This window comes from Adiantum capillus-veneris, chromosome 22, assembly GCF_014529385.1.
Source record: "Adiantum capillus-veneris isolate H3 chromosome 22, ASM1452938v2, whole genome shotgun sequence".
NCBI classification, from domain to species: domain Eukaryota; kingdom Viridiplantae; phylum Streptophyta; class Polypodiopsida; order Polypodiales; family Pteridaceae; genus Adiantum; species Adiantum capillus-veneris.
In genome coordinates, this window is record NC_140952.1 from 64,322,206 (window position 1) to 64,394,294 (window position 72,089).

A 72,089-nucleotide genomic window follows, 5' to 3' on the forward strand; every position below is an offset into this window, starting at 1 on the left:
TTGGGACAGCCTTGTGATGGCTGTAAGTAATTCTATCTCTGGCACAAATACTCTTAAGTTTGATGATGTTGTGGGTGTTCTCCTAAGGGAGGAAATGCGAAGGAGAAGCACAGGAGAATCATCAAGTGCTGCACTATCAGTGGAAACAAGAGGAAGGCTTAAGGAGAGGTTCAAAAACCAAAAGGGTCGTGATCGCTCAAGGCGGAGCAAGTCATGCACAAAGTCAGTTCTTGAATGTTGGAACTGCGGCAAGAAGGGCCACGTCAAGAAGGATTGCTGGTCCAAGAAAAAGAAGGATACAGAGTCTCAAGACAACAAGCCAACATCGGAGGCCAATGTGGCAGGTAAAGTAGAGCAAGATGCTCTAATTCTCTCATTAGACAATGTGTCTAATTCCTGGATAGTAGATTCCGGGGCTTCATTCCATGAGACACCACACAAGCAACATTTCCAAGACTACACCAAAGGTAATTTTGGATATGTATACTTGGGAGATGATGAAGCTTGTGAGATTGTCGGCAAAGGTACAGTTTCTGTCAAAACTGCTAACGGAAATGAATGGAAGCTTAAAGATGTTAGGCATGTTCCTTCTCTTCGCAAAAATTTGATCTCTACAGGACAATTGGACGATGAATGTCACAACATTGCATTCGGAAACAAACGGTGGAAGATCTCAAAGGGATCTTTGGTGGTTGCCAAGGGTGAAAAAGTCGGTACACTTTACTTGTGTACTGTTAGCACGCAACCTTCACCTTGTGCAGCAACTACAGAAGTTGACAGTGCGGTGTGGCACTACCAACTTGGGCATATGAGTGCCAAAGGAATGCAAATACTTCAAACAAAGAAGCTTCTACCAGGTTTGAAAGAAGTGGACTTAGAGTTCTGTGAAGATTGTGTTTATGGTAAACAAAAGAGGGTAAAATTTCAAAAATCAGGAAATGAAAAAAAATTTAACAAACTTGAGTTGGTTCATTCTGATGTTTGGGGTCCTGCAAGTACACCATCACTTGGTGGCTCATTGTACTATGTAACATTCATAGACGATGCGACTAGAAAAACATGGGTTTATGTCATGAAGAATAAATCCGATGTATTTTCCATATTTCAAAGGTGGAAAGCCTTTGTGGAGAATGAAACAGGTACCAAGGTTAAATGCCTCAGATCCGACAATGGAGGCGAATATTGCATCCAAGCTTTTGAAAGCTTTTGTGCTAGCAATGGCATTCGGAGGCAAAGGACAACCCCAAGGACACCTCAAAAAAATGGGATTTCGAAAAGGATGAACAGGACAATCATGGAACGAGCACGAAGCATGCGGCTACATGCAGGCCTACCGCTTGAGCTTTGGGCGGAAGCTGTAAGTACGTCTGTGTACTTAATCAATCGGTCACCCTCAACGGCATTGGATGGGGGAGTTCCAGAAGAGGCATGGACAGGTAAACCGGTGAATTATGCATTTCTCAAAGTGTTTGGGTGTGAGGCTTTCATGCACATAGATAGAAGCCTAAGATCAAAGTTAGATGCAAAGTCCAAAAAGTGTTTCTTCATTGGCTATGGAGAAGGAGACTTTGGGTATCGCCTATGGAATCTTGAAGATGGTAAAATCTTAAGGAGTAGGGATGTAATTTTTAACGAACAAAATATGTACAAAGATTACTTGGAAAGAAAACAAACAAAAGAAACAGGTGATGAGTACATGGAGCTTGAGGACGGTGAAGACTCAAGGACTGCAAACGGTGACAATGTGCAACAACGTCAACCAAATGAGGAGCCTCAACCTATTCCCCGAAGATCCACAAGAGCAAGTAGACCTCTAGAAAGGTTTGTTCCTTCCTTCAACCATCTCTTGATCTCAGATTCTGGAGAGCCGGAATCATATGAAGAAGCTATGCAACATGAATCCAAAGAAGAATGGATGAAGAGCATGCAAGTGGAGATGGACTCACTACATCGCAACCAAACATGGGAGTTGGTTGAGTTGCCTAAAGGTAAGCGGGCACTTCAAAACAAATGGGTGTACAAGCTAAAGGAAGAAGAAGGTGGGAAGAAAAGGTACAAGTCTAGGCTTGTGGTAAAAGGTTTTTCTCAAAAGAAAGGTATTGACTTCAATGAAATATTTTCTCCTGTTGTAAAAATGAACTCAATTAGGCTTGTCTTAAGCCTTGTGGTTGCTCATGATCTAAATCTCGAGCAAATGGATGTAAATACGGCATTCCCTCACGGTGACTTAGAGGAGGAAATCTACATGCTTCAACCAAAGGGGTATGAAGTAAAAGGTAAGGAGAAAATGGTTTGCAGATTAAAGAAGAGCTTGTATGGTTTAAAGAAAGCATCAAGACAATGGTACTTGAAGTTTGATCGATGGATGTTGGATCATGGATTCACAAGATGCAACTCGGATCACTGCGTCTACACAGAGAATTTGGGAGATGGGAAATTCATCATCCTAATGTTGTATGTTGATGACATGTTGATTGCAAGTGCTAACATGCAGGACATCAAAGACCTAAAAGAGGAGCTATCCAAATCTTTTTCAATGAAAGATTTAGGTGCTGCAAAGAGGATACTTGGTATGAAAATATCAAGGGACAGGACAAAGAAGACAATAAAGCTATCTCAAGAAGATTACATCAAGAAGGTACTAGAAAGGTTTGCAATGCAAAATGAAAAACCAGTTTCTACACCTTTGGCTGGTCATTTTAAACTAACGAAGGATATGTGTCCAAAGACACAAGAGGAGATAGCCTATATGTCTAAAGTTCCATATGCTGCAGCGGTAGGTTCTCTAATGTATGCTATGGTCTGGACAAGGCCAGATGTTGCATATGAAGTGGGAGTTGTGAGTAGGTTCATGGACAACCCAGGTAAAGAGCATTGGCAAGCTGTGAAGTGGATACTTAGGTATCTAAAAGGGACAACAACAAATGCTTTGTATTTTGGAGGAACTGATATTTTTCTAGAAGGGTATGCTGATGCAGATATGGGCGCAGGTGACAAAGATACTCGAAGGAGCACTACTGGCTATGTGTTCACGGTTGGAGGCACAGCAGTAAGCTGGGCTTCAAAGCTGCAGAAAGTGGTTTCACTTTCTACCACGGAAGCAGAGTATGTAGCAATGACAGAGGCAAGCAAAGAAATTCTGTGGCTCCAAAGATTCTTAGAAGAGCTTGGATTCAAACAAGACAATTGTGTGTTGTACAGTGATAGCCAAAGCGCTATCTATCTTGCGAAGAACTCAGCCTTTAATTCAAGGACAAAGCACATTGAGGTGAGATATCACTTCATACGCACTCTTTTGGAAGAGGGACAGCTAAAGCTAGGAAAGGTGCATACAAGTGAAAATCCTGCAGACATGTTTACAAAGGTGGTCAACAAGGAGAAGTTGAGCTTTTGCTCATCTTCAATCGGCATTCAAGGATAAGAAGCCAAAATGGAAAGCAGTCACAGGTTTGGTTTGGAGATCAGTCTCCAAGTGGGAGATTGTTAAGTATGGAGCCTGATTTACCCTTGTAATTTTCTATGGTAAAAGCGCACATTTGTAAGGCCCCCATTATGAGGAGAAGCCATCGTGCATGAAGGAAAATCACTCACCGGAAACCAAAATTTTCACGGACAAGAATCAGGGGCAACTTTAGAGGTCTCGGGGGCGGAGGCCCCCGAGACTTTTTTTTTCGTTGGAATATTCCTTTTCGCTGGAATATTATGGCCGGACGGCGGCCGGAAAGTGGTCGGAAAACAACTGGTTTGTTGGCCGGTGGCCGGTAGTCAATGGCCGATGGCCGGTGGTCGGAAGTCAATGGCGGGTGGCCAGTGGTCGGAAGTCAATGGCTGGTGGCCGGTGGCCGAATTCAATGGCCGGTGGCCGAATTCAAAAGCGGACTTGTCTTCTCAAGGGCGGCCACACATGGGCGGATTGGAGGGTCCGATTTGGATTTATTCGCACAAGGGCGGCTACACATGGCTGTCTCTCATAAGAGAGGGCAGCCCTTTTGGCCTATAAAAGGAGGCCATTTCTACACACATTTCATAGTGTGAAGTTGATGCAACAAGGTGAGTGTGAGGTGGTGAGAGTGAAGCAAGGCGGGAGCTCTATCAAGGGTTTAATCCCTTTGTAAACTACTTCTTCTTTTGAAGTGCTAAAGCCATTGAGTGGCTGCTTTCCCGTGTACGTAGCCCACATTGGGTGAACCACGTATATCGTGTGTACTCTCTCTCTCTCTCTCTCTACTCTATAATCTCTTGTGTGTGAAATCTATCTCTCTCCATTAAGTAATCTACTCAAAAATCTATATAGCTACGTCTTATTTCCTAACAATTTTTGAGTCTAACATAGATTTCATGGCCTAGTAGGACTAACGGGGGGATCTGGGGAAAATTGGTTCGGGAAGTCCGGGTATAGATATCCAAAGTAGGTTAAAACCACCTCATTTCCACTTGCAGCCTTTGTAGAGAGATCTCTTTGACCTCTTTCGTGCGTCTTTTTCAGAGTCCACACTTGCCCGTTTTGAGCGTTCTCTCACACAAGACATGAGGAGTAACTTCTTTACTCGTCAATGATCCATTTTGTATGGCCTTTCTATATCATCAGTTGACCATTTGGCAGGGGTTGAGGGGGTCCCCACTAGAAAAAGCTAGGTTTTTGGCAAATGCCACAATTCCGATCTGACTCCACAGATAGCTTGCCGAGGTCCATATACAATGTATATGATTGGTTTAGTGAAATCAATCAAGCAAAGCCCTCGAAAAGCAGAAAACGACTCGAAGGCTACAAAGCGTCAAAATCGACATACGGGGTCAAAGTGACTCCAAATGGGCCAGAATTGGACAGGTTGCTTCACGACTATGTTGCGAACAAGTCCAAAGCCTCAAAGTTGACTGACTAACTCAACAGACAGTGTAGTCACAGAAAACTGTGATTTCAGAGTCAAGAAAGCACAAAGTGGTGCCAGCATGACCAAACTTGACCAAATTCAATTTAGGACTCGTTTTAGGTGTATAGAATGTGTCTAGGTCAAAATTTGTAAGCTTTGCAAAAAATTTATCACTGTTGTAAATAATCGTGATTATTTACTTTTGCATCATTTTTGCTGGGAAATGGTCACAACACCTCACCTATCATGTGTACACACCTCTTACATTCCAAAAATCAAGTATGAGCCAAAATGAGCACCTATAACTTGGAAAATTGCCAGAAAACGCAAAGAAGTCTTTGCAAGCCAATTTTTGGGTTATGAACAACTTTTCTTGATCCAAATCACGTCATATCTCATACAGAGGGTCTATACAATGCGTAGAACCAAATTGTACCAAAAAATGCTAATTTTGGTAGAAAAGTTAATAATCGCGATTATTTACTTTCTAGCCAAACTGGGGGAGTTTTAATATTTTGCCATCATACATCCAAAGCACATGATGTGTTAATCCCACTAGCCAAGTTTGAACCAATCTGGAGCTCAAAATCTCAAATTTCCTTTATATCTACTGTTTCAGAGACCTAAAGCCGAAATCTGGTACCATTTTCATCCTATGTATCCAAATGAACCCATATTTCACTCAGAGTATGTATTTGGTATATACTTCAAGCCTATGAAGCCAAAATTGCAGTAAGTTGAAAAAAATACTCAGTCGTAAATAATCGCGATTATTTACTTTCGTTGCAAATAATTGCGATTATTTACTTTGGTTGCAAATATTTGTTTTGACTTTAAAGTTTTGTTCCTTGCATGTTTTTATGCATCTTTGCTTATACAAAAATTGATTTGAAGTAAATTGAACCAAAATTGTCAGCATTTTAGACTAAAGGACATTTCAGAGAAAATTTCGACAAATCTGCTAACTTTGCACTCTATTCACTGAAAAGGAGCCATGCAAGCAGCAGAGAAAGTCAAGAAAACGCTCAACCAGAAGGAGAAGTCACATGAACTACCCGCATATCAATTGGATCCAAAATCAGTCAAAGCCGCCAAAGCAGCTTATATCTCCAAAGAACACTTAGAAGAGCATCATACCATAGTCTTCACTGAAAGATTCAAGAGTGAAGAGGGATATCAGGTGGAGTTGCAGCTCTTACTAAAGAAAGTATATGATGTAGCCGCAAAGCTAGAGACCAAAGAAGCTAACCGCAGGCTGAGACTCGGAGACTTTTATGAACAGGAGCCTTGCAGAGTGGGTTTTCAGAAAGCTTACGAGCTATTATCCACAATTAAAGAAGATGGAACTGCACATATCATTGACCCCCAAGAAAACAAGGTCGAAGTAGTGATAACTAAAGAAATCATGGCAGAGGCACTCAGACTGCCCACAGAAAGAATTATCATGAGAGCAAGGGACAAGAAAACAGCAGGAACTTTTACCAAAGAGACCGCCGCAGTCACCTTTGTAGATTTGATTCACAAACAAGTGGAAGAGCTAGCCCGGTTATACCATCAGCACTTCCACTTCTTGGCAAAAGGCCACCAAGGTACACTATGCCAAATCACGCGGTTGCCACCACTTTTACTCAAGTTCTCAAGTCGACAACCAGGCAACCGGTGGACCACGCCCAGTAGATCCTGAACACTCTGAAGGCCACCAAGAAAGAAGGTAAAATCACTTATTTGGGTGCACCAGAAGTCTTGACAAGAATGGCGTATCATGCCATCGGCATGGCTGACAACCTACCACCTTTGGATATTGGCAGCACAACCATCTTTGAGAGCTACAAGATCAGCAAAAAGAGTCTACAGATCTGATGAAGAGTCGACCGAAAGCTCGCCAGAAAGACACAGCAGTGAGAGCTCAAACAACGAAGAAAGGAGACAACGAATTGAAGAGATGAAAAGAAAAGCCGTGCCGACCATCAAGAAGAGCCAGTGCAAAAGCAAGCTTGCTTCGAAAGAGAAAAACACGGCTATCAGCACAGCCGACAAGCACAAGGAAAGGAGCCAGAGAAACTTAGAGGCCCAAGGACAAAGCATCACCACAAGAAAAGAGGCTGAAGACCCCACAAAAGCTTAAGAAAAAATGTACCAAGAAACAGAAGCCCTCAAGCTGAAAGAAGCCCAAGAAGAGGCAAGGAAGGCAAAAGAGGTAGAGGAACAGAGACAAGCCGAGGAAGCGGCCAGGGAAGAGGCACACCAAGAACAAGGCAATGAGTCTCCCCCACCCACTTCAAACAGCAAGACCATCCTATGCCAAGCCCACCACCATCACTTGCAGGAAAAGAAGCCGAGCCTGAGAAAGAGAAAGCTGCCGAAGCTACGTAAGAGCCTGAACATCAAAAGGCAGATGAATCTACACAAAAGGCTACAACTACACAAGAGCAGCAACAACATAAAGAATTAGAGCCCGAAAAGGAAGTGAGTCCTGCACCAAGAGAGACCACAAATGTGCAAACACCCTCTACTTCCACGCAACAAGAAACAGCCGAGGCATCCACAAGGCCTTAGGATGACAAGGACAAAGAAGATCAACCCTCTACCTCCACGCAAGAAGAACCAAGAGCCACGACACAGCCAAAAGACACACATGAGGCTGCAGGCACATCATCCCAAATAGCAAGACAAGAGGATTGGCAGTCCAATGGTGAGGTAATACTGTAAGTTAACAAATATGCAAGGCAGATGCAAGAAATGACAGAGAGACTTTGCTCAGCAGCACAAAGGCCAAAGAACTCGAGATGGTGATTGACGCTCTCCAAGGAGAGTTAGAAGATAGAATGAATGTCATCACCGATCTTCAGAGGCAAGTGCAGGAACTGAAGGCCGAAGCTGAACAACACCAGCTAGCCAGAGATAGGCATCAGAAAGAGATGGAAGAGCTAGGTGATTTGCTCACAAAGTTATCAGATGCTTGCAAAGTGAAAGACAAACAACTGACAGAAGTTACAAACGAGCTTCTGACAACAACACTGTCACCTCAAAAATTCAAGTGCAATTGGATGTTGCAAATGCTTCTTTGGAACACTCCGAACTAAGAATCAATGATCATGCAATCTTCTTACGGCAAATAAGAGAAAATACAGCCGTAGCCTTGATCAAAGGAACAATTGAAGTGTACAAGGCCTTATAGAAGAAAAAAAAGGACCTAGAGCTGGAGTTAAAGCTGTAACAATCTCAGCGCAGAGACCTGGCTTTGATGCGGGTTTAGAGAGAAGAAGAGCTCCTAAAGGAAATAGCCGAGCTCAAAAGAGTTAATCAGCTCCTGAGAGAAGGAAAGCCGGAGACGCAGGAAGAGGTAGGCCCTTTAGAGCAGCCACAATTAGATATACCCTCGGTCTCATTTGCTGAATTGGAGACACAGTCCACAGCCGAGCCGAGTGGTGAAGATGATTTTTAGATTAACATTACAGATGCAGATACGGTGCCCATGGTCCAGCTATCAAAAGCTGAAGAAGATGCACTGAAGGAAAAGATCACGCAAGAAGTGGATGAGCAATGGAAAGACGTGATGGATTGGGAGTTGAGAGTTCTGCACTCTGTCAACATCACTCAACTCACTCCCAATTAGATCAATGCGCAATGGCATTAGCAATCCTGCCATACCCCTTGATAAAGGTGGAGTTACTCCAAGTAAAAGAAAGGTTGTACACAGATATGCAAGTAGATGTCGCAGATTAAGACCACCCAAAGTGGAGGTTGAGCTGTTGAACAAGAATCCGAGGTATTTGATTTTGTTCACAAGAGCACGTGCAGCCTTGCAAAGAGATCCCACTTTTTGTCCTATACCCAGAGTAAGGACTTGGTAAGATCATGAGGCATTGACAAAGAAAAGGCCAACCTGGCTAAACTACCCAAGACTGCCAGCCCTAGAGCAAGCACAAGGCACAAAAGAATACATGGTGAAAACCCTAACGGGCGCCATGTCTTTCTTCAAGAGTCTACCGGATCTTTCCTTTGCAATGCTGTATAAGATATGCCGAATGCTGCTCACTTGTATTGAAGGTTTTCATGAGCCAGAGCAAGCAGGCACCTCGTGGATGTCATTCCTCAAGGGAAATAAAGGGTTATGCTACGATCTCAGTGGTCAGCCCTCCGAAGAAGTCCTCTATGGCTTCTACACCTGGTGTATGTTCTTACCATCACATAATATGTTGGCGTTTGAGGAAGCTTTCTACACTGGATTCTTCACTTGGTGAACAAAAATATTTGCACTAGTGATCAGCAACCTCACATCCCGGTTCATAGGCTACTCAGCGGTGGAGCTGAAGAACAGAGTGACCATGAAATTTCTACAACTGCCAGATAAAGAAAGGAAAATCAAATACCAAAAGGCATTGAATGCACTTAAAGATCGACTCGCCAGCCGGCCGCCGCCAGCCCAAAGACTATTTTAGCCCATAAAGCTGTGTCAAGGGATGACACAAGCAAGGAGGGGGGGAATGTTAGCAACAAGCTAACACGGATACCATTTTTCGGAGTTCTCTTTGTAAAACACTTATTATTTTGATAAATCGAGAATATTGTAACTCCTATTTTCTCAGATAACCTCTGTAATTAATGAGCCGGGGCTACAAGCTTCCAGATTGTATCAACCTGTCATTACCCAGCTTTGATAGAACTCCAGATTATTAGTTTTGACCACCCAAAAACTTTGGCTAAGGTATAAAAGCCAATTTTTGCAAGTTTTTTATAAGTTTTTGGATAATGAAATACACAGCGTGAGCTAATGGCGCTCACTCCTCTCCTTCTCACGCTTTCTACTCCCTCCCCGATTGTCACATTGCAGTCGTGTTTGTTGCATTGCAACCGCAGGTAAGAGCTCTACGCATTGACGCAAGCAGTTCATAGTAATTTGTAGCTTTTGGCATCGCCTTTCATCATAACTAGGAATTTACAAGTTCAAATAAAAAACTAAGCATAGGCGGGGTATTGGGGCATCATTGCTAAGCATTAGATGCATTCTGGGTTGAAAATGACTAGGTCAAAAATCCACTGCTGTTAATAATTGTGATTTTGGAACTTGACCTAAAGTGGGTTTGAAACCATAGGCATGTGTGCTTAGGTCTTATAGACTTGTCCTAGAAGTTTCGTTACATTTGGATGTCATTTGATGCTGTAACGGATGTGATTTGCTTGCCGATGAGCGATTCGCTTTTGGTGATTTCAGTCACTTGAGTGTAGCTTGAGTTAGATGCGAGTTGTTAGTTGTTTTTCGAGAGCTTGACACCCTCTTGTAGCATCTATGCACTAGTCAAATCAGCTTCGTCCCATGGTTTGACAAATTAATTGTGATTCTCGCTAATACTGAAATAAGATAGGATGGTGAGGTTAGACATGCGCCCCACATTTGACCTAGGTGTAAACTAAGTGTGAACTTGGGAGGTATGTGCACCACACCGAATTTGGTGTGAACTCGGTGTGAACTAAGTGTGAGCTTGGTGTGAACTTGGGAGAGTATGCACACCACACCAAATTTAGTGCGAACTCAATGTGAACTCAATGTGAACTAGATGTGAGCTTGGCCGTGATGCGGTGATCTAAAAACGTACTATACACATACCTTTCAATGGATGCATGATAGCTTAGCAGTTTGAGTCAATTCCAAGGAGGAGAGGGTAGCGGGTACAAGCCCCATAACCAGAAAAGTGGGAATCTTTTGCATTCCCTAGGCAAATCCAACGGTCACAATCAATCGATGATCGTGAGCCATTGATCCCACCTCCCAAAAGGAGGTGTCAATTAGTGACAAGGATGGCAGCCTACACTTTAATCGATAGTAATGGAAGATGGGCTAATATCTAAGCATCGTATGCCTCTCTTAAGAAATTTGATGACATATCTCTATCTAAGAGCTCTCTAGCATAGAAGAACTACTGAGAAGTGTCCACCCAACGATAGTGTTGGAATTAGGGTTGCAGGAAAACACATACAGCTTGGAGAAGACGAAGGAAGCTCAAGGCACACAATCCAGAGAGTATTACTTAGTGTGCAATGGAAAGATAGATAGCCCTAGAGTGAATGGGCATATATATAATGCATGGGGGAAAAAATCTCCTAAAGAGAGAAAAAATTTCCAGGCGGTCCTAGTGTGTTGACACACATCACTACCACATGTATATGGTAGCAAATTCCCCTTGGAGTGATGCAGTGAGCGAGAGCTGGCACATGAGTAAAGGGAAGTGCCATGCCCTGAGGACATGGTCAGTCCACAAAGGGGAGTAAGCCCAAAGCTTTGCGAAAAGCTTCAAACTTCTCACAAGACAATGCCTTTGTGAAAGATTTGCAAGGTAGTCCTGTGTTGGCACATAAGCCAAGTTGATCTCTCCTGCTGCGAGCCTCTCCCTGACATAGTGGTAATGCACCTCAATGTGCTTTGTGCGAGCATGAAAAATTGGGTTCCTCGCAACTGCCAATGCGTTCTGACTGTCAGTGTATATAGTGTTGGCAGTGTCCTGTCCAACACCTAAATCAGTCATAAGCCATCTGAGCCATACACACTCAACCATAGCTATGAAGATTTCTCTGTACTTAGCCTCACAATCTAAAGTGGCCACAATAGATTGCTTATTGCTCAACCATGATATACATGAACTGCCAAGCATGAAACAAAAACCACTTGTGGACACTGGCGTGTCAAAACAACCAACCCAATTTGAGTCTGAAAAAGCATGTAAGTCTTGCAACAATGCTCCCCGCTTGGGATAAAACAAGCCAAGATGTAAAGTGCCACTCAAGTAGCAGAAAATACTCTTGACAGCTTGCCAATGCTTAGACCCTGGGCTATGCATTAATCTTTTGACCTGTGAGATTGCAAACTAAATATACAGCCTCTTGTTGCATACATAAATGAGGCAGCCAACAACACTTTGGTAAAGAGTGACATCAGCAAGATTGCCAACATCAAGTAGACTCAACTTCAAACTTGTTTCTATGGGAGTGGCAATAGGTTTGCAATCCTCAAGTCCAAACTTACATAGCAATGTCTCTATTTAACTTTTCTGACACAAGGCAATACCACCATCACATTGCTTAAACTATATGCCCAAGTAATGATGCAACAACCCCAAATCTTTCATCTTGAAAGTAGCATTCAGATCAGCCTTAAATTCAGCAATATGTGTCTCATTGGGACCAGTGATCAGTAAATCATCCACATAAAGAACAACAATGAGAAGTACATCGCCCTCACGCTTGACATACAATGTGCTTTTTGTTGGATTGTTACAAAAGCCTCGTTTGACCAAATGAGTGTCAGCTTTCTCATACCAAACACGAGGAGATTGCTTCAACCCATACAAAGCCTTCTTACATTTGCACACTTTGTCCTCTTGTCCTTTCTCGACAAAACCACGAGGCTGTGTTACATAAACTTCCTCAAATATGTCACCATTCAAGAAATTAGAAATGACTGGCTGATGTACATCCCAACCAAAATGAGCTGCCAATGCACATAGAAAACGAATAGTAGTCACACGAAAAGCGGGAGCAAAACTTTCTTCATAATCTATGCCTTTTTTTTGCACATAGCCTTTTGCAACAAGTTGAGCTTTATGGCGATCAACCTCACCGTCCGGATTGCATTTCAATTTGTAAACCCACTTTGTACCAATGGCCTTTTTTCCAGGAGGAAAATCACATAAAGTCCATGTGTCATTTTCTATAAGTGTATCATATTCTGATTGCAGCTAGACACAGCGAAAGCATAACAGTCTGATGCATAAGATGCATGGCGAGATACTGAACGGGTACGACTAGACAAAGGTACTGCATCCAATTTACTGTCATGCAATGTATGCACAAGCCATTTTGGCATACCTCTAGCCTGCTCATTTTCAGGCCTTTCCTTGTTAAGTACATCATTTACATTTGCATCAGTAATAGGCTAATCCGTAACATTTCCAAAACCCCCATAGGCTGTACATTTGCCTCATTGGAATTTACATTCGTACTTCCACCACTGAAAGAGGAAACAAAGTGTCATAAATGTCATGTGAGCTTAACATTACTGTCTCTAGTACATGACATCAAGGGCTGAACATAATCTTCCATAAACACAACATCCCATGAAACCAGAATACGCTTTGTTTGTGGATGATACAACCTGTAACCTTTGATTTCAGCACTATAACTAACAAAAATACATTTGACAGCCTTATCGTCCAATTTTTTGCGCTGTGTTTGTGGCACCAAAGTATATGCCAAACAACCAAAAACATGCATGCGCTCAATAGAAGGCTTTCTATTATGCCATGCTTCATATGGAGTAATAGATTGCAAAGCTTTTGTAGGACACCTATTTAGCACATAAGTGGCACACATGATGGCCTCAAGCCAAAAAAAATGCGGTAAAGCTTGACTTTTGACCATACATCGAGCCATTTTTGTAAGTGACTTGTTTTTTCTCTCAGCAACACCATTTTGCTGAGGCATATAAGGCACTATACATTGGTGTTTTATCCCATGACTAGCCAAAAATGCATTAAATTTATGAGACATATACCCCCCCCTCGATCGAATGAAGGATGCCCATAGTACATTTTGAGAAATTTTCAGCCATAGCCAAAAATTTTTGAAGCACATAAAAACTTCGGACTTCGCTTTAAGTGGAAATACCCATGCATGCTTGGAGTAATTATCAATGAATGTCACAAAGTAAAGGTAATTTCCCAAGGACGGAGTTTGCATGGGCCCACAAACATCACTATGTACAAGTTGTACCATGCATGTGGCCCTAACTGAACCATCCTTTGAAAACTTAGAATGCTGCATCTTACCCAAAATACAACCTTCACAAACGTGTTTGACAGGTGCTTCAAGAGGCGGCAAAGAAGCAACCATATCAGATTTTTGCACATGCAGCAAACTAGTAAAATTTAGATGCCCAAAACGTGCATGCCACAATTTTGCATCTGAAATAGCCCTTGAATTTGCAACTGCATTTGCAAAATTTTGTCCACACTTGTCAATATACAAATTTGACTACAAGTCCAAGTCTAGCAAGTGAAAATACAGACAAAAGATTCTTCTTGATCCCAGGTACATAAAGTGCATCAACAAGTGTGAAGGAACTGCCATTTGCAACGGTAAGCACAATATTTCCAACTCCCTGAACCGGATAGGAAGCATTGTTGGCACAAGTAATTGAATTCCCATGAGGGACATACTCAAGAGAGGTGAACAATTCATGATGTGAGGTAATGTGCTTTATAGCACCACAATTGAAATACCATACATGTGAATCTATAGCAACTGACATGCATGCATCATGAACAACAAGATTGTAAGTGCACTCTGCAGTAAAAGCCCATTCTGCATCAACATCAGCATCACAGTCTCTTTTCATAGAAGAATCAACAATGGTTGCACTTGTAGTGGGACCATCATTTGCAGTGGAACCACCCTCTTTCTTCTAAGCCTCCCTGACCTTCAACTTAGGACACTGCTCGATCAAGTGATCATTAGTTTTACAATAATGGCAACACATCTTCTTTGTGCCCTTATCACCAAAATTTCTAGACGAATTGCTACTAGTAGAAGCATTAGGAACATGTGATTTTCCACTCGTAGAAGAACCATAAGAAGTGGCTGCATTGCTATTACCACCCTTGCTTTGAGAAGCAATAAAAGCTTGTTCAGACGCTGTCTAGTCCTGATTTTTTTGGAAAGTGACTCTTGCAACAACAATGTGCACCAATGCATCAAACTTGACAACTTCAGGATTTCCTTGGGTCATAAGTCTCCAAATACTAGCAAAAGTCTGGCAAGGCATGAAGAATAGTCTGCACAAGAAAACTGTCTGAAATGACTTCACCTATAGAAATAAGTTGCTCATTGATATCCTTGACACCATCAAGGAAAATTTCCATATCATCTTCCTCATGCATAATATTTGATTCTAGCTCTTTACACAACATTGCAATTTTAGCCTCATCGCGGCTTGCATAAAGACCAGCCAGAATATCCCAAGCATGTTTTGTAGATTTTGATGAGCAAAATGTGAGGAGTAATGGTGCGCTTCACGGACAGCCAATCAACACATGAGCCTACACATCCTTTACATCCCACAATGAGCTTGTTCTGCCATAGGCAAAACAACTCTAACAGCAGCAATCCTTGCAGCAAGATGTGCAATATCCTCAACATCGCCTACCGCCTACATCCTCAGAATCAGTACGCATATCAATGCCGTGCACAATATTTGTGACACCCTTTCACACAAGAACATGTTGCATCATGTAAGCCCACATAGGGTAATGGTCCCCATCCAATTTGTCCTCAGCAGCAAACATCTTGAACACATCATTTTGTTGTCAGCCATGGTAAATGTTGCACCTGTTGTGAAAATTGCCCGAAAAGAGGATAAACAAAGCGGGACCAACATGTGCTATATAGCGCAAACCATAGAAGACTATTAGGGACCTATTATGCAGAAAACAACACTGACTGAGATTTTGCACAAAATGACAAAATAACATGTGTAGTACTCCCTATAGTGGAAACGTAGGCCAAAATGAGCCAAAATCAAAAATCTGAGAAGACTAAGCTCTTTGACCTTTCTCAAAATTTTTGTCGACTTGCGAACGCTCGCCAAAGCTCACAAAAATCAAAGAAAGTGAGCAAGTGTGTGCTGGAACTACCTGCGACTAAGCCCGGGAGGACGTAACTTGCTCTCATACCAATTGTTGGAATTAGAAAACAGACACAGCTTGGAGAAGACAAAGGAAGCTCAAGGTACACAATCAAGAGATATTACTTAGTGTGCAATGGAAAGATAGATAGCCCTATAGTGAATGAGAGTATATACAATGCAAAAGGGAAAAAACCTCCTAAAGAGGGAAAAATGCCCCGACGGTCCTAGTGTGTTCACACACATCACTACCATATGTAATATGGTAACTGATAGGCATCCCATGCTTATATACTCTTGGTCTATCCATTCAGACTTGAACGAACATGACCCAAGTATATGGTGTGGCAAGATACACACCTCTATGGCCGTTTAGGCCTCAAATCTGATGTGGACTCCACCCCCAAGCTCGGCATACACGGTGTAGTCCAGATCCTACAAATTGCCTCCCTGTAACGTAAAGTTTCATCTTTGTAAACATCTTAGGATCCATAAGGTAGAAAAATCTCTCACCACGTGTTCTACTTAGAATTGTTTTATCCTCTTCAAGTGAGTTTTCTCATTGAAAACTCCTTTTTACCTTTAGAGTTTACTACTGTGAAATCTATATTTCTTTATTGAGTACACTATTGTGAACTCTAGTCATATCTCGAATGGAAAACTTTAACCTCTTGGGTTCTTAATGACACACAATTACCTTTGGAGCTATCATGCCTTCAATACATATACCCAGCATCCCATACTACTTTGTTGGACAATATGATGTCCCCTCTTAAGTAATTGTTGTCTACCTATCTCTAAATATCTTTAAATCACTATCCACATGGGAGCTCCAAAGGTCAAGAATGTTTTCTTAGGAAATTCACTGTTATTGACTTGGTATTTTTGGCCTTCTACCCACTAAACTTACTTCTTAATAATCTTCTTTTTCCCAATTGTGTATAGGCTAGCGCTTGTTGGGGAGACCAATCGATGGATAATTTTTATAAGTCTCTCAACTCATAGTCTATCATTGGGTAGAGTGACGTCTTTGATTTAAGACATATACTGAGCTCTTAAGTGGTTGTAATCCTTTAACCTTGGGTTTTTGCACTCAAGCGACTGTCAAGATAACTTAGTGTCGCTCTTTTACTTATTTCCTTCCTTAAGACTTTATCTATCCTCACCAAATAAAACTTCTGTGTTGGGTATAACAACTTTTTAGAATTCACTTTCTGCTTATATGATGGAAGCTAAGCAAAAAAATGTATACAAAGACTACCTTTAATTGTCTCGACATGCATCCCATCTTTATTGCCTTAATCAATGGTCTAGTTTATAAACCTTGCCTTGCTTCTGTAGCCCAAGCAAGCCAAATACAACTGACTTTCCTTCTTTGTAAGCTAGCATCTATTTATTTCTAACATGCTATTTTGTAGGAATTCCAAATTCCTACTCATCTTTAGTGGAGGATTTGTGATGGAGGTGACTGTCTCTGCTCTCATACCAATGTAATGTAGGCATTTATTCTCCCTTTCTTAAAGATACAGAGATGTCCTCATCATGGGATTTATATTGAATAATCATTGTACAATTATTGTTCATACTTGCAAGTGGCATCTTCAATAGGGAAGTTATGCCACTAGATAAGATGCTTTTGTATTATCCTATTCCTGAGGGCCTTTCCTTCGGTATCTAGAATCTTCCCTAGACTTAGTTCCATTATTCCTTAGGAAGGTAGGCCCACAACAAATTTATTTAGTGGCACTTGGTACTAGGCTTTTAATAATCTTACATGAAATACATTGTGTGTTTTAAGATGAAGGGGAAGTTCAAGCTTGTAGGCTTGATCATTGATGGTTTTAATGATAGGGTATGGGCCACAATAACTTGGACTGTCTTTTTGTATTTTCCTAGATATAGAGAACTTAGAACTTGAAGAAAAGTGAGGCCTCTTTTCTTGAATCTCTACTCTGAATGTTGGATATCCGCTTAGAGTTTCTATCGATTTTTTGCATCCTTGATCTCCTTTTGAGTTGCCTTCATCTGCTATTCCATTTCCTCCAGCAAGCTCAATCAAGGGTAAGTAATTTATCCATTGCTTTGGCTCTCTACTACAATAGGTTAGAATGAATTATACGACCTGATTTACTCTTTTGGTTTGGCTATCAATTTGGGATAGTAAGCAATACTAAAGTTCAACTAAATCCCAATACCTTCAAAGGGACTTGTCCAAAAATTTGGGATAGTAAGCAATACTAAAGTTCAACTAAATCCCAATACCTTCAAAGGGACTTGTCCAAAAATTTGAAACAAATTTGGTGTTTGTATTGCTATTATCCTATTAAAAAGCCCCTAAAGGTGAAAATTTTCTTTGATGAAGAATATTGGCTACTAAAAAGATCTTCTTGACAAGGATCAAATGCACCACGTTGGTTAATAAGTCTACCACTACCACGATGGAATCATAACCACCTCGATTAGTAGGTAGACTCGTTACAAAGTCCATGCTAATGCATTCCCATTTCATTTGTGGAATGCCTAGTGGTTGTAATTTACGGGGTAGCTTAACCCTTTCAGCTTTAGCTATTTGACAAACTTGGATTAGGTGTCATATTTGATTACATTATTTTATAATCCTTGCCAAAAGAAATTCTTTTGGATAGAATTTAACATCTTAGCATAGCCTGGGTGTCATGTTGATGGAGCATTGTGGGCCTCAAAGAGCATTTTTTGCTTTATCTCTCTAAATTGGGAATACACATCCAAAGTTGGAAAAGTAGGCATTTGTTTGAGAGTGAGGATCTATGTATGATCCTCTTCTCCTTTTTTTGAATGGTTTGGTTGAGACATGATTTGGATTCTAGATCCATTCAAAGAGTTTATCCCTTTTGTTTAAGGCACATACATTCAAAATAGACAAACACAGAAATCAGAATGGAACTGGATCTGGAACAGAACACAGAAACTGACAACAGACTAAATCCGCCATAACTTTCGCTTTCACATTCCCAAGAAGACACTGATCGACAGTTACATACTTCGAGAAGACTAATGGGCAACGCCCTTTCCCAAGAACACCCCTTGGAATCCCAAAAGTACAAAAGTTAACATTCCAACTTCCACTAAGGTAAAACATCCAAAAACTCCTAGGCTTAACACCTGGCACAGCCCGATGGCTAGAGCCATAGGCTGACCTGGACCCACAATCCCTTGATCAAAAAACCTGCTCCCCAGCATCCCCTTCTGCATTTGCCTTTTCTGATGCAACATCCGAACCCGCCTGCTTTTCCACTTCTGCTTCCACCCGCTTTTCCACTTCCGATTCCACTCCTCCTGCTACAATCCGATCTGGTTCCAATATCATTGCTTAGCTCCGCCGTCCACTTACTTAGACCCCCTGCATTCACTTCAATCTCCTTACTTTTTTCCTTCAACTCCTGCATCTCTGCCACTAATTTCTCATTCTCCACCTTTAATGCCTCATTCTCCCTCCTAATGATCTCCTTTCCAGCTAGCTGAAACCAATTTTTGAATCGATACGTCGACACCTCCATGTGCTCCCTCCAAAGCCTAGTTGCCTTATTCCACATCTCTTGTGTATACTCCATCACTTCCTGATTCAAAATATCCGCATCCGAATCTGCAGCCAAGATACCTGTCATTCCCTGGTTCTGCAATGCGGCCTTCTCCATATCCAACAATGGAGTTAATCTATTAATCAAGAAAATATTCTCAGTGGTCAACTCAGCCACTACCTTGTCCCCAAGTTCTTTGAATTGTTCATCCACTGTAGTCTTCAGTCCGTCTGTCCACCTAGTAAAATCCTCAGCTACACTCAGAACTTCAGCATTTCTCGCCATAGCCTCAACTTTAATTCTTTTAACTCCTCCTGCAATCTTTCTTTATCTGACCTCTCCTGAAACAACTGCATCCTAACTTTCTGCATTTCCCATTCCAGAATAGCGCTACATTTATGTTCCATTTTCTCAGCTTCCATCACCCTAAGTGCTGTATCTTGATTATGCAGGAACTCATTCAGTTGAGTCAAACTGTTAGCTGCCTCTTCCACAGAAAAAATCCCCCTATTCTCATAATTGTCACTGCTCCCTACTTTAACTTTCAAACTTTCCAAAGCAGTCTTCTCCAGAGCTCCACCCATTCCTTTGATAAACAACATTACCTTCTTGCCTTTGGACTCCGACTTCTTTGATTCTTATTCCATTGTGAAACTGTTTGGCTTTCATTCCGACTCTTCCAAAACCCTTCCAAGAGACTTTGAAAGGTGATTTGCCTTTTTCAAATATTGGAGAGCCCAACAACAACTTCCTTCTCTTACTTCCACTTAATATTCCCTCTTCTTTTGCCACATCTGCCAAATGGTGTCTTCAAACCTGTTGTTGCTACTGTCGGAACCTTTAGAACATACTCAAAAAATACAGCCAAATAAGGTGCTACTCTGCCCACTGCTGGTGTCCGACGCCGATCTCTCTTTCTAGTAAGCTATATCCGATCATACAAAACTGATGCCCAATAAAATTTAATGCCTCTCTTAGCCTAAAACAACGGTGCAAAAGCCTCCTTGGACATGTAGGCAGTCTTCTGCAGGATGCACACCTTTTCCAAATACCAAAATAAATTTGAGGCTCTGTTTCCACCTGCATTCTTCACCATGTAGTATGCCTTTGTCCCTACCGGATTTCCAAATTCCCCTTTTATCTGGGAATCAGTCAGCTTCCTCGTCTTAGCCGGAATAGTTAGACAGGGAACTTTGAAGACTTTGGACACCAACTTTGGTGTCAAGTGAACATCCGCTGTAATCATTCCATCACTTTCCTTAATCATATTCCACTGCTGCTCAGCGAACTCATTCTCTGCCCATGTATCCCAAGGTAGACATGCAAATTAATAAAGACCTATACTCTTGAGCCATACCTGGGTTTTCGCCTTCCAATCCTACACACAAAAGAGGTGTGTTCTCGGGTTCCTTCTGGTAAATCAGTCCCGTCTACGACGTTTATGGACTGAAAACAACGAAAAACAGTAATTTGTCGCTATGGAAATAGGCTCCGTAGGCACTTCTTTGCTAGGGAACTCGCGCACTGGGTCTTGGCGACATCTAGTACACTTGGGACAGCCATGGGCAAGGCATCACCGAGAATGTCTTCTTTACGGATGAAATCTGCAGGCAGCATCTTCTTCTTGCAAGAACTGATCTCCTCCTTTGAGTGAGGGCATGTGATGCTTTTATAGCTCCTGGCCACGGCACGAATAGCTGCTTACGTAGAGATCGCTGCCACCGCCATCTCTACGCTACCTTGATCACTCAGAGACTCAACCTCATCACTCTCCACTTCGATGTGCTCTTCTTGTTTCCGCGCTTTGAACAGCTCCTCCATCGCCATCTTTATCGACCTGGTGTTTGGCATCGCTTCTAATGCATCATCTTGCATACCCGCCATCAGCTTTCCCTTAATATTCTCAGAAAACATTTTGCCCTTCTTCCCCGACTTAACAGTCACTGAACTGCGACGTTCACACACTTGGATGTGATCCCCATCTCCTCTCACCACCTTCCTCTTATGATGATGAATTTTCTCCTCGATTCGGGCACGCCATGCAGGATTTGCCCAAAAAATATTTGTCCTTAAGTAAGTCACATCAGCACTAAGCGAATTTTTGCCTTAAAATGAGTACCCCCACTTATGAGTACCTCTGTACCCTTTTGCCCAATTCCATTCCTCCGACTTTCTTCTTTCGGGACTTCAAATCCAACAGCCCGAATTCCGACTTCTTGTCCGCAATCCGCATTTCGAATTCTAGATCCCTTTACAAGTTTTGAATTGCTAGAACAAATTGCCAATTCTGCCTCTGAACATTCCACTGCAACTCCCAGAACACCAACTGTTAACAATTTACTGCCAATATCCTCAGCCTTATTGACCATCCACTTGGGAACCTCAGGCACCTTTCCATAAAATTTCTTCAATCTGAATCCATTCACAGGTTTCAAAATCTTTGTTCCGAAGACATCTTACAACAAAAATGTTCCTTGGCCCTGTTTTGATTCTATCTAATAAGGTCCCAAATATCTCAGCTTCAACTTACCTGGATGTGGTCCCAATTTAGAATTATATAACATCACCCAATCCCCTTTCTGAAAAATTTTGAATTTCACTTGCCTAGAGTCTCCTCTTCTGCCCAACTTCCACCAAATAGGCACTCTGAATTCTATCCTCTTCCAATTTAAGCAGCTCCTTTTGTCTATGAGAAATTGATTCCTCTGGACTTAAATTATGCTGAACTATTGAAAGGACGCCCTTTAAACAACGTTTCCATAAAGATTCCATTAAGATTCCTCAAAGATTCTGTAAAGATTCCACATGAAGATGGTGGTGATGAAGTAATGAAGATGAAGATGGATGCTGCAACATGAAGATACGAGTTCATGGACGTCATCGAATATCCCGTTAATATTATTTTGAGCCATTACGACCACTTTTGTAATGTTTACGGGAACCTCATATTTTAAATCGGCACTTGTATTTTGGCCGCAGATGCTTGTATAATGAGTAAAGCCAACTCAGTTTCTTGTAATTAAGCTCTGTAGAAGCCTAGGGAAAATTCAGGTCATTTGGCCGGACATTAGGTTTGAAGGCTTTATATATAAGCTGAAACCTAAGGCTTTGTAGGAGACACATTACGTTATCTCAATTAATATACAATCGTGGGTTCTGTAGCACAGGGTAGTGAGCTTCACGCACACACACCGTCGCGCACACTAATCACATTGCAGATATGAGAGTAGGAGCGTGTTAGCATCGAGGAACTCTCCGCGTCGACGCAAGCAATGCAAGCGGAGGACCACATCGCGAGCCTGCCTGCTACGAGCTATATTTGGCCAATTACCTCAAACGACATCCGTTCTGAATGATCAAGTAGTCGTTAGAGTCAGGGTGAGAATCTCTTCGTGTTGATGTCTTTGTAGATCAGTTTCGGACACTTTGGAAATTACTGTTTTGAGTCTATCGCGATAGCGGTAGACTCAAAACTCTAATCGCGATAGCGATTAGAGGTCTTACGGTTATGGTTTTCAGGGTTTAGGTGTTTGGCCATATAGGATATGTCCTTGTGAGTATTGCCCTCTGATTTCGAGTCATTCCGATATGATTTGAGACTGTTTCGAGCTTGTAGTGTTTCGTAGGATGCGTTGTCTGTTTCTTTGCTTTATGGTAGTGTTGTGGTAGGGTTAGTGACTGTAGAGTGTTGTTAGTGTCTAGCTCAGGGTTGACAACCCAGAGATTGCCTCCATGCCCTACTTGGGTCAGCTACGTCCTCGGATTGATAGCTTGTTGGTCTGTGTTCTCGCTGTGCTCCATCGTTCGTCGTGGGCGATGGAGCACAGCGAGAACACAGACCAACAAACTGTCAATCCGAGGACGTAGCTGACCCGACTAGGGCATGGAGGCAATCTCTGGGTTGTCAACCCTGAGTTAGACACTAACAACACTCTACAATCACTAATCCTACCACAACACTACCATAAAGCAAAGAAACAGACAACGCATCCTACGAAACACTATAAGCTCGAAACAGTCTCAAATCATATTGGAATGACTCGAAATCGCAGGGCAAGACTCACAAGGACATATCCTATATGGCCAAACACCTAAACCCTGAAAACCATAACTGTAAGACCTCTAATCACTGTCGCGATAGGCTCAAAACAATAATTTCCAAAGTGTCCGGAACTGATCTACAAAGACAACAACACAAAGAGCTTCTCGCATTGATTCTAACGACTACTTGATCATTCAGAACGAATGTCGTTTGAGGTACTTACGATCAAATATAGCTCGTAGCAAGCGGGCTTGCGATGTGGTCCTCGGCTTGCATTGCTTGCGTCGATGCGGAGAGCTCCTCAATGCTAACACGCTCCTATTCTCATGTCTGCAATGTGATTAGTGTGCGCAACGATATGTGTGCGTGAAGCTCACTACCCTATGCTACAGAACCCATGACTGTATATTAATTGAGATAACGTAATGTGTCTCCTACAAAGCCTTAGGTTTCAGCTTATATATAAAGCCTTCAAACCTAATGTCCGGCCAATGACGTGAATTTTCCCTAGGCTTCTACAGAGCTTAATTACAAGAAACTGAGTTGGCTTTACTCATTATACAAGCATCTGTGACCAAAATACAAGTGCCGATTTAAAATATGAGGTTCCCGTAAACATTACAAAAGTGGCCGTAATGGCTCAAAATAATATTAACGGGATATTCAATGACGCCCATGAACTCATGTCTTCATGTTGCAGCATCCATCTTCATCTTCATTACTTCATCACCATCTTCATGTGGAATCTTTACAGAATCTTTGAGGAATCTTAATGGAATCTTTATGGAAACGTTGTTTAAAGGGCGTCCTTTCAACATGAACTGACAACCTCAAGCTTGGAATTACATATTCCATTGGCACCACAGCTTCAATCCCAAATACCAATTTGAAAGGTGTCATTCCAGTCGCCACCTTAAAAGTCGTCCGAAAAGCCCATAGTACTAAATCCAACTTGTCATCCCAATCCGATTTGTTTTCCAACGCAATCTTCTTCAAAATTCTCACCAGCACTTTATTAGAGATTTCTGCCTGCCCATTTGCTTACGGATGATATGGAGTAGATTTCTTATGCAAAATCATATGTCTGGATGTCAACTCCTGAACACAGAATTCAAAAAGTGTGTTCCTTGATCCGACACCAACTCAATAGGACATCCAAATCTTGTCATAATGTTTTTATATAGAAACCGTGCCACACTTGCTGCTTTATTATCTCTCAAAGCCATCGCTTCCACCCATTTGGTAGCATAATGTGTTGCAACAAGAATATATCTGGAACTTGTCCTCTTTGCCCGTGGTTTTATTGGGCCTACAAAATCCATTCCCCACTTCTGAAATGGTTCTAATGGCAAGACTGGATGATCCTGCATCCTATCCTCTTGTGTAGGCTGCCCCATCTTTTGACATTGAACACATTCCTTGGCAAAACTATGTGCATCCTTCAATAACAAATGCCACCAAAGTCCAACTTGTAAAATTTTCCGACCTGTTATTTCCCCTGAGAAATGTCCTCCAGCTGATCCCCAATGTGCCTCCTACAACGCTGCTTTCTGCTCTTCATCCGAAACACATCGCCGTATAATCTGATCTGCTCCTCTTCTATATAATGCTCCAGCTATAATAAGAAATGGTTTGCTCCTCAATGCAAACTTCTTCCCGGTGATCCAGAGACATTGTCGAAGGTAAAACTCCATCTGTCAAAAACTGAACCATCTGATCATACCAATTATAAAAAAACTGTCCTTCCACACGGAACAAATCCGCATCAGGAAATTTATCCGATACTCCTAGTAATTCTTCCTTATGTTCCAATCTGCTGAGGTAATCCGCCACTGCATGCTGAGTTCCTGGAGTATGAACAACTATGTAATCAAATTCTTGCAACATGAGCATCCACCTTGCTAATCTGCCTTTCAGTTTTGGCTTCTTTACCAGAAACAATAAAGCCTGATGATCCACATGAAAAACCACTTTACTCCCTAACAGATAATGCCAGAATTTTTCCAAAGCAAAAATCATTCCCAAAGCTTCCCTTTTCGTAACTGTGTAATTCTTCTCCGGTGCTCTCAACATTCTACTAACATAATAAACCGGTTTAAACCATCCCTTAATCTTCTCCTTCATTAAAACAGCTCCTACTGCCATGTCGGAAGCATCAACATACACATGAAACGGCAATTCCCAATTTGGTGGTTGAAGTATAGGTGAAACTACCAATATCTTTTTGATAATCTGAAAAGCCTTTTCTTGAGCTTCTCCCCAAACAAATTCCACTTCCTTCTTAGTCAAATGACTAAGTGGTGCGCTCACATCCGCCAAATATCGTAAATACCTACCATGCCATTTGATATGTCCAACAAACCGCATCACTGCCTTCAAATTTTTTGGAGCTATAGCTTTCTAAATTGCACTAATCTTGTCCCCATCAATCGACATTCCTTCTTGAGAGATGATATGTCCCAACAATTTTTCCTTCTGTATCGCTATTGCGCACTTCTGGGGATTAAGTGACATCCGAAACATCCTACATCTTTCAAAACACTTCCTCAAATATTCCAGATGCCTGACTTTTTCCCCAAAAACTGAAAAATCATCCATAAAAATCCTCATAAAATATATCAAATGTGGCTCAAAAGTTTTAATAGCTGCCTTCGAAAATGATGGTGGTCCATTCTTCAATCCAAAGCTCATCACTGTATATGCAAAAGCTCCCCATTCTGTGATAAAAGTAGTTTTTTCAATATCCTCCTCAGCCATTGGTATTTGATTGTACCCTGAAAACCCATCAAGAAAAGTGTACATCTCATGTCCCGCTACATCATCCAGAACTAAATCAATAAAAGGCAATGGAAATGGATCTACAACTGTTGCTGCATTTAATTTTATGTAATCCACACAAATCCTTAACTTCCCCAACTTCTTGGGTACCACTACAATTGGTGATAGCCATTCCGCCTGATCCACTGGCACTATAAATCCTGCATTCAGCAATTTATCCAATTCCTCTTTCACCAGCTTGGCATAATTTGGATTCATCCTATATCTTTGCTGAATCACTGGAACAACATCCATTTTCAAATTTATATGATACTTGTACACTTGAGGATCCATGCCTTTCAAATTAGAATAATCCCATGCAAAGACATCAATATACTCCAACAGTAATGCCTTCAGGTCCTTCTTGAAGCCTTCTTCCAAATGAACACTAACTCTTACCATCTTTGGATGATCCTCCATCCCCAAATTCAGATCCTGTAAATCATCCTCCTTAACTCGAGAAACTTTCTTTATTATCTTATCATACAGAGCCTCTGCTCTCTGAATGGCCTCCTTTGGCTCCAATTCTGAATCCTCCACCACAGTTTCCTCTTGGATTCTCTTCTCTTCTAAATTTTCCTGCTCCACACCATCTGTTTTCCTCTGCAACTGATCAATTCCTAAACTGTTCTCTTTTTTTGCATATTTGTGAATGATCCGCTCCACATCTACCTCAAATACCGGAACAATTGTTGGATTTGCTGCTAGGAAATATGCTTCTTCATCATCCTCCAATCCTTCATACATGTTAATTGGTTGTGCCAACATTGGCTTCGTCTCTTCTGACAATTCCTTCTTCGGCCCCATTGGTAATGTAACTTCTCTCCTTCCTTTCTTAACCGTCACTTCATTTTTCTCCCAATCCTGTTTAAGCTTAGCCATGCAAAACCATGGCCTCCCAACAACATAGAATATGTATTTTTTGAATCCTTCATCTTGATGACTACAAAGTTTACCATAAACTACAATCCATGAATGATAATTCCTTGCCTCCTTAACATCCCCACTGGTTGAACTCTACTCTGATCAACCATACGCACTTGAAATGGAGCTGGTTCCAACCTGACATCTTGCATCTTTAGAAATTCCAATTCTGAAAGTATGTTGACCCCTGATCCACCATCCAATAAAACATTGAAAAATTTGCGGTTATTAAATTCTAACGACAATGTTGGTACTGATGAATCCACATCCTCCAGGCTAATCTGGCAACTCTGAACTGTCTGCTGCACCTCCTTCATACTCGGAACAGTCTTTGTCCTTCGCATCACTGTATATAATTTATCTCTGAAAATTGGAACTAATGACATTAACTGATCTAAAGTAAAATGTATAGAGGAATTAGTTAACTCTTCAAACAAGGAATCCATCCTTTCTCTTTCCTTCTCCTCCTTTTTTACTCATTTCTCCTTCGATTTAAGCTTGCTCTGCTGTTGATCCTTTTCCATCAAAGCTTCAGCTACCTCATCCCGAATCTCCTTCTGCTCCTCCCAGTCCAGTGGAGGTTTCAACCTTGCTTTTGACCTTGTTGTCACTAATACATCTACTTCCTCTTGCAAACATTTAGAACAATCACATTCCGACTGACAATCCATAGCGACTTCATTCACCCTTGATCCTGAACCGATTCTACTACTATCAAACTACTTCTCGGCTCTTTGTTTGCTTCAGCGAATTGTGCTGGTGGTGCTGGCAACTGTGGCACTTGCCCTCTTGGCTGTTGCTGATTCCCCTTTATAATTCCAAACCGGCTGATTCCATCCTTGTGGTTGTGGCTGCCAATTCTGCCACCGCTGCCTGCTGATCCCAATTTCCCCCCCACGGGGGTCTTGAATTCTGCCATCCTCCAAATGTCGGTCCTCCTCCCGAATTGAAATTTCCTCTAAATGATGGTCCCCCTTGATTAAACTGTGGTCCCCACCTAGAATGCGGTTGTTGCCTTTGCCAACCTTGATTATTGAACATCCTGTGCCTTCCTACTGTCTTTGGAAACACCCCATGAGTTTGAGGTCCTTGTTGCTATATCTTCTGCTGAATCCTTTCTGGTACAACACCCCTGAAATTCGGATTAAACCAACATTCCTTTTTCTAATGCCCATCCTTAACACAAATTTCACAATGAGGGGTTTTTGATTCCACAACTTTTTGCACCCCCCAACTTCTTCAATTTCTTTGCCACCAATTTTTCCACTCTATCCTCTTTCTCTTTAGACTTTTTCTTCTACTTCTTCTTGTTTTTCTTCTTCTTATCCTCATCTACTTCTAAATCCGAATCATCATTGGAATCCTCTTCACTATCAGAATCTGTTTCCGTATCTGAATCAGTATCAGTTTTCGAATCCGAATCGCTATCCGAATCCGAATTATCTGACCTCTTCTTTTTCTTCGACTTACTTTTCTTCTTTTCTTTAGATGACCTCTTGGCTGCTTTCCCATGAGAGACCCCAAACCTTTTCTCTGCTCTTTGAGCTGTTTCCACTAATGCTTGTAATCCACCTACAACATCAACTCCAGCAACAACATTCTTCAATTCCTTCCTTAATCCATTCAAAAAATATCCAGCAAGCATTTCATCAGTTGGCCTTTCTTGAGCAGTCAACCTTCTCACATATTGGTTAAAATTTTGTGCATAATCCTCAACAAACATTTTCCTTTGTTTCACTTTCCTAAGCTTGGTCAACACATAATGTGGAGCCTTTTCCCTTCTGAACCTGTTCAAAAATGCTGCTTTCAAACCATCATAATCAGCAAAATGACCTGCTGGAAAATTACTGAACCATTGCATAGCCTTCCCATCCAATGTAGCCTCAAACTGGCGCATCTTAGCCTGGGCATTGTACACTCTGGAAAATCCTCTAGCCTGCCATCTTGTCTCGTATTGAGATATGTGGCAATCGGGGTCTTCTTTCGACTTTCTCGAAAAGGTCCAAAATTTGACGCGCATATCCTGTCTAGCTGCCGCCATATTTGTAGGTCCACCTGGGTGTACAAGATTTCCTACACTGGTACTTTCCAACGGATCAAAAATCAATCTCCTTCTCGCCACTAATGCATGCTGGACAACTGCAACCGCCAACAACCGTGAAACTATATCCTGTTCTTCATTCCCTACTTCTTCTTCCCATCTATCACTTAGATAATCCTCTGCGCCATCCAAATCCTCCACAGTATCATCTGAATCTTCCCCTATAGAAACTCGGTGCATCCCACTATAATCCAAAATTTCCTGTAGTTCCGAACACTGACCATCTCGCCCATGAAACTGCCAAAACCGCCTAGCAACTGACCTTGTCCAATACGGGAATGTATCCTCTTTCGCTTCCTCCAGAGTGCAGCCAACTACCCATGCCAACTCACACGATTCTGAACATCCTCCCTCCATTCAACTAAACCTTACACAGCACTCGCTCCTACGAGAGAAACTTGAATCCGTCCATGCTACATCACACTTACACCATGATTGCCAAGTGTTTAAGGCACAGCCATTCAGAATAGGCAAACACAAAAATCAGAATGGAACTAGAACTGGAACAGAACACAGAAACTAACAACAGACTAAATCCACCATAACTTCTGCTTTCACATTCCCAAGAAGACACTGATCGACAGTTACATACTTCGAGAAGACTAATTTGCAACTCTCTTTCCCAAGAACACCCCTTGGAATCCCAAAAGTACAAAAGTTAACATTCCAACTTCCACTAAGGTAAAACATCCAAAAATTCCTAAGCTTAACACCTTTGGAGATGGTTTAACGTCTTCCAGTAGAGGCTCGTTTGGCAAGGAGATGGCCCTAAGAAAGGGCTTCCTACTTAGGGATTCTACTTCTACATTATCCTTTACTTTTGTGTATCTAATCACAAATTCCTATCTTCCATGGTGCCCCATCCATCTCTTTTGCGTCGTGTTGATGTCAGGTTGGGTTACAATCCATTTTAAGCTTTAATGGTTGGTCCTCAACACAAATTTTCACCCAAGAATTATCTCAAACTCTTTATGGCATGGGTGACTAATAGCAATTCAAGATCATGTGTGGAATATTTCTTTTCATATTCCTTCAACATCCTATAAGTATAGGTTATATGTCTCCCCTCTTGTTGTAACGCTCCCCAAATGGCTAACCCAATTACGTATGTGAATAGCTCAAATTTTTACTCAAAGTCAGATAATTTGAAAATTGGTATAGTTGTTAGATCTACCTTGAGCTTCTCACTTTGTTATTTTTGAGGAGCTTTATTAGGGGTGTAGCAAGCTTTACGTAATCATTGATAAATATCCTATACCACTTGGTGATTCCAAAGAATCCACGAATCTCCCTAACATTCATTGGTTGAGGCCATTCCACTATGTCCTAGACCTTTGTTGGGTCAATAGACATTCCCTCAAAGGTAGTCAATTGAAGATGGTTCAGGATTGGGGTTACGACCACATATACCTCAGACATGGCAAGACAACAACCAAAATACACCTAAAAGACTATAGTTACAAGGATGTGAACCAGACACTAGTGGAAGAGTTTGATTCAGCTACAGTCGCAGGATCCGAACTCCCAGCATGGTTAGGGCAACAAAAAGAGCTATTGATGTGCGGAGCTTCACATTGTGGGAGCTTAAAAAGAGAGGAATGCATCTTAGAAAGAGCGATTGAGGACAAGGATTATATTCCGGAACCTTTTCTTGAAGATGCCTTGGAACCTCTAGAATGGGAACATGTACTAGCAACATTGGATGTCTGTACCATTACAGATAGTCCAACAACAAAATTTTGCAATAAGGATGGCTATGATATGCTACCCTATTACATGGTAAGCATTATACCAGGAGGAGATGAGATGGTAGAACCACCAGAACATGAAGAGTTTTATAACTCCTCTGAGCATCTGGAACTAAATAATGATGCAGATAATGAGTGTTCAGACAACTCAAGTGAGCGTGGGGAAAAAACAGAGAATATCAAGTTTTATGATTTTGCTAATCAACACCCTAGACGCCAGGAACGCTATAGGAGAAAAAGAGCAGGAAACAAAGCAAGAGAAAACCTGATGCCCATGATAAAAGATAAAACTCACTATCTAATGCTTGTCAAAGCAGAGGATTGTGTAAAAGATCAAATATCAAGAAGATTCTCAAAATTTCGAGGGGAAGGAACTCGAGAGGAAATAAGACAAGTACGGAAAGCTAAAACAAAAACAAAATCACAAAAATCTCAAAAACAAAAAAAAGAAACAACGAAAGACCAAGAGTGGACCAAACTGGAGCATAAACAGAAATACCAAGAACTCCAACAGTCTTTACGAGAGGAATGGACTACTGAGGGAGATAGTGATGGTAAAGGGGAGTCAGAAAAAGGAAACATGAATGTACCATCACACTATCGAAAATTCACCATCCAGGATAGAAAAATCATAATGACACCACTAGTAAAGGAAAGAACAAACTAGGAATCTTACGATGGGACGGAAAATGCAAAATGGATAGACCTCGCGGGACCAGGTGAGAAGCCTCAGCCGGTCTATATAGCAACCGATTTAGAGACTGAAGAAGAAGAACGGTTAACACAACTTCTCAAGAAGTATAAAGATGTGTTTGTATGGTCCTACAAAGACCTCAAAGGAGTTGATCCATCGATATGTCAACATACAATTCCTTTGAAATCAAATGCAAAACCTAGTAAATAGCGTCCTTATACATATAATGACACATTTGCTAAATGAATAATTTAGAAGAAAATGACAAGCTGATGGATGCTGAATTCATCTATGAAATCGAACATACAGATTGGGTGTCACCCATTGTGGTAGTCCCCAAAAAGAACGGAAAAATGCAAGTGTGTGTAAACCTCAAAAAGGTAAATGCAGCCACCATAAGGGATAATTATCCCTTGCCAATCACAGAACATGTACTTGAGAGGGTGGCCGGGAAACGGTCTTATTCCTTTCTAGATGGGTTTTCAAGATACAACCAATTGGCAATTGCAATAGAGGATCAACACAAAATAGTGTTTTCCACAGAATGGGAAATTTATGTGTATCGTGTTATGCCTTTTGGCTTAACTAATGCCCCAGCTACCTTCAAAGGTTAATGACGCACGCGTTCAAAGAATACCTGAGAATATTCTTAGAAATATACATGGATGATCTTTGTGTACACTCTCTTCTACGAGAGGAACATATTGACCATTTGCAAAAGGTATTTGAAAAATTCAGAACATATCGAATCTATCTTAACCCGGAAATGTGTATTTTCATGGTTAGGCAAGGCCGCATCTTAGGGCACATTGTCTCAAGAAATGGCATAACCACAGACCTAGACAAAATCAAGGTCATAGTAGACCTGCCCACGCCTACCAAGTATAAATCAGGAGGAATTCGAGTGTTATCTTCAAGAAGCACATGTATAGGATTGTGCATTTCATTGTTCAACAGTGAAAACACACCAGAGACTGAAACAGTTAGGGGTTTATTGGCCAACTATGTACGTGAACACACATGCTTATGTTACCAATTGTACTATATGTAGTGCCAAACGACCAGTGGATCACGCGACATTGTTTCAGGTAAACATTGGACCTGCATGGAGTCAATATATCATTGATTTCTTAACCACAAGGATGTTTCCTGAAAACATAACAAGAGCACGTAAAAGGGCTATAGAGCTGGAGGATCGTGACTTTCAGTTAATTGGGAACCAACTCTATAAGCGAGGAAAGGACAATCAACTTAGAATCTATGCAAGTGAAAATGAATACCTGCTGATTCTAGAACATGCACATAGCGGAATAAGTGGAGGCCATTTTTCAGACGATAAGACCGTAAAAATTGTCTTAACCGCAGGAATATGGTAGCCTACATTACATATGGATGCTGAAAAGTTTGTAAAGCGTTGTGACGCTTGTCAGTGCACCAAGGTGCCGATAAAGAGAGATGAGATGCCACTACGGCCAATGATGGGAGCAAGGGCATTTGCAAAATGGGGAATTGATTTTGTGGGACCTATTTCACCCCCTGCATATCGCACCCATACCCAATATATCATTGTGGCGACGGACTATCTCACAAAATGGGCGGAAGCCAAGGCAACACAAAAAGCAGATGCACGAACAATTGCACAATTTTTGTATGAGAATGTTTTTGTACGATACGTTTACCAATAGAAATGGTTAGTGATCGTGGAACACATTTTCTTAATGAAGTCATTGAATATCTGCTAGAGGAATTCATGGTCATACATAGGAAATATGCTCCATACCATCCACACAGGCAAATGGACAAGCTGAGGCCACAAATAAAACACTATGCACGGTTCTCACTAGAATTGTATAAAAAACAAGAATAGATTGGGACCAGCAACTACACTCAACACTATGGGCATACAGGGTAGCTTACAAAACATCGATAGGAACGACACTGTACAACATGGTGTTTGGCCTAAATGCTATATTACCCATAGAGTTTTTAATTCCAACTCTACGAGTAGCGAAATGCTTAGAATGGATAGGGCATGAGCTCTCTTCAAGAATAGATGACCTTGAAAAGCTAGATGGACTTCGCTTGAGAGCTGTAGCTTCGATCTATGCTAAAAAGTGAAGGCAAAAGAAGTTTTTTGACAAGCATGTGTGCACAAAAGAGTTCAAAATAGGTGATTATGTACTTGTTTATACCTTGAAGCAACATGCCAAGAAACTTAAAAAGCGAGGGATGGGACCCTTTGTGATTAGTGATCTATCACAAAGCGGAGCTGTCAAGCTTGCTACATTAGTAGGAGAAGATATGCCAAATTGGATTAGTGGGTGTCGGTTGAAGAAATATCATTTACCACTAACACAAGATATGTTTCAACAACTCCATCAAGGAAAACAACGAATGAAGGAGAAATAGAGGGTACGAGAAGAAGCTCAAGCAGAAGCAAAAGAACGCATTGCAAAAAGAAGGCTTCTACGACAACAACAACAATGTGGATCACCATTGCAAATCAATGCCATTCGACTAATGAATTTTGATGAAGACACAGTGGAGCTAATAATTGCAATCAAAGTGGGTAGCAATCAAGTGGAATCGATGGCATTGCTTGATTCTAGAGCTCAAGAAAATTTGATCTCTTACGGATTATACAAACAGCTCAAGCCCACAGGTGTTAACCACACGGCTCACAGACACCCTATCACCTACGATGGATGTTCTAACCTACGATGGACATTGTATTATTTATTTGGTAGAGTCAGGTACCGGGCTTGTCGGTCCAATAGGAAAAGGGTAAGAGTGATCGCCGATGAGAGACGCACTCTAACTGGAACATTCAAGGGATTAGTTGGCTAAGCATGGGCGCCCAAGTGTGAATGGGGCGAGCTCATATAAAAGTCAACTAAGCCTAAAATTCACTCCTTCTCTCATTTGTGCAATAGAAGAGTGCTCTTGCTCCATCTCCATCTCCATCTTCTTCTTCTTCACCTCCTTGTGTGTGTGTGTATGAGAGAGAGAGAGAGAGAGAGAGAGAGAGAGAGAGAGAGAGAGAGAGAGAGAGAGAGTGGGCGATCGAGCTTTACGAAGGCACAACGGCGCCGGTGAAGCGGCGGCTCCTTCTTCTTTGCGGCGAGGAATCCTCCACGAAGCAAGCGTAGAGCGGTGTGACACACCATCGCCGTCTTTGAGCTTACTAGTTTAGGCTTGTTGTGTGCTTGGAGCCATTTGTGGCTCGCACACGGTGTATCGGCAAGTTCCTTGCATTGACACGTGCGACATACGCGCACATTTTTGGCGCCGTTGCCGGGAAATGCCATACATCAAGCTCGAGTAGCACTCTGTGCTTCTCCGTGGTGCAATTTCTATTGTAGGAAAGGCAAGGAAGGAGGGTGTGTGTGTTGAGAAGAGGGATTTGTTGTTATACTGTGTTTTTTTTTTGTTAATGGAGTTTTCAAAGGTTTTGTGTTTATTCTCTGTGTATTAAGGTAGTTAGTTTTCTTTGTTAATGGAGATTTCAAAGGTTCTGTGTTTATTCTTTGTGTATTAAGGTAGTTAGTTTTCTGTGTACAGTAAGTAGGAAGTAGATTAGGGAGAGTTAATAGAGTGTGTTAGTGTGTAAGAGTAGGTATATTAGTCAGAAGTAGGTAGATAGAGTGTGTGTGTGCTCTCGTGTAGGCCGCGGTGACCTTATCCTTAAAAAAAAAAATTTTTTTTTTTAAAAATTTTAAAAAATAAAAAATTTTAAAGGTAGGACCTACCTCATTTAATGAGGGCCCTACCGAGATACCACCATCCAAAGTCGCCTCTAAGGTAGCGGTGACTAAAAGTCAAAACACGGGAAGCAACATTGCATCCACCTCACACCAACCCTCTAGTACACAAAGTTTGGATGGGGTATTTCTCAATGAAAATTGGGAATATGACCTACACACGGAGACTTTGACCGACCTATACATGGGATACACATACCATGTGAGTTGGTTAGAAGTTGTACAATCTACATCTAGTGCCACTAGTCTAGAGGAACAACAACACATGATCTGTAATGTCATCCATAGGATTATCCAGTCCGAGAGGCAAAATCGAGGAATAAACATACCTTTGACGGGTCCTATGCGATTTTTAGACACGGGCAATGGGAAACAACCCACTCTATCACAAATGGAGACTCCCCCAGTGAGTCCCATCGATCCCCCATATGTTGTTTCGCTAGGGGTTTCAATGCAATCTGAGCCCACAAGTGATAGCTTTACTTTTCCAAGTCTAGCTCATCTTTCCCTTGATGACACCACGGCTACCATGCATACCCCAATGATGGGCATGCCAAGAAACATGCCATGGACCTCGTTTGTTAGTAAAGCACCGCTACATGGTAGCTCAATGCCTGCAATAGTACCTACAAGTGCGAACCAATCGTATGCACCTATGGGTCCATGTACTCATGTAGTCTCTACCCCTCCCATTGTTCTTATTTCCATGGGACTATACCGGCTAGCATTAGCATGTCACATCTGGCGTCTACTATGCCTAGGGCCACTCATATGAACTATGGACCACCACATGGCACAACATCGTACCCAACGTGGAACCCAAGGGCTTCCTATGCGCCAAGCCCAATGCCAATACCTACTCCACATGTAGTCTCTGGAGAACCTTCACCCACGGTGCGTGCTCACTTAGGTGACTTGGTACCATTTTCTCAAGCTATTGGTCGATCTATTGCTGAGAATATGCGTAACACGCCTAATAGAGAGCCTAGAAGTAAGGCAGTACAAATAGCCAAGCTCACACAAAAAATTAGTGGAGACGGGGATGTGAGAAAGCATATCGAAGTGTTTGAACAAATATGCGATTCTCTAGGAGAACACAATGACCTACATAAGAGCACTGCTTTAAGCCTAACCTTAAGTGGAAAGGCTCGGGATTGGTATAGAACCCTAAGGGTGGAAGGAAAAACGATTTACCCTACTCTTAGGAGACTGTTCTTAAAGGAATACATACAAGAGGGAGTGCTTTGGCGTGTAGCCTCTCAGCTCCAGAAAGCCCAACGAGAGGAAGGAGAGTCGAAGAGAGACTTTATAAGTCGCTTGAAGCATTTGAATTCTTGTTGTAATCCAAATGAGCGCTTCAACAATAACCGATTGCTTGATAGATTCATTAGGGGGTTACGACGTGAGGATATCTACAATGGCGTAGTCATTAGAGGTCTCACCACTTGGGAAGCAGTCACCACCAATGCGATCCAATTGGAGGATAATTTAATGATTCAAGGAGAAAGAGTGTCTGTTGAGCCTAAATCTATTAGCTCGCAAGCATCAGGGCATCAACCAATGACCCTAAAGCCTATTGCTAAGGAGCCAAAGATATCTGAGATGACTTTAGCAGATCTCACCAAGGCTATTCAAGAGAGTCTTAGAGACAATCGTGCTCCGCAAAACAATCATATGTATCCAAGAAGGGAGCAGCAATGGTGCTCAGTATGCTATGGACCGCATAGTACCAGTGAATGCCCTACTTTTAGAGTAAAATTCAATGGGAACTGCAATGCATGTGGGAGGTATGGTCATCAAGCTAAGGATTGCATAGTATTTAAGCGTGCGATGGCCAATAGACCAACCTTAGCATGGACAGACACACCTCGAGTGCCTGCCTTGATGCCGGCCCCACCTCTTGAACAAACAGCACAACACATGGTCCCTAGGGCCCAAAATGTTGTTCAAACAACACCCTTACCACCTCCAGTGCTAGGATCGCAACCACCACATCCGAGAATCACTTCTGTGAATGAAGTGGGTTGTGAGTCATCTATTTCTTGTTTGGAAGGCTATGAGGAAGATATAGATCCTAATATTGCCTATGGGATGGATGTGCTTGAAGAAAGTCCACAATACTACATGGAGGACTATTGGGGACAAGTCAAACCTGTATATCAAGTAGTTGCTCTTGCAGCAAGAGGCCAAAATATCAATTACACCGCTAAGAGACCACCTCTTCAATGCTATGAGTGTGGAGGTCCACATCGTGTAGCCGAGTGTCCTATTAGGCTACAAAAGAACGCCACACTAATGCAAACCAATCAAGCGAGCACGTCTACAATGCCGATACTCATGTGTAATCGATGTGGCATAGATCATTTGATTGCCTAATGTCCAAATAATCCAAATGCACCGAAGATCACGCCATTAAACTTGATTGAAGTTACCAAGGAGCCATCACCAAGTACACCCGTGGTACCAGTAAACGTACTCACACGATCGATGCTCCAAAAACAAAATTATATTCTTGAGGAAAGAGACACATCATCAATTGCCCAAAATCAAAAAACTAAGAAAACACGAAGAAAGAGATCGCAAAAAGCAGCGAAGTCAGACACCAGTTCAAAGACCAACATAGGGACTGGTGACGACCCCGTATATATGAAAGACGTTGAAGAAGATTCTGATTCAGGTGAAACCATGGAGACCAAAACAACCACTAACATAGAAACCAACAAGGAAGATCTTCATGAGCCACAATGGCCAGGATCCAAAAAGAAGATAGGAACTTACCCAAACCCTACAGAGAAGATTGAGCGAGTCAAGCAATTAAGGAGTTTGGTAGAAGATACCCAAAGGGATCTAGAACCAGCACCTAGGAAGATCCAAATTATAGACACCGTGTTCCCTATGCAACAACAACCTCACCAAGTCCATAGACCCTTGGACATACCTAGTGTCATCCAAGAAGAAAGTGACTTAAAGTCATGGGAAAGTGGGCGTACTCACTTCTTGATGGAAAGAATGTTTACAGAGGGACTACCTGATCCTATCGAAGAAATGGAGATCCCATCTTCCCCACGTCAAGGGACTCAAGGCCAAAAGGTGCCGTTAAACATTGCCAAATTGATGGATTTCATGTCTTTAGAAGTTAGAACCACCATCATGTCCAAACTATATAAAGACCCTGAGCTAGTATCAGCTCTTCGAGCCTTCCTCAATGGAGAACTAAAGTTTGGGCTACCACAATTTGCACAGATGGATGGAGCTGGCGAGATACCAATAGAGGAGAAATACATAGATCCACAACCCAACCTAGATGAGAACCTTGTTATAGAAATACCTGTTAACAAGTTGGGACAATACTTTGAGGGGGATGAATCCAATGCGACTATACCAATCACTACTAAGGGATTAACTGTGAAGGGAATCCTTGATGGTGGCGCTCGGGTTAGCATTGTAACTGAAAATTGCTGGGAAACTATGGGAAGACCTCACCTTGCGACCACAACCATAGTAGTGAAGATGGCCAATGAGTCTATTGTTAAACCTATTGGGATGCTAGAAGATCTCAAGATCAAGGTCTTTGGACATAAAATAAGGATTACCTTTATTGTTATGGATTTCTCCAAACACACTATGGCATCGGAGATGATCTTAGGACGTCCTTTCATGAGGGAAGCAAAAATGGTGCATGACTGGTCTAAAAACCATGTCTACTTGCAGTTCCAAGTTTTTGTCATTCGAGTGGATCTTGTGACGGGTCGAGCACATCCTCTAGGAAACAGGTTTATAATTGATCATAGATCTGACACCATAGTTCACTCGGCCCCATTGCAGTATTGTTACACGTGTAAAGTGGACACTGATGTTGGGGAAGACTCTCCTTATATGGATGTACTACCTGGGATGACTGAGTCGGACAATGTGGATTGGGTCCACCTAGCAGCAACCATAGACACTTGGGGAAACAGGGGGACGATCTGGGTAACACCTGAGGGGGATGAAATGCCTGTACCTATAAATATGCTACAAGCAATGCATATAGCTTCTGGCGAGACTCATCCTAATATAGCAAAGAAAACATACAAATGGGTCCCTAAAGCTTCTTTAGCGACCATGGCGGATGCTAAAAAAAAAAAAGCCTTGTAGGAAATGTACCACTCGCTCCAAGAAAAGTAAGAAAACATGGCGTTGGATTCCTAAACGACTATTGGAATCCCAAGGCTACTATAAAGGAAATGATCAAATCTGGGTGCCAAAATGTAGATTGTGTTCTTACTTGTCACCTGACCCATGTGAGCCCAATCCCGTAGCTCCAAAACAAATCAACGATCGTGAAAAGAAAAAAATCACAGAATGCTACACACCCACTCCAGAGCTAGTTTAGGTACCGAAGAAAGAACGATTTGTTCCACCTAGCTCAGGAAGGAGGGAGTCCCATGAAGCTTCTAGCTCCTCATATAATGCATCCATAGAGGTAAGAGCTTCTCCACAGCCTCCACCTACAATAGTGGACCTTCATAAAGCTACAAAGGAATCCACACTTCCCAGTGTTCAAGAATCACCTGATGAACCACTTCAAGTCCGATCCTCGGAGAGTACCTTACCACCCTTGCAACTCAATGAGGCACCTAAGGTAATAGAAAACTAATGGCAAAAATCTTCACTTATTACCAACTGGAACAATTGGTTTCAAAGGGTGACAAGCTCATTTCAAATGGTATGATCTACCCAAGGAAGGGGGGAGTGTTTGCTGACAGTCATTATTTACTTGCTTCCCTCTCAACCTTCTCTCCCCGACCTCTCAATCTCCCAATCTTAGGGAATGTACATATAAAGCTTTATACTCACAAAAAACAAAAATAATAAAGAGCAAGAGCAATTCGAAAATGAGTATGCACAATAAAAGTCAAAACATTGACCAGACCTACACATTCACATTCGGTACACTGAAACAGAGACCTATGTCATTAAACACCTTTGATCCTCATCACTCAAGTGATGGAGGGTAGGTAGAATTAGTACGATAGGAGTGTTTCTGTTTGAGAGTTTAGTGATTAGCAAAGTTCCTTTTTCCCACTGATGTGCCTCCTAGAGCTATTCTTTGTGTTTTATAGTGTGTACAGGAACGTGTTGCTGTGGTTAGGATTTGGACCTTCATGGAATTTTTCTCATTCACACTTCAAATCAAGCGTGACCATCAACACAAACAGGTGTTTCTTGTCCATTAGCATTGCCCCTTATCTTTGTCGCATCCATGTTTGTCTGCTTTAATTGTGATTGGTAGCATAATATTCATCGCATTTGCTTAGTACTTGTCTAGGTTTAAAAATCAATTGTCTAGGTTTTTGTCATAATCACTTGTCTAGGTTTAAAAATCAATCAATCCGGCTAAGCTAGTTTGACCAAGCTAGGTGTTAGAGATCTTCTCTTAATACCATGAGGAAAATGGTCCCTCTTTGTGGCTACATTAAGGGGCTTGTAATTAACACAAACCCTCCACTTACCATTCTTCTTTGGTGTGACTACCACTAGAGAAAACCACTTTGAGTCTTCAATAGTATAGATGAAACCTGCTACTAATAGATTCCTTACCTACTTGAGCAAGGTATCCTCTTGAATCACCCCTAGCCACTTGAGCTTCTGGACTACAGGTTTACTTCCCTCCTTGAGCTTAATCTGATGTTGAACTGCTATGATTTTCGATGATTTTATCACATTCATCAATGAAGAATGTGGTAAAATTACTTAGCGACAATGGATGTATGTGTGAATACGTCTATGCCTACTCAATTTTGCAATGAGGAAAGCTATGATATGATTCCCGTACAAATGACTTTAACACTTCACATTGAAGATGAAATTCAAGAAACAAAGGACTTGATGAAAGATCAACAAGTATTTTCAAACCTCTACTATGATGTGATAGACGAGTTAGAAGAACATTCAGCTACCTCAAATGATTCAAGGTCGGAAAAAGTACATGTGAGAGCTAAGCTGCTCATGAAAGGAGGGGAGGAAAAGTTTTTTGACTTTCCAAACCAGAAATCAAGAAGACAGAAACTGTATGGATGAAAACGAGACACCAAAAACGTGAAAGCTAGAGCTATGCTGTGAGGTCCCCACCCCATCGTATCAAACGACGGATCTCATGGTAAACCTGGTGGCCACTAGATCTATAAGGGAAGCAAAAAAAAGTGGTTCAGGGTTCAGCTAGCATTCAAGAAACTCAGTGGGGTCCTTTGCCTCTTTCCTTGTAGGGTTCTTTGTTCTTGGCCCCTTTATCTCCTTTGGCACCCACTTTTTAGGGTCCTCACATGTAGCTTGGTGGCTTCTTTCATAGGTTTCTTTTTCTCTTTCATACCTCACCTTTTTTTGATGAGGCTCCTCTTGATATGCAACCACTACTTTTTTTTTCATCTCCTCTATGCGGGCTCTTCTTTCCTCGTTGTTGGAGCTTTCACTGCTATGTGCTCCATGCCATGAAGATTCTTCACTAGATTTGTAAACTCTTTTTGTGGACCTTGTTTCTCGAGGGGATGGCTGTACAGACACAGTCCATGTATTCTGATTTGGGGTAGGCGCCAAATTGTCCGCCATTTTTCCTTCATCTGCTTTCATTTGCACTTTTTTTGGAGTCGGCTTCTTTGAAACAGCTTTTGTCAATTCTCCAGGTATGTCAATGATGACATATTCTTGTGGTTGCTCTGCTTCCTTCGTTTGCACCTTGGAACCATGCTCCATGATGTAGCAATCTGTATCAAATTTTTTGCTTTCACACTCCCAAACTTCATTAGCTTCCTTCAAGACCTTTACCGTAATAAGGGAGTTATATCATACCCATCTTCATCACAAAATTTAGTCAGGGTCGCCTCATTCACACACACATAAAGAGTCGTCAGTATTTGATCCCATCCCAACGAGAGGAAGGAGAGTCGGTGAGAGACTTTATAAGTCACTTGAAGCATTTGAATTCTCGATGTAATCCAAATGAGCGCTTCAACAATAACCAAATGCTTGATAGATTCATTAGGGGATTACGGCATGAGGATATCTACAATGTCCTAGTCATTACACGTATCACCACTTGGGAAGCAGTCACCACCACGATCTCTCATCACAAAGTGAGTCGAGTTTGAGCTTGCTAGCAATGAGATCTAGCTCCACCTCGCAGGGGAAGCGTACTTATCCTATCTAGCGATCCTATGACCCACCTTCCAAGAGGAGAGAAACCTCTAGTGCCTTTTTCCCCATGTTTCAGAGGCACATACACTTGAGACTTCGCTGCTCTAGGGGCAATGAGTATTACTAGTATCGATTTAAACACTATGGGGACAGAGAGTTCCCGACCAATCGGGACCACCCTTCTCATAGGCATTGGCAACCTGAGCCAAGCCCCCACTTTCCACCCCCACACTCACACTTCCTTGTGTGTCCTAATTACTACCACAATAATTGTTCAACATAAACATTCCTTGATTAGATTCCGAATCACAATGTTCGTTAAGACAGCCCTTCAACCAGTATTGCAAAGCGGCACCAAGACAGTATTCTAGTAAAAATTACACTCAAACTTATTCATTAAAATTCCAATGTTCTGGAGGTACAACATCCCCCCTCCAGCGAGAGTTTACTCCTCCCGTTATTGCCTAGCTGCCCATACAACTAGGTATGTCCACCGCATAGAAAGCACGACATGGACATTCCCACCGCATAGAAAGCAAGACGTAGGTTCCCACCACATAGAAAGCAAGTCGTGGTAAAGGCCCTAAGCTAGTAACTCTAGCTACTTCGAAAATGTCGCGAGCCGCCCCCTCTGTGATCAGTAGGGGGATCAGGACTGATTCAACATTGGAAATAGAATGAACATGTCGAGCTAAATTTTCCCTAGCAGACATTCTTTCCTATTGCAAATAGTATATCCATCAATCATTTCTTTCCTACTTTAGAGTTTAATGTACAAATGAATTCAAATGTCGAGGTTTCCGTCGGCTTTCTCCAACATGTTTGGGGATATGTTCTTTCCTAGCTAAACGTGTGCAATGTTAATTTAAACGACTTGAATAAAATTGTGACCTACCTCTTCCATTTCTTCATCAATGGCTCGTGAGATGGCCGGTGAACATGGCGGAAAACAATTATACCACCAATGAAAGGGAAGGATTAGGAATGCTCTATGCCGTTAAAAAAATATAGACATTACCTATTAGCAAACAAATTTGTGTTCTTTGTGGACCACCAAGCCTTATTGTACTTGGTCAACAAACCATGCAGCACATGAAGAATAATAAGATGGTTCATCATTCTTCTAGAATTTGATTTCACTGTAGTTGTGAAAATGGGCACTACTCATCAAAGAGAAAATCATTTGTCTAGAATTGTTTCATGGGAGTCATCTAAGGAGTAGATGATGATGTACTAGATGCATATGTGTTCTCCATGGAAATGATACCTTGATGGTTGGAAAATATGGTATCATTGATGACCATAGCTCAAATGGATTCTCAAATACCACTTCTTATTACAATCATATTAATTGAGCAATCGGCTATGTATCAATTACTAGCTGGTAGGCTAGACAAAAGAAACGAGATGGAATATTGCTCCTATGCATTATTCCTGAAGAGAAAACCAAATACCTAAGTCAAGCACATATTATGATAGTAGGAATTCACTTTGTGGAAGACCAAACTATGCAAAGGATCTTGAGACTTGGAGTATTTCGGCCAACTATGAGGAGTGATGTTTGCTCTTTTGTAAAGGATTGTCCTCAATGTAAAAAAAAAACACCCATACCACGTAACATTGTTCCAAATGTCACTTGTTCCTAAATGGAGTCACTTTGTACTTACTTATTTATCAAGTTGAACATTTCCTGAGGATATGAGTAAATGCCATCAAAGAGCAATTGAAACTAAAGCAAGAGATTATGCTCTTATTGGAAACCAAATGTATCGGAGAGGTAAGGATCAACATTTGCGTCTTTGTGCAAATGAAGGAGAATATATTCCAAGTATAGAACAAGCACATGCTGGATTAGCTTCAGTTCTAATATTGTCATTGATCTAGATGTTCAGGATAGGACCCACTTGCTTGCATTTTCACATATCACTAAGCATTATGGGTAACAAGGAGATAGCTATGTTCAATGGCATCGGATTTCACACATGGCAAGTGAAACTCAAGGGTTATCTAATGAAAAAAGGGCTATGGAGTATCATAACCACTGATGCACAAAACCTCACGGCACAACAAATCCGAGAGCGTCAAGCCAAGGATGAGAAAGCCCTAGGCATTCTCATCACTAGTGTGGCGGATGATATCATTCACCACTTAGATGAAGCCACATCGGCCAAGCATGGGAGACTTTAGAACTCACATTTGGGGCAAAATCTAAGCACTCTAAAATATCTCTCAAAATGAAATTATATGGTCTAGCAATGTATGAAAATGAAACACTATCTAGTCTTGTTAATAGGCTAAAAAGCTTATGCACTCAACTTTCATACATTGAGTGTCACATAGATGATGATGATAAAGTTGCGGTTCTTCTAAAAGCACTTCCTTCTACATATGACAATATTGTAACCATACTTAAGGAAAAAGAGCCTATCCCTACACTAGAAAGTGTAATCAACTCTCTCGAAGAGGACCATAACAACAAGCACCCACACAATGAAACTAATGCATCAAAAGCACTCTATGTTTTAAGTTCAAAGCACACTAAGGCTTGCAAGCATTGCGGGAAGTACAACCACTTATCTTCCGAATGCTACAAAATCAAAAAATGTGTGAAGTGCGGGAAATTGGGGCATCCACCTCAATTTTGTACCAAAGGCAATGGCGGTGATGGGGGCTTTTCACAAGCCAAGCTCCCATACCCCTCTTCTCTCGTCCCCACCCCATGAAAACCCCCTCTTAGGGAGGGAGTGATAAAAGACATTGGAAAAAGTAAGAAAAAAATTAAGTATGATTATGTAAATATATGAGAAAGGTAAAATAGGCCACCTCATGCTTGCGGGGCAGCCCATCCCCACCTTGCCTCCTTTTTCTTCACTGTTGCCCCGCCGTGTGTCCCTTTTTCTCTCCTCCACTCAAAAGATCAACCCCCTCTCTCTTCCCCTTGTCCTTTCTCCTTTCTCTCTCCCCTCAAGCTACCCCACCTCTCACCAATAATGCATTCTAACTCACCAATAATGCACCCTAACTCACATGCAACTTACCCTATCTTCCAAAATAGTATACCCCACCCCCCCTTTCTCTCTCCTATCATATCCCATGACCCAAATACCCCCCCTCTCTCTAAAGGGCGCCATGTCTCTTGTCTTGTAGCTAAATAACCTCCCCCACACTCACACACACTCAGTTTCACTAAAAAAGGTGCCCACAGACCCATCCCCACCCGGTGGTTACCTGATTTTTCTTGTGTTCACACACATCTGCACACAGATTCACCTCTGAGCACACTCCTCTCTCTCCCCTCTTGTAATTACTTTATTCTCCATGTCACCTCTCACTTTTTTTCATCAACCCATCTCTCTCTCTCTTAGTCTCTCTCTCATGAGACTGCTGTTCTGGCACATATACACACAGCCAGACAAGTGGGGCCCACAGTCACATGGCCTATGTAGATAATGATTTCTTCATTTCTAAATTCTAGAATTTCTCCCCCCCCTCCTTCCCTATATAAAGAGGGGTCACCATCACACAAAAACACACAACATCACCAAAGAACACACTATGCACTGTGTGTGCCTAGTGCACACACACACACACACACACACACACACACCCACACCATCACCATCACCGCAATCACCATGCCTGTCTTGAGCATGACCTCTACACCCTTGGCTATGGAAGATGAAGGGAAACTAAATGAAGGATGATGGCCATAATCCTCGTGCGAGTCTTCGCCATCAACTCCCACCTATCCGCCATGTGCTCTACCACTCTCTCCCTTCTCATTCCCCTACCCTATGCTCCCCATTTCATCGCCTAATTCTCTAAATAAAGCTTTAGGTTTTGTGAGTATGTTTTCTTGCAATGTTTTGCCCATGTGAGGTGTGCGGAATCGCCACCTAGTCTTGTGTTTTGGAGTGAGCTTGTGTATGTGTGAAGGGTGTGCGGATTCGCCATCCTTTTGTGATGCCTAAGTACTAAGCCGCTATACCCCCTCCCTCACTCTCTCTCTCTCTCTCTCTCTCTCACTTGATCTCATTCCATTTCCTTTTCATCATTACTCCCAAGCATCCATCTCTCTTGGATGAAAAATTTGTTATGGTGGTGTGTTGTTTGCGTCCTAGCCGCTGAAGCTAGGTGGTGCCCCCTGTTTGCTTTACCATGACAGGCTCGAGGCGCGCCATTCGGTCCCCGGTGTTTTAGAGGCCGTCGGGGTTTGGGGCTTGCTATGCTCCCGTCATTTGGTGCCCCCACTGAGGATCTTTTCATGAAACCCTTCAGTTTACAAGACTGAAACCCTTAAACTATTGTGAATGGATGAATGGTAGCAGGATTTGCTAATTGGACGACAGAAGAAGAAGAGCTCCAAGCACAACTAGACGAACTCCGCATCTCCATCGAAGCTCGAGTGCCAGGCGTAATGGTAATTGATTTGCAGTGGGAGAGTCAACCAACACGCCAAACCCAGTGGATATACATAGGCCAAGTGCCAAGAAGAAGAAGGAGAATGTCGAAACCATGTCCGCAACCTACAACCAACCCACAACAACAAAATGGAAGGAGCTCTACACAATAGAGAATCAACACTATTCTACTTTGAGAATCGGGTAACTCAAGTCACCGAGGTAATTATCACAATCAGTTTTCAAGTCGCACCTGATGCTGCAGCACAGATAACGGAATCATTGGCTCACACTCTCACTAGTGAAACTAGGGATCTACTGAGTTTGTTTTAGGAAAGAACACCACCCTCTCCCACAAGCTTGGACAGTGACTAAGCACCTCTAAGCTTCACATGAATCAGTACAACCTACCTCAAGACAGATCACACATACCAACACGTGTACGCTCAATCAAGGTAATACTGGATTTGAAGGCTCACTACCAGCACGTCATTGACACCATGCCGGGTGGGGAGCGGTTTTTGGAGGTTCTGGCATCAGATCAACCATTTGTCTTACCTTTGGTACAAGGCAATGTACCGTTTGAAGTTTTAATCTATGTCTTAGTATAAGAGGGTATACACGCCTCCTTGTAAAGAAGAAAAAACTTTTGCAAGTTAAGCAGTGTATCTTTCTAGCTCTCTCTTAGTAATCATGGCAAGTGTAGCATTTCCAACATTTAAAGGAAAGAAGGGGGAGGATTTGGTAACAGACTTCCTAGATGACTTTGAAGTGGCATGTGTAGTGAGCAACAAAGATACGGATGAATCCCGGGTTAGAATCTTTAAGCATCTCATGAAGCTAGAAGCTAGATCATGGTACAATGCACTTCCACAAGCAACCAAGGATGACTGGGAACCCTTAAAAACCGCTTTTAAGAGGCGCTTTGGGGGAGGTACCACTTCAGAAAAGTTGTGGGACAAGTTGAGAGACTTGAAGCAGGAGCGTCTTTTAGAATATGCCACCTATGAGTCCAAATTTGTGGATTTGTGGGAACGATGGGTTGAGTCACTGGCTAGGGGGGAAGCTGCACCCGATTTCCTAAAAAAAGATCAGTTCACGCATGGCTTATGGCCGCTTCTCAAGGAGAAGGTGAAAGGTAGATTTCCGGCTACGTACGAGTTAGCCGTTGAGATTGCTCGCCTTAAGGACAAGAAGCTGCGAATGAAAGCCAAAGAAACCGAGTCAACAGAAGCAGGAACATCGCGTCGACCAACAACTACGACAACCACCATACCACCACCACCGGCTCTTGGGGTAAGAGATGACCAACAAGATATGTTGGCCCATATTACTGACCAACTGCAGAATTTGTCTGTCCACTTAATACAACAAGGGAGGAGTCAAGAAAGAGATCAAGACCCTGGAAGAGCACGACGACAAAACAGGGAGTATCATTGCTACAACTGCGGAGAAGACGGTCACGGTATGTACTACTGTCCCAAACCACGACAAAACTATAATAGAGGAGGTAGGAGGAACCAATTGTCACCCCCTAGAGAAAGAACACCCCCACCCCGAGCACCACCCCCACCAACACAAATTCTACGTCCATCCCAGACACCACTACAAGCATCCATCCCACCTCTTCCACCAGCCCCACCACTTGATCGCCCTGTAAACATCATAAGGCTAGAAGAGAAAGGAAAAGCCGTAGTAGTGGATCCACCCAGAGCAAAGGAGAGGGACAAGGGTAAGGAGAAGGTAACCTTTTTAGAACCACTTGAAGCCATGACTGTGAAAACAGCTAGGAGGGAGAAAGCTACACAATCAGATGATGAGAGAAGCATGAGAGGAGAAACTAGCAAGAGGCCATCCAGGCCACGATGGAAATTGGGCATCACCGACTTCCAGCTAGGGGAAAGTTCTAAGCCCTATGATCTAACATTGGATGTGGCAGATCAAGGACCGAAGATTACATGGCCACATCTGCTACATCTTGTACCTAAAGTAAGGTGACAATGGTCTAAAATGGTAAGTACAAGACGCTCCAAAACAAAGGTAGCCGGAGCAATTTCGGGATGCAACATGGATGACATCCTTCCAATTGTCGACGTAAACATAAAAGGAAAGAGGGTTGGAAACACCTACATTGATGGAGGTGCACAAATCTGTGTAATGAGCGAAGCTATGATTCTTCAATTAGGGCTCGAGGTTGACAGGCCTTCTCCATGCAAGGCAAAGATGGCAAACAACGCAAAAGTAAAGTGTGTGGGTGTGGTAAGTGCCGTGAAAATCAAAGCTTTCAACACTGAGGTAGAGGTAGATGTTTTTGTAATGCCTACTAAGGGGGAGGGCTATCCACTAATTTTGGGAAGGCCATGGTTGATGGCCATGAAAGCAAAACAGGACTGGGGTATTGGCCTTCTACACATGACCGGTAAGAAAGGGGAGAAAATCTACTACGACATGAGGATTGGCAAGCAGAAGCAAATTAATCTGGAAACATCGGCAGATGAAACCACTAGCAAATCTTCCAGTTCTGAGGAGGAGACCACATCCACCGACGAAAGTGACAGTTCCATTGATGTGATAGGTATCATTATGAAGGATCCACAAAGGGTAAGCACAACTGGTGATCCATCACCAAAAGGGAAACCCAATGAAGAGGAGAGAAAATCACCTGGCCTAGGAGGAAGTAGGTTGAAGGGTATGTTGTCTATGGAATTAACACTTGAGGAGAAAGTTTTTTGCAAATGTTGATGGGATTTCCTAACCTGTTCATTGACAACTATGAAAGAATCACAGGCATTACAGTGGTGGAACATCATATTAAGCTAAAGGAAGGGGTAAAACCAGTTGTGCAAAAGCTACGACGATTGGGGGTCATACAAGAAAAGGCACTCTTGGCCAAGGTAAGGAAACTGCTGGAGGCGGGATTCATCTATCCTGTAGAAAAATCAGAATGGGTGTCACCCGTAGTGGTGACGCCTAAAAAGAATGGTAAGTGGAGGGTCTGTGTTGACTACAAACCACTAAATGCAGCTACAAAGAGAGACCACTTTCCTCTCCCTTTCTTGGATGAAATTCTGAATGAAGTAGCGGGTTTTGAATGCTGTACCGTCTGTGATGGTTATTCTGGATACTTTCAAATACGCATAGCCTTGGAAGATCAGCTAAAAACCACTTTTATCACGCCATGGGGTTGTTTTGCATACACGGTTATGCCATTTGGTCTCACAAATGCACCTGCCACATTCCAAAGATATGTCACATATGTTTTTCAACCGTTCTTTGGAACATCCATAAGAGTGTTCATTGATGATTTTTGTATATATAGCTCCCGTATTTCACATTTAGAAAAGGTAACTGAAGGTTTGGTCAGGTTGCAGAGCCTAGGTGGGCAATTAAATGTGGATAAATGCCACATTGGGGAGAGTAAAGTCATTCTACTAGGCCATGAAATTTCAGCAAAAGGTATCAACGCCGACCTAAGTAAGGTGTCCGCACTCATAGCCCTACCTTCACCAACGACCGCACGTCAACTGGTCTCTTTTCTACAGAAGGTGAGGTACTTAAGTAGATTCATACATCTACTATCACAACTTGTTCTACCACTGTAACAACTCACTCAAAGATCAACTTTCACTTGGGACGAGGAAAGCGAACATCACTACAACAAGGTAAAGGAGGTCTTAGCCACTCTGCCAACTATCTCACCACCTAAGTGGGATGAAAAATTCTATGTCACCTCAAGTGTTGGTGATGACTCATTGGGGGCTATGCTACTCCAAAAGGATACGACGACATCTTTCATGAGGCCAATCTACTTCTCTAGTCGAATGATGACAGCAGGAGAGAAAGGTTTCACCCGTGTGGAACACTTAGTCCTAGCTCTTAGATTTGCAACTACAAAGTTTAGGTCATATTTGCTGCCTAAGCAATTTGTGATTCTAACCACGGATGAAATATTTCCCTATGTTGTACAACACATGGATGTGTCTGCTAGAATTACTAAATGGCTAGTTCGTCTGCAAGAGTTTGACTACACGGTACAGGTAGAAAGCACGACAAGGGCAAGTTTGGGGGGACTCATGACCTACCAAGTCTTTGAAAGGAAGGAGAAGCAATCTAAGGAAGGAGAATTCCGATTACCTCCAGTACCACCGATGGTAGAAGGAGCATACTCTCTCTACTTTGATGGAGCCTACAAGAGAGCGTCCGACAAAGTAGCTGCAGGCATAGTGGTCTTTGATGACAAAGGGACAAAGGTATTTTCGTTGGGCCAATTTTTAGATTCACATTCTAACAATGAAGTTGAGTATGCAGCACTAACCAAGGGTCTACAATGGTGCGTCTCGCAAGGTGTACAACGCCTTAATGTATTTAGGGATGCTCTACTTCTGGTAAGGCAAGTAGATGGAGCATGGACATGCAAGAATCCTAGTTTAAGGACTCACTTAAGTGGTGTAAAAACCTTGTTGGGTAAGTTTGAAGAAGTTCAAATACACCATATCCCAAGGGCTCAAAACCAAGAAGCAGATGCCCTAGCAAGTGAAAGACTACAAGAAGTGGTGGTTGGAGCAATAAAACTAAAGCTCCCTCTATTTCAAGGAAGTGATGCCTTGCCTGACATCATGCATTTTTTGGAAACAGGGGAATGCCCATCAGATTTAACAAAGGGACAGAAGCAATGGCTGACGCGGAAGGCCACAAGGTATCGACTCATCAATAACGGTTTGTACTGTAAGGGTAAGGACCAAATACTCAGGAAGGTCCCTCTCTCTCAGGAAATCACGGGAGTAATTGCTAGTTGTCACGACAGGGTTTGTGGTGGTCACTTTGCCCTAGACATAACAAGTAGGAAAATCTTGCAGGCAGGCTTCATATGGCCTAGCCTCAACCCTGATGTACACCACTGGTGCAAAACGTGTAAGTTGTGTCAAAAGGCCGGAACTAGGTCACTTATGCCTGAACCACAGACACCTATTCTCTCATATGGCCCATTTGAAAAATGGGGTATCGATGCCATTGGGCCATTACCTAGGGCCAACTCAAGAAAATTCTACATTATCATGGGGGTTGACTACATGACTAGATGGGCAGAGGCTACAGCCACCACTAGAATCACAGCGGTAGAGGTAGCTAAATTTATCTACGAGCACATATGCTGTAGGTTTGGCACACCTTTAGAGATCATCTCTGATAGAGGGCCAGGTTTCAAAGCAGACTTGGTAGGAGAATTAATGCAGAAACTGGGCATTACAAGGAGGCACTCTTCACCATATTACCCTCAATGTAATGGCCTAGTTGAAAAGGTAAATGGAATGGTTTCTAAAATTATTACCAAGCAGGTAAACAATCATCCTGGAGATTGGGATAAGTATCTACTACCAGCTTTATGGGCCTACAGAACTTCATTTCATACATCCTTGGGATTCACACCGTATCATCTAGTATTTGGTAAGGAAGCAATCTTGCCCATTGAAGTGCAACTACAAAGTCTCAGAGTAATGGCAAGCCAGCTTCAACAGCCCAACATGCATTTGAGAGATCACATCATCAACTTGGAAAGACTGCAGCTGGACAGAGAAGAAGCAATAAATTATTATGCAGCACAAGCAGAGCATAGACGGCTTAGCTTTAACGAGCATCTCCGGAAAAAAGAATTGAAGAAAGGAATGTTGGTGCTCCGCTCCGCAATCGCTTCGACACGCGCAAGGATAAGAAACTTCTACTCCGATGGGAAGGTCCTTTCATCGTCAGGAAAAAGTATGCCAATGGAAGCTACCAGCTTATGGAGGCTGATGGAAAACTTCATAAAACCAGGGTAAATGGTTGGCCACTTAAACCTTATTTTCTTCGATTTGACCAGGCTCCACCTATTGACATTCCAGATGAGGACACACCATCAGCCGCCACCTCCGACGATAATGATCAAACAGATGAGCTAGAGACATGAATGCCTCTAGCCAAAAGGGGAGGGCTAATGATGGGGGCTTTTCACAAGCCAAGCTCCCATACCCCTCTTCTCTCGTCCCCACCCCATGAAAACCCCCTCTTAGGGAGGGAGTGATAAAAGACATTGGAAAAAGTAAGAAAAAAATTAAGTATGATTATGTAAATATATGAGAAAGGTAAAATAGGCCACCTCATGCCTGCGGGGTAGCCCATCCCCACCTTGCCTCCTTTTTCTTCACTGTTGCCCCGCCGTGTGTCCCTTTTCCTCTCCTCCACTCAAAAGGTCAACCCCCTCTCTCTTCCCCTTGTCCTTTCTCCTTTCTCTCTCCCCTCAAGCTACCCCACCTCTCACCAATAATGCATTCTAACTCACCAATAATGCACCCTAACTCACATGCAACTTACCCTATCTTCCAAAATAGTATACCCCACCCCCCCTTTCTCTCTCCTATCATATCCCATGACCCAAATACCCCCCCCTCTCTCTAAAGGGTGCCATGTCTCTTGTCTTGTAGCTAAATAACCTCCCCCACACTCACACACACTCAGTTTCACTAAAAAAGGTGCCCACAGACCCATCCCCACCCGGTGGTTACCTGATTTTTCTTGTGTTCACACACATCTGCACACAGATTCACCTCTGAACACACTCCTCTCTCTCCCCTCTTGTAATTACTTTATTCTCCATGTCACCTCTCACTTTTTTTCATCAACCCATCTCTCTCTCTCTTAGTCTCTCTCTCATGAGACTGCTGTTCTGGCACATATACACACAGCCAGACAAGTGGGGTCCACAGTCACATGGCCTATGTAGATAATGATTTCTTCATTTCTAAATTCTAGAATTTCTCCCCTCCCTCCTCCCCTATATAAAGAGGGGTCACCATCACACAAAAACACACAACATCACCAAAGAACACACTATGCACTGTGTGTGCCTAGTGCACACACACACACACACACCCACACCCACACCATCACCATCACCGCAATCACCATGCCTGTCTTGAGCATGACCTCTACACCCTTGGCTATGGAAGATGAAGGGCAACAAAATGAAGGATGATGGCCATAATCCTCGTGCGAGTCTTCGCCATCAACTCCCACCTATCCGCCATGTGCTCTACCACTCTCTCCCTTCTCATTCCCCTACCCTATGCTCCCCATTTCATCGCTTAATTCTCTAAATAAAGCTTTAGGTTTTGTGAGTATGTTTTCTTGCAATGTTTTGCCCATGTGAGGTGTGCGGAATCGCCACCTAGTCTTGTGTTTTGGAGTGAGCTTGTGTATGTGTGAAGGGTGTGCGGATTCGCCATCCTTTTGTGATGCCTAAGTACTAAGCCGCTATACCCCCTCCCTCACTCTCTCTCTCTCTCTCTCTCACTTGATCTCATTCCATTTCCTTTTCATCATTACTCCCAAGCATCCATCTCTTTTGGATGAAAACTTTGTTATGGTGGTGTGTTGTTTGCGTCCTAGCCGCTGAAGCTAGGTGGTGCCCCCTGTTTGCTTTACCATGACAGGCTCGAGGCGCGCCATTCGGTCCCCGGTGTTTTAGAGGCCGTCGGGGTTCGGGGTTCGCTTTGCTCCCGTCAGCGGCAATGGCGACAACAGCGGCAAGAAGGTTACCTTCAAAGGTAAACGTGTCAACTATGTGCAAAGTGAAAGTGATGATAGTGATGATGAAGATCAAAGAGCTCACTCCGACAATGATGAAGTGAATATGGTAACTTCCGCTTTCTCTTCACCCTCTACTTCTATTTCTTCTTCAAATAAACATGCTAAGGGCCAACTCAAATATAGCTACAGTGAAGGAAATGATATTTATTAGAAAGAAGGATGCTACCCTAAACACACTATGTTGAATCTCAATTGTGAAGTTGTATTTCTCATGTGAGAACCTCTTATGTTGTATCTTTGTAGACATGAGTGAAGAATCCAATTGAGAACCACTCATGATCACATTAGAACCTTAAGTGTTGAATCCATCTCTCTATGTTGTAAAGAGCATGAATGATGAATCCAATTGAGAACCATCACGAGTCTTATCTTCTTCCTGTTGAGAACCTTAGCTTGTGTGTAAGTATGTGTTTAAGGGGGAGATTGTAGAGTATAAACACAAGCTCACACTCACACTCTTACCTAAACCATGCGTGAACAATCTCTATCCCTAGAAAATTCTAGGCCTTCCATCATAAGCCTATATAAGAGAAGGCTCTCAAGCATGTAACTAAATCTCTCATTTGCATAATAGAAGGTTGCATTCTCTTTCTCTATTGTGTACATTCTCATTTACACTCACACACACTCACTATGAATGCTTCACATGAGGATCCACCCTAGCCAGGGCCCAACAGAAAAAATCTAGAAAACTAGCCAGCATGTGCAAATATATCTCCTTCTCCATAGCTGAGAGATCTCCACTTTGAGCCACATATATCTACTATTGGACAAATGTCTAGTAGCTCATCCATCACCAACACCTTCACTGAACCTCTCTCTGGTTCTTTCTCCATTGGGTTAACCATCCTCTTCATTGTCACTTTAGCTTAGGCACCATCTCTATAAGCTGCCCAAAAGTAACATTTTCTTTCCTGTTTGTCAGATCCTCCTTCAAGTCACAGCTTAATTTCCCATCCCCTAGTGGAAACTCTAAAACATGAAACTTGCGACGAGCCCTTCTTTTCCTCTTGGCCTTGACATCCTTGTCTTCATGCATTAGGAAAAAAATGGACTCTCCATGGGCCTTGTAAGAATCCCTAATTTCAAGGAAGCCTGCCAAGATTAAGGGGGACAAAGGCTTTGAATGGGGCAATTTTGGTAGGGTCTCCTCCACCTTTGACCCCTAAAAAGGTAGGGGGAAGGGGGGGGGGGGGGGGGGGGGGTAACCATTTAAAAAGGAGGGAAGGGGGGGGGGGGGGTAAACCATTTGAAAAGTAGGGGGGTAGGGGGTCTTATCTCTCTAGCTTTTTGGCCAACTTGTAAGTGGCCTCTTAACTCTCCCACGCCACCTAAGCAAATCCGTGGGTCAAAGAGGTCAAAAAAATGACTTTTTTCAAACACTTTCAAAAAAACTATATTCCCCCCTAAAAAGTACCCCCAACATATACACATATTCAAAAACAGATTTTTAAGTTAAATTACTCATAATTCAACATTTTTTGACTCCCTCCAAAACTTTTAGGAAATTCCCCCCAAAATTGACAACTTTCCCTCCTAATCTAAGCTCCTCTCCTACACCCATCCCCCTTGCACCTGCACCTGCTGCTGCACCTACACACCCATCTCTCCATCCTTCAAGCTCCATCTCTCCATCCTACAATGCCTCTTGACGACGTGACCAATGTCCCACAAGCGCTTCACGTGGTAGGTCTCCAGGGCTTTTCCTACGCCTACCTCAAGAGTATGTTCCGACAAAGAAAACATGCTTGGGTACATTACCTTCAGCCAACGAACGCTGCGCTCAAGGGGATAAGAATGTGGATCTCTGGACAGACGGATGCTTGTATCCAAAGGATCCTTCTCTCAATGTTCATCCATCTTTTACAAACATTCCATCACTGTTGCAATACGTTGGAAATGGAGAGCAAGGTTTTTTGGACTACTGCAAGAGACTCAACAAACACGAGATTGCGCGGTCCGAGATCTACTTGCGTCATTGGTAGTTTCTCAATGGGAGTTTCCACAATCTTCAAGATCAGATGCAAACAGCTACTAGTGCGCTTGAGGAGGCAAAGAGCACCATCACAACCAAGGAAAATGTAATTAAAATCTTGAGGATACTCTTTCACACATGAAGAGTATTGCCATGGGAGGTAGGGTGAGGAAACGAGAGTTGTCCGAAATTCAGACTCTTGCACCACGTGGAGGTGCAAGAAAACGAAGGGTGACAACTATAAGGTAACATGTTTTGTCCCTCATGTTGTTTAAGTCTAATACCGATCATCATTGTTCTTTTGGGCAATAGGAACTTCGTCCAAGAAACGTGCGGCAGCGAGAATGCGTCAGCTAGGGCTACTTTACTTCGTTCTTGTTTCAACAAAGAGGATTTTATTGGGATGCTTGATTCTCCAGAGGCAAAAAACTTAAACGACGCAATCACTAAGAGAGTTCTTAGTGATTTTTCTAATATTGTCACTGATCTAGATGTTCAGGATGAAAAAGAGACACCAAAAACGTGAAAGCTAGAGCTATGCTGTGAGGTCCCCACCCCGTCGTATCAAACAACGGATCTCATGGTAAACCTGGTGGCCACTAGATCTATAGCGGAAGCAAAAAAAAGTGGTTCAGGGTTCAGCTACGGACGATCTCTCATCACAAAGTGAGTCGAGTTCGAGCTTGCTAGCAATGAGATCTAGCTCCACCTCGCAGGGGAAGCGTACTTATCCTATCTAGCAATCCTATGACCCACCTTCCAAGAGGAGAGAAACCTCTAGTGCCTTTTTCCCCATGTTTCAGAGGCACATACACTTGAGACTTCGCCGCTCTAGGGGCAATGAGTATTACTAGTATCGATTTAAACACTATGGGGACAGAGAGTTCCCGACCAATCGGGACCACCCTTCTCATAGGCATTGGAAACCTGATCCAAGCCCCCACCTTCCACCCCCACACTCACACTTCCTTGTGTGTTTCAGAGGCACATAACTTGAGACTTCGCCGCTCTAGGGGCAATGAGTATTACTAGTATCGATTTAAACACTATGGGGACAGAGAGTTCCCGACCAATCGGGACCACCCTTCTCATAGGCATTGGAAACCTGAGCCAAGCCCCCACTTTCCACCCTCACACTCACACTTCCTTGTGTGTCCTAATTACTACCACAATAATTGTTCAACATAAAAATTCTTTGATTAGATTCCGAATCACAATGTTCGTTAAGACAGCCCTTCAACAAGTATTGCAAAGCGGCACCAAGACAGTATTCTAGTAAAAATTACACTCAAACTTATTCATTAAAATTCCATTGTTTTGGAGGTACAACATCCCCCCTCCAGCGAGAGTTTACTCCTCCCGTTGTCGCCTAGCTCCCCATACAACTAGGTATGTCCACCGCATAGAAAGCACGACATGGACATTCCCACCGCATAGAAAGCAAGACATAGGTTCCCACCACATAGAAAGCAAGTCGTGGTAAAGGCCCTAAGCTAGTAACTCTAGCTACTTCGAAAACGTCGCGAGCCACCCCCTCTATGATCAATCGGGGGATCTGGACTGATTCAACATTGGAAATAGAATGAACATGTCGAGCTAAATTTTCCCTAGCAGACATTCTTTCCTATTGCAAACAGTATATCCATCAATCATTTCTTTCCTACTTTAGAGTTTAATGTACAAATGAATTCAAATGCCGAGGTTTCCGTCGGATTTCTCCAACATGTTTGGGGATATGTTCTTTCCTAGCTAAACGTGTGCAATGTTAATTTAAACGACTTGAATAAAATTGTGACCTACCTCTTCCATTTCTTCATCACTTCCATTTCTTCATCAATGGCTCGTGAGATCGCTGGTGAACATGGCGGAAAACAATTATACCACCAACGAAAGGGAAGGATTAGGAATGCTCTATGCCGTAAAAAAATATAGACATTACCTATTAGCAAAAAAAATTGTGTTCTTTGTGGACCACCAAGCGTTATTGTACTTGGTCAACAAACCATGTAGCACAGGAAGAATAATAAGATGGTTCATCATTCTTCTAGAATTTGATTTCACTGTAGTTGTGAAAATGGGCACTACTCATCAAAGAGCAAATCATTTGTCTAGAATTGTTTCATGGGAGCCATCTAAGGAGTAGATGATGATGTACTAGATGCATATGTGTTCTCCATGGAAATGATACCTTAATGGTTGGAAAATATGGTATCATTGATGACCATAGCTCAAATGGATTCGCAAATACCACTTCTTATTACAATCATATTAATTGAGCAATCGGCTATGTATCAATTACTAGCTGGTAGGCTAGACAAAAGAAACGAGATGGAATATTGCTCCTATGCATTATTCCTGAAGAGAAAACCAAAGACCTAAGTCAAGCACATAATATGATAGTAGGAATTCACTTTGTGGAAGACCAAACTATGCAAAGGATCTTGAGACTTGGAGTATTTCGGCCAACTATGAGGAGTGATGTTCGCTCTTTTGTAAAGGATTTTCCTCAATGTAAAAAAAAAACACCCATACCACGTAACATTGTTCCAAATGTCACTTGTTCCTAAATGGAGTCACTTTGTACTTACTTATTTATCAAGTTGAACATTTTTTGAGGATATGAGTAAATGCCATCAAAGAGCAATTGAAACTAAAGCAAGAGATTATGCTCTTATTGGAAACCAATTGTATCGGAGAGGTAAGGATCAAAATTTGCATCTTTGCGCAAATGAAGGAGAATATATTCCAAGTATAGAACAAGAACATGCTGGATTAGCTGGAGGTCACTTTTCTAGTGAGACGACTGCAAGAGAAATTTTAATGGCAGGTATATGGTGGCTGACACTTTTTGCAAATGCCAAAGAGTATGTACGGAGATGTGATGCTTGTCAATGAGAAAAAATGCCAACATGTGTAGATAGCATGTCCTTAAGACCAATGATGGGATCTAGAGCTTTCACAAAATGGGGTATAGACTTTGTTGGGCCAATACAGTCACCTACTTATAGAACCCAAGCTCAATATATCATTGTAGCTACGGACTATTTGACTAAGTGGGTTGAGGCTAAAGCAACTGAAAAGAATGATGCCAGAACCACTGCTGCATTCTTATATGAGTATATATTCACAAGATATGGACTGCCAATAGAAATCGTTAGTGATACGGGAACTCATTTCCTCAATGAGGTAATAAAGTATCTGCTTAATGAATTTATGGTCATCCATAACAAATCATCTCCCTATCACCCACAAGCAAACAGACAAGCTGAGCATACGAATAAGATTCTTAGCTCGTTATCGACTAAAGTGGTTACTTTAGGAAGGACACACTGGGAAATGAATCTCCATGCTACTCTATGGGCTTATTGAGTTTCATTCAAAAATGATTTAAATGCTACATCCTTTAACCTTGTTTATGGTCTTGATGCCATATTGCCAATACAGTTTTTATTACCGACATTAAGGGTAGTTGAGGATCTTGTGCGGACTGGACATGAATTGCCATAGAGACTTGAAGATTTGGAGAAGCTAGATGAGCAAAGGCTAATTGCTGTAGCTCACATCTATGCACGAAAGCGGAAAAAAAAACAATTAACTTAGTGTGCAATGGAAAGAAGAGTTAGCCCTAGAGTGATGGGCGTATATATAATGCATGGGGGAAAAAACCTCCTAAAGAGGGAAAAAATGTCCCTGCGGTCCTAGTGTGTTCACACACATCACTACCACATGTATATGGTAACAAATCCCCCCTGGAGTGATGCGGTGAAGGAGAGCTGGAACATGAGTAAAGGGAAGTACCATGCCCTGAGGACATGATTAGTCCACAAAGGGGAGTAAGCCCAAATCTTTGCAGAAATCTTCGAGCTTCTCATGAGACAATGCCTTTGTGAAAAGATCTACAAAGTTGTCCTGTGTTGGCACATAAGCCAAACTGATCTCTCCTACTGAGAGCCTCTCCCTGACATAGTGGTAATGCACCTCAATGCGCTCTGTGCGAGCATGAAAAACTAGGTTCCTTGCAACTACCAATGCGCTCTGACTATCAGTGTAGATAGTGTTGGCAGTGTCTTGTCCAACACCCAAATCATCCATAAGGCATCTGAGCCATACACACTCAACCGTAGTTGTGAAGACTTCCCTGTACTCAGCCTCACAACTCGAAGTGGCCACAGTAGGTTGCTTCTTTCTCAACCATGATATACATGAACTCCCAAGCATGAAACAAAAACCACTTGTGGACATGCGTTTGTCAAAACAACCAGCCGAATCTGAGTCCAAAAAAGCATGTAAATATGGCGGCAATGATCCCCCCTTGGGATAAAACAAGCCAAGATGTAAAGTGCCACTAAGGTAGCAAAAAATCTTCTTCACTGCCTGCCAATGCTTAGACCTTGGGCTATGCATAAATCTGCTGACCTATGAGACTGCAAACTGAATATCTGGCCTCGTGTTGCATACATAAATGAGGCAGCCAACAGAATTTTGGTAAAGAGTGACATCAGCAGGATCGCTAGCATCATGTAGACTCAAATTCAAACATGTTTCCATGGGAGGGACAATAGGTTTGCAATCCTCAAGTCCAAACTTACATAGCAATGTCTCTATGTAACTTTTCTGACACAAGGCAATACCACCATCACACTGCTTAAACTGTATGCCCAAATAATGATGCAACAACCCCAAATCTTTCATCTTGAAAGTAGCATTCAAATCAGCATTAAATTCAGCAATATGTCTCTCATTTGGTCCAGTGGTCAGCATATCATCTACATAAAGAACCACAATGAGAAGTACATCACCCTCATGATTTACATACAATGTGCTTTCTATTGGATTGTTAGGAAAGCCTCGTTGGACCAAATGAGTGTCAATTTTCTCATACCAAGCATGAGGAGATTGCTTCAACCCATACAAAGCCTTCTTACATCTGCACACTTTGTCCTCTTGTCCTTTTATGACAAAACCGCGAGGCTGCATTACATAAACTTCCTCAAATATGTCACCATTCAAGAAAGTAGTAACAATGTCTAATTGATGTACATCCCAAGCAAAATGAGCTACCAATGCACATAGAAAACACACAGTAGTCATACGACAAGTGGGAGTAAAGGTCTCTTCATAATCTATGCCTTTTTGCTGTGCATAAACCTTTGCAACACAGTCGACCCTATGGCGATCGATCTCACTATTCGTCTTGCATTTCAACTTGTAAACCCACTTCGTACCAATGGCCTTTTTTCTAGGAGGCAAATCACATAAAGTCCATGTGTCATTTTCTATAAGTGCATCATATTCTGATTGCATGGTAGCCATCCAATTTTCTGAATTCTGTGCTTTATCAAAAGACAAAGGCTCCTCAACATCATGTAAGCTAGACACAACCAAAGCATAAAAATCTGATGCATAAGATGCATGGCGAGAGTCTGAAAAGTACAACTAGACAAAGGTGTATCCAATTTACTGTCACTCAAAGTGTGCACCAGCCATTTTGGCATACCTCTAGCCTGCTCATTTTCAGCGCTTTCCTCATCAAGTACATCATGTACATCTGCATCAGTAATATGTTGATCTGTAACATTTTCAGAAACCCCCATAGGCTGTACATTTGCCTCATTGGAAATGACATTCGTATTTCCACCACTGGAAAGAGGCAACAAAGTGTCATAAATGTCCTATGAGCTTAAATTACTGTTTGTAGTACATGATAGCAAGGGCTGAACAGAATCTTCCACAAACATTACATCCCGTGAAACCAAAATACATTTTGTTTATGGATGATACAACATGTAACCTTTGCTTTCATCACTATAACCAACAAAAATACATTTGACAGCCTTATCATGCAATTTTCTGTGTTGTGTTTCATGCCATGCTTCATATGGAGCAATAGATTGCAAAGATTTCGTAGGACACCTGTTTAGTACATAAGTGGCACACATGATGGCCTCAAGCCAAAAAGAATGCGGAAAAGCTTGACTTTTGACCATAAATCATGCCATTTCCATAAGTGACCTGTTTTTCCTCTTAGCAACACCATTTTGTTGAGGTGTATAAGGCACTTTACGTTGGTATTTTATCCCACGATTAGCCAGAAATGCATTGAATTCATGAGACAGATACTCCCCCCTCGATCGGAACGGAGGGTGCCCATAGTACGTTTCGAGACATTTTCAGCCATAGCCAAAAAAATTTTGAAGCACATAAAAACTTTGGACTTCGCTTTAAGCAGAAATATCCATGCGTGCCTGGAGTAATCATCAATGAAAGTCATGAAGTAAAGGTAATTGCCCAAGTACGGAGTTTGGATGGGCCCACAAACATCACTATGCACAAGCTACAATCTTCATGTGGCCTGAACTGAACCATCCTTTGGAAAGTTAGAATGCTGCATCTTACCCAAAATACAGCCTTCACAAACATGTTTGACAGGTGCTTCAAGAGGCGGCAAAGAAGCAACCATATCAGATTTTTGCAAACGCAGCAAACTGGTAAAATTTAGATGACCAAAACGTGCATGCCAAAGTTTTGCATCTAAAATAGCCCTTGAATCTGCAATAGCATTTGCAAAATTTTTTCCACACTTGTCATAAAAAGAGAGCTCATACAGCCCACAACACAAAAGGCCAGATGCAACAATTTCATCACCAAAACTGAGATCATGAACTGTACATCTGTCATCCACAAATTTGACTATAAGTCCAAGTCTAGCAAGTGCGGATACAGACATAGATTTTTCTTGATCCCAGGTACATAAAGTGCATCAACAAGTGTGAAGGAACTGCCATTTGCAACAGTAAGCACAATCTTTCCAACTCCTTGAACCGGATAAGAGGCATTGTTGGCACAAGTGACTGAATTCCCATGAGGGACAGACTCGAGAGAAGTGAACAATTCACGATGTGAGGTAATGTGCTTTGTAGCACCACTATCGAAATACCACATATGTGAATCTGCAGCAACTAACAAGCATGCATCATGGACAGCGGGATTGTAAGTGCACTCTATGCTAAAAGCCCATTCTGCATCAACATCAGCATTATAGTCTCCTTTTACAGAAGACTCAACAATGACTGCATTTGTAGTGGAACCAACATTTGCAGTGGAACCACCCTCTTTCATCTTAGCCTCTTTTGCCTTCAACTTAGGACACTACTTGATCAAGTGATCATTAGCTTTACAAAAATGGCAACGCATCTTCTTTTTGCCCTTATCACCAGAATTGCCAGACGATGTGCTGTCAGCAAAATCATTGGGAACATAAGTTTTGCCACTCGCAGCAGAACCATAAGAAGTAGCTGCATTGCTGTTACCACCCTTTCTTTGAGAAGCAATAAAAGCCTGTTCAACTGCACGCTGTCTAGTCCTATTTTTTTTGGAAAGTGACTCTTGCAACAGAAATGTGCATAATGCATCAAACTTGACAACTTCTGGATTTCCTTGGGTCATAAGTCTCCAAGTACTAGCAAAAGTCTGGTAAGAATCTGGTAAGGCATCAAGAACAGTCTGCACAAAGGAACTGTCTGAAATGACTTCACCTGTAGAAATAAATTGCTCATTGATATCCTTGACACTAGCAAGGAAAGTGTCCATATCATCTTCCTCATGCCATAATCTTCGACTCCAGCTCTTTACGCAACAAAGAAATTTTAGCCTCACTGCGACTTGCATAAAGACCAGCCCAAATAACCCAAGCCTGTTTTGAAGATTTTGCTGAATGGATGTGAGTAACAATGGTATGCTTCATAGACAACGCAATCAATGCATGAGCCTGATCATCCTTTACATCCCAACGAGCTTGTTTTGCCGTAGGCAAAACAACTCTAATAGCAGCAATCCTTGCAGCAAGACCTGCAACATCCTCAACATCGCCTGCATCCTCAGAACCAAGACGTAAATCAATGCCCTGCACAATATTCTAGACGCCCTTTGACACAAGAACATGTTGCATCATGTAAGCCCACATAGGGTAATTGTCCCCATCCAACCTATCCTCAACAACAAACATCTTGAACACATCTGTGTTGTTGTCAGCCATGGTAAATACTGCACCTGATGTAAAAACTGCCCGAAAAGAGGAGAAACAAAGCGGGAACAACACGTGCTACATAGCGCAAACCGTAGAAGACTGTAAGACACCTCTTATGCAAAAATTGGCACTGACAAAAAATTTGCACAAAATGACAAAATTGCTTGTGCAGACCTGCCTATAGTGGAAATAGAGGCCGAAATGAGCCCAAATCACAAATCTTCTTAGACCAAGCTCTATGAGCTCACCCAAAATTTTTGTCGACCTACGAACGCTCGCCAAACCTCACTGTAATCGGAGAAAGTGAGCAGGCGTGTGTTGGAGAAGCTGGCGACTAAGCTCAGGAGGACGTAACCTGCTCTGATACCAATTGTTGGAATTAGGGTTGCAGAGAAATATACACAGCTTGGAGAAGATGAAGGAAGCTCAAGGCACACAATAGAGAGTGTGTTACTTAGTGTGCAATGGAAATATTGATAGCCCTAGAGTGATGGGCGTATATAAAATGTATGGGGGAAAAAACATCCTAAAGAGGGAAAAAATGCCCCGACGGTCCTAGTGTGTTCACACACATCACTACCGCATGTATATGGTAACAAATTATATGGTAACAATTCTCTTAATTCCGCTATTCTCAAAGTTCATAGGCCATTTTATTACATTGGTATCAAAGCTATTGGTTTCTCTTTTCTTGCTTAATAAGAGAGTTCCTTAAGCTTTCCATGAAAGGTTGGGCTCGCTTATTGCAACAGGATAAGTGGGATAGGGATCTATTATCTTGGTGAAGAAGGACTTAGTTTGAGGTACACCATTGGGAACTACAGTCTTAATAACGGAGCCTCTTGGGGCTTGCCTTTGGATTAACCATTATTGAGCTACGAGCAAGCTCAATAGCAACCATAATCAACCAAGCAATGTTAGACCCTCTCCACTAGTCTTTGCAATAATAGTGTCTAAACCACTGGTGTAGCTGCTTGAGAATTCATTTTCAAAGGTAAATAAGGGTAGTGACTAAGGTTTTCTAAAGGGAAAAAAAGCACAAAGTAATCTATACATAAGTTTAAGTAGCATGACTGACAATAGCCAAGAGAGTAGAATGAACATTGATAACTTTGATTTTGCACATGAAGGTGCTAATGATGATGCCCCCATGTTTGTCAATTATCTTATTATTAGGTTGCAGCAAGCTATGGGCAACCGGGCTTTGCAAGACGAAGTTACTCAACAACTTCATGCTTACGGGATTTCCCTTCCTCTCCAAGAGGAGAGAGAGAAAGTGCTTAGGAGGCCTCTTGATGAGACCCCCAAAAGAATACTCTCTCCCATACAAGAGGAGGAATCCAAAGAACGAGAAAGTAATGAATCCCTAAGTTCCCTTGAAGATGTGGCTCCACAAAGATGGCCGTCTACATGGTCCCCAACTCCTCCCAAGAGGAAACGGTCAACCCATAATCCTTCTCCTTATCACTCCGAAAGGGAAGAGAGAAAAGGAAGAAAAGGGAAAGAAAGAGGTCACCCTCTTCTCCTTCTTCTTCACCTTCCTCCTGTTCTGACAAAATCTATGGCTATTCTCCTAGAGAATACAAGAGGGGAGGAAATTGCAAATCTTACCCTACATGGCAAAGGTCCCAAAATCTCAAGAAGTTCAAAGAGGGAGGAAAGAGTATCTCTTTTCTCACCTATGATGGCACCTTTGGTGCTACCAACACATAGTATTGGCCTTCATCCAATAATTTGATGCGGTCTTTGGAGATGGGGGCTTCACGGAGTCCTCCAAGATATGCCATGTATCTATGCACTTCCAAAACTTGGCTCGTCAATGGTGGGCTAGCCCTCGTGCGGCAACGACGAAGCCCCAAAGACATGGAAAACTCTATGAGTTTCCATTATGAAGCAATTCCTTGCAAGCGATGCAAGGAATTCCTTGCAATTCCTTGCAAGTGATGCAAAGGACAAAGTGCTTACTAAATGATGGAGTTTGAAGCTTATCTCCCATGAGTCTATCTAGAAATATGTCAAAAAGTTTTGGAATTTACATCTCAAGGCTACTGTCTTTCAAAACATAGATTTTGCAAAATAATAATAATAATAATTTGTGCGGGATTATCGGAAGAGTTGGCTGAGTACGTTGTGAGCAGGACGGAAACACACACAATGCCTCTATAATCACCCAACACACACTCTTGGGATGATACACACACACACACACACACACACACACACACACACACACACACACACACACACACACACACACACACACACACACACACACACACACACACACACACACACACACACACACACACACATTATGGAGCACCACTCGGCTTACACAACCCACTTGGCGGAGACGGGGAACACACCGACGGAGTGAGACTATCCATTTGCCCACTCAACACAGAGAGAGAGAGACACACACACACACATAAAAAACTCAGCTCAAAAGAGAAAGATTTTTATGATTAGATACAATTGAGCTTGGGCCAGCACCAAGGGCCAGCACCAATGGGGCAAATAGCTCACACAATATGGATTAAATATGCCAGATACAATCACAAATTTGAACAGAGACTTCGCTCACAGGAGAAACTTACACAGCCAGAATAGTAGGAAAAGTTGAGAAATTTGGAAAAAGGACAGTGCCATTGCGTCCAGAGCAGCCAAAAGCCCCATTATACAATATCAAAGTGCTCAAATCCGACCTTGGATGAGCAGTTTATGGCCAAAATAGGCTCCAAAAACAACAAAAATTGAGTTGCGGTTGTTCCTCCTCTTCTCTCCACACTTTTTTGGTTTTTTTCTCAGGTTTTTCAGTGTCCACACTTCACTTTATCCCTTGGGAACCTTTGGCATTTTGATTGACCTTAAACAGACCCCAAAGAGTCCAAAAAATGGCCACGCAATAGTGCATTTTTGTCACCCTTCTACATCCATCCGCACACCTGGCACTCAAATTTTTCCAATAACGCATCCCTCAATCACATGAAGTGCCCCCAAATACAATTATCATGATGAAAATTTTGCATAATTATCACAAGAAAACACCCATGTTGTGTCCGTACTTATCCACGTGCAAGTCTTGACCCCATTCTACCTCCTGGCGCCACTGGATGCCACTTGACGCACGTGCTTACCTCATGGCATCGACCCGCCGATAGCTTCCTCAAGAAGTTTTACATGCTACTAACTCCTCATTATTATAGAAAAACACATTGGTATTGGTGATAATGAAAATCGATGTACTATGTACATGCTGTCCTACTTGTACACATGTGGGTCCCACGTAACCACCTGGCTCTAGAAAATGGAAAATCCTTTATTTGATGCACCATGCATGTGTATGTACATATGAGCAATCACTTCTTTCAAAAAACTCCTAACATAATTTGCCCATCCCCTAGCCTGCTAGATCATTCATGATCAGCAGCAAAAAGAGATATGAGACTCACCGCGTCACAGGTCTCCTCATCCCTCACAAACATTACTTGTTCTACAGACAGCTCATCCTACTCCAGCATCATTAATCTAGCATGATATAATTTAAGATGCAATCCATTTACCCTTGACTTATGTAAAATCCCATCCAGGTTAGCCAGCTAATATGTTCCATTCGAAAAACACTCCACGACCTTGAAAGGTCCTTCCCACTTAGTTTGAAAACTCTTTTGGATTGTCTTGTCCAACTTACTGTTGTAGCGCAAAACGAAGTGATGTTTCTTAAAACCCTTACTTTTGACTTTTTCATTTATCTTTTCTAAAGCCTTATCTTGCATCTGCCCATAATGTTCCCATGCGCTCATCCTATCCAGCTGAACCTCTTGTAATTGTAAGAGCCTCTTTTTGAATGCATCACTGGACTGCTCAAGCAACTTTTCTAACATCTTGACCGCAGGCAACTCTATCTCCATAGACAATAGTGCTTCCTTTCCATATACCAAATGAAATGGAGTAAACCTTGTACCTGTGTTTACCGAAGTACGGTAAGCCCATAATGCACTAGGCAATTTGAAATCTCAATTCTTTCCTTGGTGCTCTATCACTCTTGGAAGAATTTGTACCAACTCACCATTGAACCTTTAATTTAAGCCATTACATTGTGGATAATAAGGAGTGGTATGCTGGTGCCTAATCTTCATCTTTGCGCATAAAAGTCTAATAGTTTAGCTCTAAATCCTGGCCCCTTGTTCGAAAGTATCTCTAGTGGAACCCCAAACTTGTAACATTTTCCATCGTACACAAATTTTGCCACATCCTTTGCAGTGGTATGTGTTATTGCTATAGCCTCTGCCCATCTAGAGAGATAGTCCACTGCAACCAAAGTATAGCTTTTGCCCCTGCTTGTGATAGGTAACGGTCCTATTGCATCAATCCCCCACTTTTCAAACACATCAAACGCCATAATGGTTTTTCGTAGCTCTGGCTTCAACACTCTCTTCCCAAATGCTTGACACCTATTGCAAGACTACACAAATGGTGAACATCCTTGTGCAAACTAGGCCATACATACCCCTCTTGCAAGATCTTATGCAAGGTGATCTTTAGAGCAAAATGTCCGCCACATGCGCCTTCATGATTTTCTTTTAACACTATATAAAGCTCCTCCCGCAAAGGTACATGTCTCAACACGAGATCGGTCCCTTTCATGTACAAGACATCACCAATCAATTTGTACGTGGATGCTCTATGAACAAAACCATACTTCTTAGACTTCTGAATGTCCTTTGGAATGATTCTTGTTAGCAAAAACTCCTCTTCTTGAGCCAAACTTTCTCGGCCATCATAAAGAGGTAAATTGGTCCTCAACTCAAATAGCTCCCCAATCATGCTTTTAGCTGCTTCATGTGCCTCTCCATTTAGAGCATGTTCAATGTTTCTGATGCTCCATGCTTTGAACTTTTTTAACAGGCCTTTAATTTTGAAACACATTTACTTCAATGAGGTGTTCTTGCTCTTCCACACACCCAAAACTTGCTTCACAACTAACAAGGCATCACCTTTTATGCTCAACCTTATAATCCCATGATTTAAACAAATGTGTAATCCGAATTCCAATGTAGCATATTCAGCCTCATTGTTACTATGAGCAGCCAATTTGAACCCTCTCTTGCATACTAGCTTTCCCTCTGAATCAGAAAGTGCTATACCCCCTGAAGCCGCATCATGGCTCTTTCTGTATGAGCCATCAAAGAACAACACATGTATATTGCTGATTTGTGGCACTTCCTTTTCCTTGAAAAAGAGAGGATTCTCCTTGTAAGTCAACAAATCAGCTAGGGTAGCCCTTGTACTGTCTTCCACTAAAAAAGAGAACTCAAACTCTTGCAGCTCAATTACCCATTTCTTGACCACGTTTGACATGTTAGTGCCATTAATTAATTGAGGTAAAAAGGTGTAACTCATTAAGAAAATAAAAGGTCATGGTAGCAAGTAATGATGAAATCGTCTACAAGCAAATATTACATTGGCCATCACTAGCTCTACTTCCAAGAATTTTCTCTCTGATACCAACTTCGCTTGGCTTTCACAATACACTAGTCTCATATAATGGTGGCTGCCCTTCCTCTTTTGCAATAGCATGGCTCCAATGGCATCATCCCCTACTGATGGATTTACATAAAACACTTGCTCCCAATCAGGAGGCTGCATGGATGACAACCCCCCTAACACCTCTTTCACCTCTTGAAACACTTTTTCACACTTGTCATCCCATTGCAATGGATCATGCTTTGCCACTTGTTGTAAATGGATAAAGGATCCGTGAAGACAATGGAATAAACCGTGCCATTTACTTCACTTTGTGTATACAGGTTTCCAATTGCTTCGTACTCGTAGGTGATGGAATAACCTTGTCTGGATCAGCCTCAATGCCATTTTCTAACACCATATGGCCCAATAACTTCACCCTTGGCTGTTCTAGATGAAATTTATTTGGATTTAGTTGTCCTCCACATTCATCATATCGAGTCAATACCATCTGCATCTTCTCATGGTGTTCAACCCTACTACTGTAGACATAGAAGTCGTCCATTAAAGCTTTAACACAACTACCAATGAATGGTGCCAATACCCAATTTGCTCTCTCTTGATAGAAATATGTTCCCTTTGACAACCCTAATGGAAATACCGTGTAGCAATAACAACCCCATGGCGTAATGAAAGTTGTCTTTGTTCAGTCTTTAAGAGCAATCTTCAATTGAAAGTAGCCTGAAAAACCATCACACACACTGTACCTCTCATAACCTGCCCCCACTGAATCCAAGATATGATTGATGAATGGAAGAGGTTATGGTTTATTCTTAGTGGCTGCATTTAAGGGTTTAAAATCTATACAAATCCTCCACTTTTACATCTTTATTTGGGCTGACTACTACTGGACTCATCCATTTTGTGGTTTCCACTGGGACTATGAACCCTACCTTCAATAACTTGTCCACCTCTTCCCGCAAGGCTTCCATTTGCTCTTGACCCATCCTTCTTAGCCTTTGTCGCACTGGCTTAGCACCTTCCTTTACCTCTATATCCATCTCTTCTCCTTTGAACCCTCTAATATCTTCATATGAAGTAATGAACATGTAGAGTATAAACACAAGCTCACACTCACACTCTTACCTAAACCATGCGGGAACAATCTCTATCCCTAGAACATTCTAGGCCTTCCATCATAAGCCTATATAAGAGAAGGCTCTCAAGCATGTAACTAAATCTCTCATTTGCATAATAGAAGGTTGCATTCTCTTTCTCTATTGTGTACATTCTCATTTACACTCACACACACTCACTATGAATGTTTCACATGAGCATCCACCCTAGCCAGGGCCCAACAGCTGGTATCAAAGCTTTGAATGATCCTTGGCCTACTCATGTGAACTTCCCTTCTCTCTAGGAGTCTCTCTCTCTAAACCCAAGATTTTTCAGCTCTCCCTTTCCTTTAGAAAAAGTTGGGCACTAGCCCACATGCCCACTTGCCACCTCTTCTACCTACTTTTGACTTTTTGCCACTTTCTCTCTCTTGTCTCTCCTCAAGGGTGCCCAAATCTAGGCGTGGGGATTTGGGATGATTCTTCTTCTTCCTCAGCTCCTCAAGCTTTAATGGAAAGCTTTCTCAACTTCATACTCAGCCCATAGCTCATATCCACCCTTTCCTACATCATTTCAATGCATCTCCTACCTCACTAGCTCTCATTTTCTCTCTCTAAACTCTTTCTCATAACCAAAGTTTTAGATTTGCTGTTGTAATTTGAGCATTCTCAGCCTCATAATATCACTAAAATCTCATCATTAATCCATCATTAGTCTACAATAAGTTCTCTACACATTGCGGGCAATGCGGTGAAGACTAGTACCACAAAACTAGTCAAATCAAGAAGTACATGTTTTAATTTTCTGTTTCATAACAGAAAATTTCCAGCCCACATTAGCTCAACAAATTGGTGGTTTACGGCCTCCAGAACCTTTATCAAAGCTCGGGCAACCTCGGTGCTTCATTTGGTGTCATTCTACATCAATTTTGCGGTCATTTTAGCTCATTTTGGAGGCATTTTGAAGGCACTTTTGGATACAACTATTGGTGGAGTTCAAAATAGCAAATAGAATTTCAGATTTGACTCCAAATTCAACATCAAATCTCAAGGCAAGGCTGAGTTATATCATCCCCATCTACTCCGGCACATTTGGAGTATATTTGGTAATCATATTGGTCATT